At 43.7% G+C, this 72,089-nt stretch overlaps 1 protein-coding gene and 1 long non-coding RNA gene across 5 annotated transcripts; one reads left to right on the top strand and one right to left on the bottom strand.

Annotated features, from left to right (window-relative positions):
• Window positions 1–7,598: 7,598 nt before the first annotated feature.
• LOC308324175 lies at window positions 7,599–10,768 on the top strand. Its single transcript, XR_013964893.1, has 4 exons — window positions 7,599–9,818; window positions 10,080–10,104; window positions 10,138–10,383; window positions 10,631–10,768. It is a non-coding gene; the product is annotated as an uncharacterized lncRNA (long non-coding RNA).
• A 254-nt stretch (window positions 10,769–11,022) lies between these two features.
• On the bottom strand, window positions 11,023–42,709 carry cd9r (CD9 molecule related). Of its 4 annotated transcripts, none has more exons than XM_080776140.1 (9): window positions 42,580–42,709; window positions 42,062–42,172; window positions 35,023–35,128; window positions 33,199–33,296; window positions 21,979–22,053; window positions 21,113–21,214; window positions 17,117–17,209; window positions 15,737–15,820; window positions 11,023–11,588 (listed from the first exon to the last, which is right to left on the bottom strand). In XM_080776140.1, the coding sequence occupies exons 2-9, from the start codon at window positions 42,125–42,127 to the stop codon at window positions 11,499–11,501; spliced, it is 714 nt and encodes a 237-aa protein (XP_080632266.1). In that variant the 5' UTR covers window positions 42,128–42,172; window positions 42,580–42,709; the 3' UTR covers window positions 11,023–11,498. The 4 variants fall into 4 exon arrangements, with proteins under 4 accessions (XP_080632266.1, XP_080632263.1, XP_080632264.1 ...); XM_080776137.1 differs by lacking the exon at window positions 11,023–11,588 and adding an exon at window positions 11,654–12,411; XM_080776138.1 differs by lacking the exon at window positions 11,023–11,588 and adding an exon at window positions 11,654–12,411 and having other exon boundaries at window positions 42,572–42,695.
• Window positions 42,710–72,089: the final 29,380 nt, after the last annotated feature.

A 72,089-nucleotide genomic window follows, 5' to 3' on the forward strand; every position in this document is an offset into this window, starting at 1 on the left:
CCACCTAGAGGTGGCGCTGTCGAACCCCCCACAGCCACACCTGCTGCTCCTGGTGCATTACTGCCTGGCTTACGCCTACGCTCCATATCCCAACTGGATGCTCCTTTATGACGGGTAGGTCATGGTGTTTAGCTAATAGATAATATCACCTTTTTTTTAAATTATTATTAAGCATTTTAATCCATTTAGGCCTGACGTCGAAATTGAACCCATTCTGCATGGGCGGGAACCCCCTTTTGGTGTTTTAACCATTATTTCAAACTATCTATTGGAAAATAGCAGATCTACAAGCTCATAGCACGGCACCGAATGCCACGCTATGAGCTTTGTAGATCTGCTAAAGAAAAACCTTTTAATCATTGAAAATGTGTCTGGAATCTTAACCTTAGCCCTCTTCCCCTGGGTTCTGTCAGCTGCCCGCGCCATGACCACTCCTCCCAGCCTGCTCTCCCTGCAGCAACACACCTCAACAACCACACCTTCAGACTGTCTGTCCCATCGCTACCCACACCAAGTCCCTCTTACCTGGATACTGCAAAGCACTCTCACCTGGGGGAGGATCCAGAGGTATATATATAAATGTCCCACTTTGGGAACCACTGATGTACAGAATATAGCACCATACATTTTTGTAAAAAGAAACACATATATTTGTAGGTTTTCAGAAAACAGGATTTCGAGGGCAAGTTTAGAATCGGCAATAGTCCTAAATGGGTTAATAAACAAGTCCTGTCTTTTCCATGCCATAATAATGCAGGTTTACAAGATAAGATAAGACGAGATAAGGCTGGTTTAAGTTTTTTCCGCCCTTTGAACTCGAACCATAAAAAACATGAATTGTGGTGGCAGGGCATCGAGTTCCGTCATTGTAACTAACTAGTGCAGACATGCAGTGTTGTTTTTGGCAGCAAATTTCCTATTTTAGTTCAGTCATAGTGTTTGGAATGAAACTTCATTTAGTTTTAATCACATTTTAGTCACCTGGTATGTTTTTAGTGTTCGTCTAGTTTTAGTCCACTAAATGTCAAAATATTTTAGTCGACTAAATCTGCAGTTTAGTTGGTCGACTAAAATGTATTGAAATAACGTTGAGCGGTGGTGACTGGTGAGTAAAAACAGAGAGAAGGGCTGGGGGCGGTGGTTTTGCTCTTCACCACGGCTCAGTGACGTCATGTTGTAGTCGCGGTGGTCACCTCACCACCGATAAATCCAGACTATGAATGAGCCTTTAGTTTAGTCGACGAAATCCTCAACCCTGCAGATAAGTGTTCACCTGTGGAATTGTTGCTCTTTAAGTGTTCACCTGTGGTATTGTTGCTCTTAAGTGTTCACCTGTGGTATTGTTGCTCTTTAAGTGTTCACCTGTGGTATTGTTGCTCTTTAAGTGTTCACCTGTGGTATTGTTGCTCTTAACTCATCGAATGCGCAAAGCGTTTTTAAACGTTTTATTATAGCCAAGCGCAAGAAGCGCATAACGTTTTTATACGTTTTATGGGCCAAAAAACGTTTTTTTATTGATTACTATTGTTCAACTATATTTGCGCCCGGACAACTCATAATGTAACACCGATCGGCTCTAAAAAGAGTTAAAACCCCCCCCTGCTGAAAAGAGGTGTTGGTCTGAGAAGCGTCTGGCACCGCCTATTGGTTGGTCTATGCGAGGACGTACGACGTAATGGATACGGCCGTCCGGCATAGACCAACGCAGATGTCAGGGGATCTAAAATGGATGGGACAATGCTCTTGTTTGTGTGAATACACTCGATTCCCCCTCCCCTCCTGTTTCTACATGGTTTCTCCCGAGGGAGAATGGTGGGGGGGGGGGTCTCTTCCTCTTGGATCGCATTGGCAGTTCCCCCCCCACTCCCGAGTCCCCACTGCTTTCAACTGCAAGGCTTGCGCTCTCATTCTCGGAACAAGATACAACGCGATTTGCTCTCTGCCCGTATATAAACCTGCAACGATCGGCATTTGATTTCATAACGTAACGTTTGCCAGACACATGTGGAGTTAGTCATGGACAGATTGCACATCATTATCGAGGGCCCGCCATGATACGTTGGTCGCTGATCGCAAGCCGTACTGCTGCTGCTGCTGCGCTGCTGCGCTGCTCGCAATCCAACCATCCAATCCATCCCCCTTTCTCGTTACAACAGGCTATTATAAACTCACCGTCGAGCAGCCTGCCCTGCACCTAATGTGATAAAATGAACGGCAGGACAAAATCGGATCGATTATTATCTGTCTATCAGCAACATACGGGTGTTTGTCTTGCAACGACAGGTGGTGCTTTCTCGTTTTTTTTCTTCCAAATACGTTGACGTGCTGCTTCTGCTGCCGCATCCATCTCGTTGAGTCGTTGTTTTTCTTGTTTTTTTTCCCAAACATGTCCAGACACAATCCGATCCAGTCTCGCGTCTCACCTTATAGATACGCGAGACTGGATCGATGAGGTTAGTGGTATGTCTGGACATGTTTGGAGCGGCACACGACAATCGACAATAATGTTGATTATGCAAGATCATTTCCTCAAAGCCTAGTTGCCCCCCCCCCCCCCCCGTTACTGCGATTGTTTGTAGCTCGAATCACAGAATGAGTTCAATGAGCGTAGGGAGAGGGCACATATGGGGCTACGATTGAAGAAAGTTTCCAAGTCCGTTTTATGATCAGATAATGTGCATCAAGACTCTCTGCTTTCATAAGAAAAAAACTAATACTGTAATTGCGAATGCAATGAGCACTTACTATGAGACCTAGCAGATCACGTCTGTCTGTCTGTCTGTCTGTGTGTGTGTGTGTGTGTGTGTGTGTGTCTGTCTGTCCCGCTTACTGTATATGTGGACCTGGCCCTTTTGTGCCCATATATGGAGCTGAGTGATTTGTGAGTCATGGTGACATGAGTGTGATGGCGTGGTCCTGCTTTGGGGACTCCTTATATGGTTATGGCTGAGTCATGGTGACATGAGTGTGATGGCGTCTTTTGTGACCATATATGGAGCTGGCGTGGTCCAAGCACTAACTATGACACCCTGCAGATCATGTCTGTAATTTATTCTAATTGTTATTGCAATTTACGATCTGCGTTCGCCTTCCGCGTTCGCGCGTCTTACTCGTAATAATAAAAATCACACCCCTGTGAAGTGAGCAGTGCAATGTTGTGAAGTGAGCAGTGCAACATTGCACTGCTCACTTCACTGGGGTGTGATTTCTATTATTATTACAGTATTAGTATTTTTCTTATGAAAGCAGAGAGTATTCTGTTTCATACGGTATATAGTATGTACATGTCGCTATAGGCCTTATTTTGTGAATATTTAGTTGTTAGGTCCATGCTCTCTAAAATTATCTTTTTCAGAGAACTTTAGAGATGGCATGGGCCTGAATAACTATTATTCACAAAATAAGGCCTATAGCGACATGTACATACTATATACCGTATGAAACAGTCGACTCTCTGCTTTCATAAGAAAAATACTAATACTGTAATAATAATAAAAATCACACCCCTGTGAAGTGAGCAGTGCAATTGCACTGCTCACTTCACAGGGGTGTGATTTTTCTGGGTGGTATTTTTCTTATGAAAGCAGAGAGTCTACTGTTTCATACGGTATATAGTATGTACATGTCGCTATAGGCCTTATTTTGTGAATAATAGTTCTTCGGGTCCATGCCTTCTCTAAAGTTCTCTGGTGGGCGCAAGCTGCATTCAATAGCCAATTAGTGACAAACTGTATATGTGTACAATGTGTACTGTTTTCCTCCTAAAAGTAGACATTCAGGGCTTTCATTCGGTATATGGTTTGTATAGGATATTATTTGTGCTCAATTTTATATCGGTCTTTTGAACTAAAAAAACTGAACTGAAATGTCTGTCAACTTCAGGCCTCCATATCTCTGTTGTTTTTTTTCACAAGCAGCGTGCAGGCAAAAGCAGGTGTTAGAAAAAGGTCAATATCTCCAGAATGGAAGATGGTAGAATCATAATTTTTTTTTTAAATTGAAGTGGACAAGTTGGGCTTTCTTTTTATTTATGCGATTGTGATTCTCGCTATAAGAGGCCCCTCGCTGTGGGCCCCCCAAAAAGCTCAAAAAGCCCATGTTAAGCCTTCAGCACCAGTAAGCCAGGGTCCGCTAGAACCTGTAGCAGTCTATGTGTTAAGTGTTCACCTGTGGTATTGTTGCTCTTAAGTGTTCACCTGTGGTATTGTTGCTCTTAAGTGTTCACCTGTGGTATTGTTGCTCTTTAAGTGTTCACCTGTGGTATTGTTGGTCTTAAGTGTTCACCTGTGGTATTGTTGCTCTTAAGTGTTCACCTGTGGTATTGTTGCTCTTAAGTGTTCACCTGTGGTATTGTTGCTCTTTAAGTGTTCACCTGTGGTATTGTTGGTCTCTCTCAGATCTACGTCTGGTGCTCTACGGAGGTGTGCTCCGGTGACGACCCTCGCTGTTCTGTTGCCTGCATTCAGTGGTGAGTGAGGTGGTGACCATCCTGGCTGTTCTGTTGGCTGCATTCAGTGGTGAGTGAGCTCAACCCAACACCAATTCACCCTTTGTCAAGTCCCGCCCCTGGTTCTTCTGCCCCTCTTCGCACCCATTGGTTGCCGTTTCGTGGTTGGACAAAAATCCTCTCTCTCTACATCCACAACCATTGAAATAACAGGTTTTTTCAGTTGCTTCGTATTGATATTCTGTGCATTCGATTTTAAACGTTGTGTATCAGTAAAAAAGGAACATCACAGGTGCAGCATGGTGACTGGGCGTATCATGTTTGGTTTTAGTTTTTTTCCAAAAATGATGTTTTAGCAAATTCAGTCGGTGTGAGCTCGCCACCGTCGGTGTGTTGAATGTGGGAAGTGAGGACGCTGGCGTCGACTGTTCGCCGCTTCACCTCCCAATGTATGAATGAATGAACCATTGTGAAGCGCTTTGAGCACTTTGGAAAAGCGCTATAAAAATGCAATTCCATAGCTGTCATCACAAATGTGATGAGGTCGGCACATTTTCAGCACATTTTGGGCACAAGTGGCTATAGGTGTTTTTTGTGCAAAGCAAGCTAATGCTTAGCCCATTCTGACCTGAGATCAGATTCATACGAGGTTTCCACTGGACACACACTGGTCTGATGAACCCATTCTGACCTGAGATCAGATTCTAAAAATGTCAGTCGTTCTTTCGATTTTTCAAAAATAGCAGACCTACAAGCTCGTAGCGCGCCACTCGGTGGCGCGCTATGAGCTTGTAGATCTGCTATTTTTCAATAGCTAAAGCATAACATGATGCTAACACCAAAACGGGTTCCCGGTCAGAATGGGTTAAAATGGATTCAGAACATCCCCTAGTTTGACACGTCGCATGCTACTGAAGGCAGAATGAATGTACATACAATCTTATTTGGAAAAATGTACTGATTATATACAGAATAAAGTGCAGTCAAATCCTAGACAGCACAGACCTAATCTAGCCTGGTAGAACCACTCCCCCTGCTGGACAACATTTGCATTCTGCCAGAGGGTGCGTCCAGAGTCTGGGATCTCTCAGTCAGAGACGATGTAACCTCCGGACCAATTCTGCCCGGAGCGATGTGCGGCTGTATGAGGCCGCTAGAGGAGCGATGTGCGGCTGTATGAGGCCGCTAGAGGTGCCATCAACGCGAGACTGATGACATATTGAAGCTGTGCCACAGCGCAAATCTAAACACAACCCAACAACTCAAAATGATTATGGAGATATCAGATTTTTGTTCCCGCTGCTTCCGGTGTTCATCGTTTCTGCCTGAGAGATCCCAGATGCAGGCAGGAGGAGGAGGGAACTGGTGAACTCAATACTGCCGCCATCTGGCGGAGTCAGGTATAGACCTAATCACTATCAGATAGCATTTTATGTCGACTTACCGGTAGATAGTATTTTAGACAGACTTATAGCTCGTTACGTAGACAGCACTAGAATTGCATTTTATGTAGTCATAGCACTTTATAGTACACATGTATATTGTATAATATATAATATAGTATAGTTGACATAGATACTCCACTGTTACGTTCTTAGCTTCTACAAATATACACGATTCATGATATTGAAAAATCATGATTAATGATTTTATATATGTGATGTATGACATGCCTTGTTTTTTGCTTAAATGTAAGTCGCTCTGGATCAAGAGCGTCTGCTAAATGCCTAAATTGTATCACAATGCAATAGTCTTCATGATTTCACTGTAAATGAAACATTATGGTAACAATTTTCTTTCTTTTCTCCCCCCCCCTTTCTATCTATAGGGCCCAATAATGACGGCTGAGCAATGAAATAAAGGCACTCTAAACTCATAAAATAAGTGTCCTTTGTTTTGCTTTTCTCAAGACATGTTCTGGAAAGAAGTGAACATGTAGATCTTGGCGAGGGTGAAAAAAGCTCTTGTATATTTTATTTCTTTGACAATAAACTCCATAGATGCAACGCTATAATTAGTCATCCAAGTTGGTAGTAGCATAACATTTGCAAGAAGACAAGCAATGTGTAACATTTCAAAAGAAGAAGGTTCTTTTCCAAGACATATATGACGTATCTCACAACATTCGTGATTTTTAGTGACAGTTGACTCTCTCACACACAAGACTAACGAATTCTCTTTTTGTTAGATGCTGGCTTTTATCTAGGGAGTCGATCGGAAGGCAACATTTTGGCTTCACAGCTGTAAAGCACTTCTTGTGAAGTGTTTATACAATCAATGTTCAACAGTCTCACTTGTAACTACTTGATGGTGGAAATAATATGGGGGGGGGGGGGGTGGGGGGCGGAAATGACCAAAGAACCAAAGGATGGCCCTTATTGGTCCATCGTGGCTTGTGCATATGGCCTGGGGGTCTTGCCGATATATAAGACTCTGAAAATCTGAAACGTGGCATTTTTAAAAAAATGCGCAATTATCTTGCGCATTGCAAGTTGCAAAAAATATGGCAAAATTATAGCTGAAACAGCAAAAATATAAAGGTGCCCTTTCTGTAGAAAACGACTAGAGCAAAGAACAAAATAAATATATAAAAATAAATAAGATAACATAATCTATACCAGTCAGATATAACACCAGCCGTGTAATGCGAAAGCCAACTGCCTGCCACTGTGAACACTTGCACACTACTAATGAGAGAGATAGCATTTCAGCCAACACAAAGGCATGCTGTCAAGACAGTAAATGTGACCTAAGGTCAGATATCAAGCCTATAATACACAAATACTAAACAGTATAGCTTAATTATAAATGTAAAAATGGTCCCTTTTGCATGTGCAAATAGCATTCCGCCGTTGGATGCAAAGCAGCAACAAACAAAAAACATGTTCACTTAAGCTATATATACATGGGGTTTAACCACATGGACCCATTGAGACCTGAGGACGCACACTGTTTCACCTTATAGCTTTTAACCACTTTAACCATTATTTGAAACTTTAGCTGTTGAAAAAATGGCAGATCTACATGTTCATAGCGTGGCACCGAGAGCTGCACTATGAGCTTGTAGATCTGCTATATTTTTTAAATTGTGAAAAGTCTGAATATATATATATATATATATATATATATATATATATATATATATATATATATATATATATCTCTCTCTCACAGCGAACGTTTTTAACTCATAACTTTGCTTCTGGGGATATCAGTGGATTGAACCACTGATATAGAAACATGGGTTTTTCAGAAAACGGTCATGGTTTAAAAGACATTTGTCGAATCTTTACTCGGGTGTCAATGTGTTGTTATGCCCCCTATCTATTCTATACAGTATACTTTACAGTATTTAATTGACCGGTGGTCCCCCAGGGCTCTCTTACTATAGGTCTGCTTGTATTTTCCTCTATACACCAAATCTCTTCCTCAAAAGATCTATATCTAGATAGCTTGGAGCAGCTTGGAGATGGTGGATGCCTGCCTGGGTCCATGTGGTTCATCCCCATGTGAGCGAATTGAGTTCCAGGAATGTGATGCAGATTAAGATCAAAGTAAAACAAGCCAATTCCCATGCTTAAAACCCATTCTGAACGGGAACCCCTTTTGGCATTTTGAGCATCATGTTATGCTTTAGCTGTTGGAAGAATAGCAGATCTACAAGCTCATAGCACGGCACCGAGTGCCGCGCTACGAGCTTGTAGATCTTATTTTTTAAACGTGAAAATGTGGCACAAATCTTTTGAATATATATTCTTTCAGAGCAAACGTTTTTAACTCGTCTTCTGGGAGGTCCCTGGAACTACATATTTTCAGATAGGGGTTGTTGGCCAATTACAGATAATTCTGGGGCTCCTTGACGTGAAAATGTTTGAGAACGACTGACATAGATTAAGAAACATGAGGGTTTTTAAGAAAACTGTCAGGATTTAGAAGGCATTTGTATAGAATCACGTCCTTGGGTCTATAAACGGGTTAAAGACGTCATGAAATGGCATTTTTTTGTTTCTCCTGTGACCTCTTATATTGTGAAAGTCCTTGTCAAACAGTGGCTATAGCTGGTGTCTCTCAGCCAGTCTACACCGTGTCCCCTGGGCGTATTATGGGGTGTAAAACGACACCGCCTCGTGTTCACAGTTAGTGCACCGCGAGGCAGAGGGAGAGGAAGTGTCAAGCATGTTTATGTTACACCGTCTGTCTGCAAACCTCAAACATTTTCAGACGCACATTCTATCGCACTGTTTTAAGTTTAAAAACCGTAACATTTGTGATGTAACGGAGGTACTATACACTACACGACAAACACCAGATCACTTAAATTATTCTTATTTGTCTCACTTGTCGTCCTAGCACTTTCTTTTTTTTAAATATATATAATCTACATATTTTCCCTTTTGTGTATTGTTTTTATACTGTGCCAAATCAAATCAAATCAAATCAAATCATGCACTGTCTGGCCGTCATCTTGAATAAGATTCACCACAGGTTGGCGGCCCAACATGGTCTATGGGGGCAGGGCAGGAACATGGTCTATGGGGGCAGGGCAGGAACATGGTCTATGGGGGCAGGGCAGGAACATGGTCTAATTATGGGCCCGGGCAGGGATGTGACGGCAGCCCATATATGGCTCTCGTTGCCTCCTCCATTTGGCCTTGAGCCCCTCCGAAAATCAGCAGCCTTGTTTGCGATTCATTTGTGTTTCTGTTGTTGGAACATTTGGAACGTTATATGACTGGAAATGACATTTCCGTTTGGCTTTTAATATAGGCTTTGTAAACTAAAATTGCACAGGGCAGATATGATAACGGATAACTTGCATATTTAATAACTTTATACTATAAAAGAAAACGTGAAGGGTGGAAATGACAGATCTATTTCCACTATTTTTAAAAATGTTTGACAATTTGAAGATTACCGTATGCCCATTATCTCAAATAATTTCTATTGGGCGATTATGTTATAACAGACAGGCCCACTAAGAGAGAAATGGATTATGAAGAATGAATAAAAACCTGTTGGAATGGAAACCTTAATGTTTATTAGGCTAACCAAATTAGTGATCAATAGAGTTAATAAACTTAATCTTATAAATAATTAGGAAATACGATATTTTAAATTTGAAAAATATAGCAAAGTACTGCAAGTCCTATCACAATTCATCGATGTGATTAATGTGACCCCTACCGGAGTCCAGGACTAAATGTGAATGTTCACTGATAGTTATTGAATCATTCCTAACCTTTAAGTTAAATTCATTATTTCTGTGCACTAAAACAAATAATTTGTTTTTTGTATTTGATGGCCTTTGATCCTGCCCTGGTATTTGGACTCAGTGCCCTTGACAACAACAATTCAAGGGAATCACACACAGGTGAATGAAATCAAGGGAATCACACACAGGTGAATGAAATCGAGGGAATCACACACAGGTGAATGAAATCAAGGGAATCACACACAGGTGAATGAAATCGAGGGAATCACACACAGGTGAATGAAATCAAGGGAATCACACACAGGTGAATGAAATCAAGGGAATCTCACACACAGGTGAATGAAATCGAGGGAATCACACACAGGTGAATGAAATCAAGGGAATCACACACAGGTGAATGAAATCGAGGGAATCGCACAGCTGAATGAAATCAAGGGAATCACAAGTGAATGAAATTAAGTGAATCACACACACACAGGTGAATGAAATCAAGGGAATCACACACAGGTGAATGAAATCGTGAAGGGCTCGCTGATGTTATCACTACATTTTAGTTTGTCAGTAAATAATTAAGATTCGACTTTAAAAAAATACTCAAATAGATTTTTTTCCCCCCCTTTTTTCTTTTTTCTTCAAAAAGATAAAAAATAATATGTCATCTAATTATATCTCCATTATGGCCACAGATAGAACAGTGTGAATAACATATTTATCATTTCATGACGTCTTTTAACCCATTCTGGGCGGGAACCCCTTTTGGTGTTAGCATTACGTTATGCTTTAGCTATTGAAAAATAGCAGATCTACAAGCTCATAGCGCGCCACTCGGTGGCGCGCTATGAGCTTGTAGATCTGCTATTTTTTGAAAACTGTCAGGATGTAGAAGAAATTTTTTTAGAATCTGATCTCGGGTCAAAATGCGTTAAAGAACCACCATTCTTCTGTGCGTTTAGAATCTGATCTCGGGTCAGAATGGGTTAAGAGCCCGGGGTAACTCGACAGCGCGGCCCATCAATCAAAGGTCCATCGTCTCAGTATTCTGCCCTGCTGAGACTCATCACAAGATGGACGGACCGCTGTCATCACTCTAGAGCTCTCGCTAATGGCACCCCCCCCCCCCCCCCCACACCCCAATGACATAACAGGCCTGTCAGGATATATGCAAATCCTGCCTGACAGTGACATTTCCCAAGCAAGAAGAAAAAAATAATGGCTAATTTAAAAAAAAAAGAAATGACATCCATCTCACCAGCAGCAGGAGAGATGGATGGACACATGTAGCAGGATTCATAAAAAAAATTAAAAGATAAAAAGATTGATGGAGGTGATCGTTTTGCTGACGAACGAGTCTGGATGTGTGACGTGTTTCTGGACCTCGGTTCTGGTCAAACCTGCACTGCAGAAATGACCCGATATACTTTTATTTTATAATTAATGGCAGAAGAACCACAGAGCGATTTTGAAATAAACAAAAATGTCCCAAAAACGATACTAACAACAAATAACACCTATAGGTAATTAAAAAAAACATCTCACACAGATTTGTGGCGGAAACCAACCACCACAAAATGGTTTGAAAGCAAATCATGTCATAAGAAAATTAAATTAACAACTAGGTTTAAAATCAACCTAATATATCAGTATCAGTAGTTTTGCATATGGAAAAGAAGTTAATCTGTAAACATATCTATGCCGGCTCAGCTCAAGGTCCAGCGGTCGTGACGATGTGGGGGGGGGGCAGGGATGGGGGAGGGGTACGTTAGGGTCTCAGGGAGGAGGGGGGGGAGGGGGTGGAGGGGGAGTCATCGCTCATCCTCTTCCGTGTCCTCTTGGCGTGTTTCAGTACACTGCAGTGTAGTACGCAGTGACTGGCTGCTGCACCCTCCTGATCCGTCGGATGAGGATAGCTGTGCAAACCAGGGCTGTGATCTATCATTCATTGGGGGGAGGGGAGGGGAGGGGGGGGGGGGAGGGGGCGACAAGGCAGCGTGGGTGGGGGTCGGGGGGGGGGGGAGAGAGAGAGAGAGAGAAGGACGGCAAAGCAAAGGGTTAAGTGGAAAATGAGATGCAGTAAAAGTGGTGTGTGGTGGTGGTGGTGGTGGTAGTTTGTTTTTTATCGCCTCCCCGGGTTTAATCCAGCTGCAGTCAGTGTGAGAAAGTGTGTGATATATTTATATATCTATATAGAGGAAGCGAGAGAGGTTTTATTATACGAGCAGCCACTATCCAAGCAATCACTTTCTGCCATGAGAAGCATGCATGAAACTGGGAGAGAGAGAGAGAGAGAGAGAGAGAGATGCAGTAACCAGATTTAAAATCCCCTAATGTTAAAGGTATATTCAGTGATTTCACTTAATTCAAATATCACTTCTTTTTTTTTTTTTTTTTAATAATCCTCCCTACTATAGAGTGTGCTGACCATGGAAAAAGGTTGAGCACCACTTATATAGAAACATAGGGTTTTTTCAGGATTTTTTTAGACGACATTTGTAGAATCGTCCTCGGGTCTAAATGGGTTAACCAGAGTGGGCAGAGGGGCAAAGACCACCGGCTGGTCATAGGTGGTGAAGGAGGAGGGGGAGGGGTAAGGGGTACTGGTGGAAACCATGGTGGACTGCTGGAAGAGGCCGGGTTGTGGGTTATTGTCGTTGGCCACTGTGGGAGAGGAATGGGACAGAATGATGTACTGAGTAGCCGAGAGGGAATCACGCAGTTTGCTGTTGAGGATTAAAGTACATATCAGAGCGACCATCTAACATTTAAAAAAAGCAGGTAGAGACGGATGGGGATAGATTTAAATTTTAAAAAGCAGGTATAGACAGGATGGGGATAGATTTAAATTTTAAAAAGCAGGTAGTGACGGATGGGGATAGATTTAAATGTAAAAAGCAGATATAGACGCATGGGGATAGATTTGAAAAGAATAGGAGGGGAGGGGGAGAAAAGTGGGAAGGTGTAGAAAGAAAGAAAAAAAAACATGGGCGGCGGTATGAGTTATGAAAATCAACTGAAGTGATGATAAGACATTAATGACATTAATGTCCAGTGGTGGAAAATAAACCATGAGTACATGTACTGTACTTGCTGTACATAAGTGCATTGTTTAGTTATTTGTTCTTTACTTGAGTATTTCCAATTTCCAGTACTTTTATTTCTACTTTTACCACTACATCTCGGAGGCAAATATTGAATTCCACTTAATATTGTATACTCTTTTAGATTTGTATTATTATTACAGTAACGAGTAACAACTTTCAGCCCTATACAGCCATTTGAAAAATAGCCGATCTACAGGCTCACAATGCGTCTCATCGCGACGCATTGTGAGCCTGTAGATTGGCTATTTTCAAAAGATGCATTTGAAAACTGGAAATGGGACATTCTGTACTTTGTACGAATTTACGGCAAAGTACATTTTGAACGGCAGACTTTTTTTTTTTACTTGTTTAAAGTGCAAATAACATGCATTTTGAAACTGCTTTTAATATTTAATATCATATTGTCTATGTCCATCAAAGTTATTTCTAATGGTTTGAGCCTCAATCACCACTCTTGATATAACCAGGCCTTGTCATTTCTTTCTGGACTTTGAAAGCAGTTTTAGCTGCAGTACCACAATGTCCTGAGGTGGTGGGGGTGCTGATATGCAGATTATTTAATATTTGAGTCATTATAATACTGATGCTAGATAAAACCAGGCTTGTTTCCATTCCATGCCAGCTTGGAAAATCAACAATGGTGGACATTGTAAACAAAGTGGAAATGCAATTTCCATTAAAGCATCTATATGATATGAAAGCCTGATTGTTCAAAATTGGTTATTTGTGGGGATATAAAACACAAAATAAATTGAAAAAGTTGAATTTTATGTTATATGTCCTTTAAACGAAGTCCTTCTACATTACGAGTATTGATACTTTAGTATCAATTAAGTAAGAAATGTGAGTACTTTTTCCCCCCCAACCACTGCCTATTTCAGCTCTATAGTGGCGGCCGCGGTGTCCTATTTCAGCTCTCTATCTATCCTGTCCCAGCCTCTTCCTTCTTCCTTCTAAACAACGGTTACAACAGTATTGCAGCAGCACACACACACACACACACACACACACACACACACACACACACACACACACACACACACACTGTCTCGCTGTCAACACCATTGGTGCTTTTCTATTCTCCTATCCTCAGAGCAGCCCTGCGTCATATCAATCATTCTATATTAGCGTGTTTTTGTTTTCTCCTACAGTCCACACGGACCCACCGTTCCACTGATTTATGATCCAGCTGTATACTAGGGCAGTCACTTCTAGTCATTTTGACTAGTTGACTAGTTGCTTACTTTACTAGTCGACTAGTTGTAACTAGTACTACAAAAAAAAAAACCCACAGATTTACTAGTGGACTAGTTGCTTAATGCCCTGCTGTATACATACTGAATCCTGTATAAAATAGCACTTTTTGTAGACTTAGATAGCATTTGACACAGACTTATAGCGTGTTATGTAGACGGCACTAGAATTGCATTGTATGAAGTCATAGCAGCACTTCATAGTACATAATGTATAGCATAGTATAGACATATATGTACCGAGCCTTTTCAGTCATTGCTCCTAAACTGTGGAACCAGCTGTACCTCCAACACTACCTGTTTTTAACCCATTCTGACCTGAGATCAGATTCATACGAGGTTTCCACTGGACACACACTGGTCTGATTAACCCATTCTGACCTGAGATCAGATTCTAAAAATGTCAGTCGCTCTTCGATTTTTCAAAAATAGCAGACCTACAAGCTCGTAGCGCGCCACTCGGTGGCGCGCTACGAGCTTGTAGATCTGCTATTTTTAAATAGCTAAAGCACGACATGATGCTAACACCAAAATGGGTTCCCGTTCAGAATGGGTTAAAACCAGCCGATTCACCCGTTATCACTGTATTAAATATACTAAATCAACCGTTATCAGGACGTTGGAATACGGCCAATATGGCCATACTGGCATACTAGACATGGTGGTGTTTGGCTGTGTTCCCCCGGACTGCACCATGCAGGGTGGTGGAGCAGACTATAGCCTCCCCTGCTGAACGTGTCATTTCCAACTCTATTGTCGGCGCATGGAAACTAGGGGCTATACTAATATATACTATTCTCTGCCTATCGGGACGTAACTCGGACGACGCGGAGTCGGGTCTGGTGGCCGTCGCAACGCTCGGCACGGCGTCTCGCTCGGCTTGGCGCCGCCGCCTCGCTTGGCGGTGCGTCACGTGGCTCAAAGGCCACCAGACACGGCGCGCCTCCGTCATTGACATCAGTGACACAAAAAGCAAAACACTCCCATAGTTTCTCTTGATTATCACATATACTGGAGGTATTTCTAAGGTGCTGCATTACGAACATGTTCTTGATTATCGGGTGATTAACGGTTGAATGGGGTGCAGCACAAGAGCGAGGGGTATATTCCGGACCAGAATGGTCATTTCGGGGATGGTCTGTTTTATACCCCAACTGGACTTTCCTGAAATATACCCAGACTACATCTCAGATTAGCAGTGATATAATGTGGCAGGGGGTATATTTTGGGCTGTTTACTTCCATCCTTTAGGGTGGAATGGGACAAGATTATGAATTATGCAACCATGAAAATGCCAATGGAATGGGCCTATTCTACTGCAGCATAATTATAGTATATTATACAAGTAAGACGCGCAAACGCGGGAAGCGAACGCAGCTCGTACATATTTGGGTTTTGGACGTATAGCTGCTTTGGGAACTCCTTATATGGTTATGGCTGAGTCATGGTGACGTAACAGCGGGACAGACACACAGACAGACATGATCTGCTAGGTCTCATAGTTAGTGCTCACTGCTTTCGCAATCACTGCGTTCGCAATTATAATTGTGCGATAGTGTATGCAGATAAAACATTGTAATTCCATGTGTTGTATGTTGCCCTTGTGTTAATATGTTGCAAACCTAGTTATGTTGCATTCTGTGTATTTTATACAGTATATATACAATAACTGCTATGTGTGTAGAATAGTGTGTTGTAGTGCTCTGTACGTTGCCATACTGCCTACCAGAAGAGCTCCAGTTACGAGGAAGATGGCCAGGATCACTGGCGCTTTACTCCTGAAGGCACTTGCGATGACTGCGGGGCAGGCCTACAGGGAGACAGAGACAGAAGGGTTTGTCAGGGGGCGGTGGATGGATGTGGGGAAATGTAGGACGGTTCCATTACGTAGCAAGCCAAATTAATGTCTCCGACCAAGACAGAGACAGAAGGGTTCGTCAGGGCCCGTGGATGGATATGGGGTAATTTACAGAGACAGAAGGGTTCGTCAGGGCCCGTGGATGGATATGGGGTGATTTACAGAGACAGAAGGGTTCGTCAGGGCCTGTGGAGGGATATGGGGAAATGTAGGACGATTCCATTACGTAGGAGGCCAAATTAATGTCTCCCAAGCTGCACCAACTCCACTTTGCATCTCGGCCTTCTTTCACACAATGGCCCCAAAGGAGGAATGCTGATGTAGCATTATTCCTCTAACTAACCTGTTAATTTATTTATTCTTTGCAGCAAAAGCGCATCTCTTTCTGCTTTGGTTTGAGATTTGAACTGAGATTGGTTGTGAATGCAAGAAACGACTAGAACTGCACTCTGTCGAGAGCGCAAGTTGGTATTTGAAATTGAAATTAAATACTAAAACATGACAAATAAACCTTTAAAGAAACTGGCTGTCGATGGTGACCACACTTCATGACCATATAGAGCGTCGCAGTCCCGGCCCCTCGAGAGACCCGGAAAATAAATCCCCGTTCATTTTCCTCATAGACTTATCAGAAAGTATTTATTTAAAGACGTTTACGCCGCGGACAAAGCCAACTCTTGTCGTGACAAATCGTGACAACAAACAAAAAAAATCGGGCCAAACAAAGAATTAGAAAGTAGAAAAAAACGTCAGGTTACACTTTTTGGTTGTTTTTCTTCTTTATAATTATTTGTTTGGTCCAAACTATTGTGTGTGCTGTCATGATTTGTCACGACAAGAGTTGGCTTCGTACGACGCTTAAAAGGTCTATTAAATAAATACGTTTTGAAATGCCTATGGGGAAAAATACATTGGGATTCATTTCTTGGGCCAGGCGTTGTCATGAAAGGGTGGCGGGACTGCGACGCTCTATAGCCACTAGCCCAAAAGCAAAAGCTCAAGGAATAGAGATTAGCCTACTTAAAGTATGATGACATTTTGTCTGTGGTGTGGTATACAAAAATGGCCATAACTTTTTTTCCGGCAGAGCAGACCACTCATTCTGTGGACCTTAAAGGGCCACTTCACCCCTTTTGCATCCAGATCTCATTTTATTGATGTTTGGCATTGCTTGCATGGCTCCCCCCCCGGCTAATAGGTGAGGGTAGGAAATGCATCATGGATCCAGTCATCAGATCCTCTACTTACAGGCATAGTGAAAGTCTCCCAGATCCCACTTGGTTTGGGGCACGTCTGTTTTACCACATCCAACATGACTCCCACCACACCGCAGCAATGGAACTGGAGAGAGAGAGAGAGGGGAGAAATGGGAGGGAGATTAGACATTAGACATTAGACCCAAAGGGCTGTGTTTTGCATGTCTTAAGTACCAGGTCTTATTCCCTAAATTGAGTAAACTAAAGACCTGGAGGCGTGATCAATGCCATTTGGCTATTCTGAGTGGCCAAGGTGTGACACATACGGCGTTGTGGAAGAGTGTGAGGTGCAAGGTGTGACACATACCGCGTTGTGGAAGAGTGTGAGGTGCAAGGCGTGACACATACCGCGTTGTGGAAGAGTGTGAGGTGCAAGGTGTGACACATACCGCGTTGTGGAAGAGTGTGAGGTGCAAGGCGTGACACATACCGCGTTGTGGAAGAGTGTGAGGTGCAAGGTGTGACACATACGGCGTTGTGGAAGAGTGTGAGGTGCAAGGTGTGACACATACCGCGTTGTGGAAGAGTGTGTGGTGCAAGGCGTGACACATACCGCGTTGTGGAAGAGTGTGAGGTGCAAGGCGTGACACATACCGCGTTGTGGAAGAGTGTGAGGTGCAAGGTGTGACACATACGGCGTTGTGGAAGAGTGTGAGGTGCAAGGCGTGACACATACCGCGTTGTGGAAGAGTGTGAGGTGCAAGGCGTGACACATACCGCGTTGTGGAAGAGTGTGAGGTGCAAGGCGTGACACATACCGCGTTGTGGAAGAGTGTGAGGTGCAAGGTGTGACACATACCGCGTTGTGGAAGAGTGTGAGGTGCAAGGCGTGCACATACGGCGTTGTGGAAGAGTGTGAGGTGCAAGGCGTGCACATACCGCGTTGTGGAAGAGTGTGAGGTGCAAGGCGTGCACATACCGTGTTGTGGAAGAGTGTGAGGTGCAAGGCGTGCACATACCGCGTTGTGGAAGAGTGTGAGGTGCAAGGTGTGACACATACCGCGTTGTGGAAGAGTGTGAGGTGCAAGGCGTGACACATACCGCGTTGTGGAAGAGTGTGAGGTGCAAGGCGTGCACATACCGCGTTGTGGAAGAGTGTGAGGTGCAAGGTGTGACACATACCGTGTTGTGGAAGAGTGTGAGCGTGACGGCGTGCACATACCGCGTTGTGGAAGAGTGTGAGGTGCAAGGCGTGCACATACCGCGTTGTGGAAGAGTGTGAGGTGCAAGGTGTGACACATACCGTGTTGTGGAAGAGTGTGAGGTGCAAGGCGTGCACATACCATGTTGTGGAAGAGTGTGAGGTGCAAGGCGTGACACATACCGCGTTGTGGAAGAGTGTGAGTGTGACAGCGTGCACATGCCGTGTTGTGGAAGAGTGTGAGGTGCAAGGTGTGCAGTGTGCACATACCGTGTTGTGGAAGAGTGTGAGGTGCAAGGCGTGCACATACCGTGTTGTGGAAGAGTGTGAGTGTGACAGTGTGCACATACCGCGTTGTGGAAGAGTGTGAGTGTGACAGCGTGCACATACCGCGTTGTGGAAGAGTGTGAGCGTGACAGCGTGCACATACTGCGTTGTGGAAGAGTGTGAGGTGCAAGGCGTGCACATACCGCGTTGTGGAAGAGTGTGAGGTGCAAGGCGTGCACATACCGCGTTGTGGAAGAGTGTGAGGTGCAAGGCGTGCACATACCGCGTTGTGGAAGAGTGTGAGGTGCAAGGCGTGCACATACCGCGTTGTGGAAGAGTGTGAGGTGCAAGGCGTGCACATACCGCGTTGTGGAAGAGTGTGAGGTGCAAGGTGTGACACATACCGCGTTGTGGAAGAGTGTGAGCGTGACATAACATACCGCGTTGTGGAAGAGTGTGAGGTGCAAGGTGTGACACATACCGCGTTGTGGAAGAGTGTGAGCGTGACATACGTACCGCGTTGTGGAAGAGTGTGAGTGTGACACATACCGCGTTGTGGAAGAGTGTGAGTGTGACACATACCGCGTTGTGGAAGAGTGTGAGGTGCAAGGTGTGACACATACCGCGTTGTGGAAGAGTGTGAGGTGCAAGGCGTGCACATACGGCGTTGTGGAAGAGTGTGAGGTGCAAGGCGTGCACATACCGCGTTGTGGAAGAGTGTGAGGTGCAAGGCGTGCACATACCGTGTTGTGGAAGAGTGTGAGGTGCAAGGCGTGCACATACCGCGTTGTGGAAGAGTGTGAGGTGCAAGGTGTGACACATACCGCGTTGTGGAAGAGTGTGAGGTGCAAGGCGTGACACATACCGCGTTGTGGAAGAGTGTGAGGTGCAAGGCGTGCACATACCGCGTTGTGGAAGAGTGTGAGGTGCAAGGTGTGACACATACCGTGTTGTGGAAGAGTGTGAGCGTGACGGCGTGCACATACCGCGTTGTGGAAGAGTGTGAGGTGCAAGGCGTGCACATACCGCGTTGTGGAAGAGTGTGAGGTGCAAGGTGTGACACATACCGTGTTGTGGAAGAGTGTGAGGTGCAAGGCGTGCACATACCATGTTGTGGAAGAGTGTGAGGTGCAAGGCGTGACACATACCGTGTTGTGGAAGAGTGTGAGGTGCAAGGCGTGCACATACCATGTTGTGGAAGAGTGTGAGGTGCAAGGTGTGACACATACCGTGTTGTGGAAGAGTGTGAGGTGCAAGGCGTGCACATACCATGTTGTGGAAGAGTGTGAGGTGCAAGGTGTGACACATACCGTGTTGTGGAAGAGTGTGAGGTGCAAGGCGTGACACATACCGTGTTGTGGAAGAGTGTGAGGTGCAAGGTGTGACTCATACCGCGTTGTGGAAGAGTGTGAGGTGCAAGGCGTGACTCATACCGCGTTGTGGAAGAGTGTGAGGTGCAAGGTGTGACACATACCGCGTTGTGGAAGAGTGTGAGGTGCAAGGTGTGACACATACCGCGTTGTGGAAGAGTGTGAGTGTGACAGCGTGCACATGCCGTGTTGTGGAAGAGTGTGAGGTGCAAGGTGTGCAGTGTGCACATACCGTGTTGTGGAAGAGTGTGAGGTGCAAGGCGTGCACATACCGTGTTGTGGAAGAGTGTGAGTGTGACAGTGTGCACATACCGCGTTGTGGAAGAGTGTGAGTGTGACAGCGTGCACATACCGCGTTGTGGAAGAGTGTGAGCGTGACAGCGTGCACATACTGCGTTGTGGAAGAGTGTGAGGTGCAAGGCGTGCACATACCGCGTTGTGGAAGAGTGTGAGGTGCAAGGCGTGCACATACCGCGTTGTGGAAGAGTGTGAGGTGCAAGGCGTGCACATACCGCGTTGTGGAAGAGTGTGAGGTGCAAGGCGTGCACATACCGCGTTGTGGAAGAGTGTGAGGTGCAAGGCGTGCACATACCGCGTTGTGGAAGAGTGTGAGGTGCAAGGTGTGACACATACCGCGTTGTGGAAGAGTGTGAGCGTGACATAACATACCGCGTTGTGGAAGAGTGTGAGGTGCAAGGTGTGACACATACCGCGTTGTGGAAGAGTGTGAGCGTGACATACGTACCGCGTTGTGGAAGAGTGTGAGTGTGACACATACCGCGTTGTGGAAGAGTGTGAGTGTGACACATACCGCGTTGTGGAAGAGTGTGAGGTGCAAGGTGTGACACATACCGCGTTGTGGAAGAGTGTGAGTGTGACACATACCGCATTGTGGAAGAGTGTGAGCGTGACAGTGTGCACATACCGCGTTGTGGAAGAGTGTGAGCGTGACATACGTACCGCGTTGTGGAAGAGTGTGAGCGTGACATACGTACCGCGTTGTGGAAGAGTGTGAGCGTGACATACGTACCGCGTTGTGGAAGAGTGTGAGCGTGACATACGTACCGCGTTGTGGAAGAGTGTGAGCGTGACATACGTACCGCGTTGTGGAAGAGTGTGAGCGTGACATACGTACCGCGTTGTGGAAGAGTGTGAGCGTGACATACGTACCGCGTTGTGGAAGAGTGTGAGCGTGACAGTGTGCACATACCGCGTTGTGGAAGAGTGTGAGCGTGACAGCGCTGGCTGGGTCTTTGTTGGCCACGTACAGAGTATACATGCTGCTGTAGAACTCTGACAGCTGAGCCCCGACCTGGAGATGAGGAGAAATACAATGACATCATAGCATGAATAACATCAGTGACATTGTTGTTGCTTTATTGTTGTTTATATACAGTGGTGGAAAGTATATAACTCAGTACATTTTAGTTAACCCATTCTGACCTGAGATCAGATTCATACGAGGTTTCCACTAGGACACGCACTGGGTCTGATGAACCCATTCTGACCTGAGATCAGATTAAAAAAAATGTCAGTCGCTCTTCGATTTTTCAAAAAATAGCAGACCTACAAGCTCGTAGCGCGCCACTCGGTGGCGCGCTATGAGCTTGTAGATCTGCTATTTTTCAATAGCTAAAGCATGACATGATGCTAACACCAAAACGGGTTCCCGGTCAGAATGGGTTAAGTACAATTTTGAGGTGTTACTGGAGTGTTAATGGAGTATTTCCAAATACTACAGTACTTGTGATTGTTATTACAAAACAACCACTTCAACCCTATATAGAGCGTTGCAGTCCAATCTACAAGCTCACAATGTGTCCCACCGCGACTATTTTTCAAAATATTCGTTTACATTTGAAAACTTGACGTGGTACACTTTGAAGCCAATACTTTTGTACTTTTACCCCAAGTACATTGTGAATTCTGAACTTTTTACCTGTAACAGAGTAGAGTTCTACATTGCAGTATCGATGCTTTTACTTAAGTAAAACAAATTGAGTACTTTTTCCACCACAGATTATTATTTTTGTATTCATCCTTTTTTTGTCAGCTTTTCTGTAAGTGTTTTCTCACCTCGTCACTTCGGGAGTAGGCGAGCACGCCCAGCGCTACCTCGATGCCCGCCATGACGCCCAGCAGTACAGCGAACTGTGAACGTGAATCATTATTATTATTATTAGTAACATCATCATCATTGTTACAATTATCACTAAGTGGTAGAAGTAGTGCTTTTTGACAAGCTTTTTTGATCCGATTTTTTTTAGATTTTTTCTTTCTACATGATTTTGTTTAATCCTTTTCATTAGAAATGCAGCAAACGGATTTCTTTATTTAGTCTTTGTTTCCTTATATGAGATTTACTGAAATCTCAAAAAGGTGTGCATAATAATAAGCTTCGGCTTCAGCCCTTTCCTTTTCGGTCAACTGTATCATATCAACCCCTTTTCCTTGTATGTAATAATGTTGGATAAACGATGACAGAGACAAATAAACTATCTATCCATATCTACCGGTAACTGAACAGTGGTAAACGAGCGTTGAGTAACGAGCAGCTGTTCATCCTCCTCAGACACCAAACGTGTGCAACAACAACCCAGTAGTCTCGCGTCGCGTGGCCAGACAACTATTCCGGTTTCTTGTTCTTCCATTTTTGGATGACTGGCTTCCATTAACCACTTAAACCAGGGGTGCCCAAAAGGTAGATCGTGATCTACCAGTAGATCACAAAGGCTGTGCAGGTATAGACCACATGACATGCCCCTGGCCTAAAATATAAATCATTTAAATTAAATAAACAATAGTTCAAGTGGCATATGCCACTTGAATTAAGGTGACTTGATTGATTTACATCAAAATGGGCCTGCCTCAAACCCACAATGCAATGCTTTGTTTTCGACAAATTACGAACGCCACGTGCTGAAAGTGTATACCATCTGGATTGTTAAGGCCTATTCATAGTCTGGATTGTCGGTGGTGAGGTGACCACCGCTCCGGTGGTGAGGTGACCACCGCTCCGGTGGTGAGCTGACCACCGGAGCTGAAATAACGTTGAGCGGTGGTGAGTAAAAACAGAGAGAAGGGCTGGAGCGGTGGTTTGCTCTTCACTGCGGCTCGTGACGTCATGTTGTAGTTCGGTGGTCACCTCACCACCGTAAATCCAGACTATGTATGAGCCTTTAGTTTAACCGCAGCAGCCTTGCATCTTTATTGTTGGCATGTCTTAAAAACAGGGGAACATTCGGCAAAAACCAACATTCATCAGTCATCCAAAATGGAAGAACAAGAAACCGGCATTGAAGGATATGAAGGACACATGAAGTGAAACTATGCAAATATTAATATTCCATTACATGGGTGTTGTGTTCATCATTCAGAATAACACAGCATTCCAGTCTTGCAAACGTACGTTATTAAAATCTTTATTCAAAGTGAGTGGCATATTCAAAGAGGGTGCATAATGCAAATCATGCATGCATGCACACTCACACACACACACACACACACACACACACACACACACACACACACACACACTATAACTGATCTAACCTAATGGATAGATGTCTAATGTTAAACCTAACCCTAAGCATAAAGACTTGGGGACACCAATTTTTGTGTTCATATTTGACACGCACTCGGGCCTGTCTAAGGTGCACTCACGCACGCACGCACGCACACACACAGACACACTCCAAAGCCCCCACAGGTAGATTTTTAAACTATTTTCATCAATGGGATAATCGTGAAAATAGGTAGACGAATGTTGGTTTTTGGTTTTAAAACATGCCGACAATAAAGATGCAAGGCTGCTGGCGGTTAAACTTAGGGCCGATTCATACTCCTGTTTCGGCGCTGTAGTGCCGAAATGATTTCGGCTCGTCAGAAAATTTCAGTAGCACCGAAGAGCCGACTTTAGGACGGTACCCACCCCCCCCCCCGAACCTCAAATGACGTCACATTGTAGGCTCTACAGAGCCGAACCGACTTTTATTCGGCTCTAAAATAGGAGTATGAATCGACCCTAACAATCCAGATGTTGTGGTGGTGGTGGTGTACACTTTCAATTTCAGCACATGGCATTTGTAATTTTCGTCGAAAACAAAGTATTGCATTGTGGGTTTGAGAGGCAGGCCCCTTTTGATGTAAATCAATCAAGTCACCTTAATTCAAGTGGCATAATGCCAAAAATAGGTTTTAAAAAAAAATCTTTTAAATGATTTATATTTTAGGCCATGTGGTCTGTACCTGCACAGCCTTTGTGATCTACTGGTATAGATCACGATCTACCTTTTGGGCACCCCTGGGGTTAAAGTATCCGCCTATAGGATATATACGTTATACGTTGCCTGCTGCGAGCGACCGTGAGACCCGTTTCTGAATGGGTCTATAAAACACCCCATGTGTCCAATATAATGCTCCAAATGTCCTGGACTCATCGTGTCTCTCCTGGCTTCCCAGGCAGTGATCGTGCAGTGACCTTTTCCCTCTCCGGCAGCACTGCAGACTCACTCCCCGTTTCCAGACACCAGTGTGAAAAGCAGACTCTACCAGAACCCCCCCCCCCGTTTTGATTGATTGATTGAAATATTTATTAACAGTTTGTAGAATTACAGTACATTTCAAGCACAAACTCAATACAAAGACGTTGCCCCGTCCTATCTCTCCACCAGACTCCCCCGCGTTGCACTCTGTCCTTGTATCTCTTCTTCCAGCCTATTACACCATTACACTATAAGCAGTGGCGTGCACAGATAAGACACTAGGTGGTGCTAGAGCATCCCCTGCCCCTTTCCCTCTGGACAAAATGTGCCCTTTTGGAGAAAAAATTTTTTGGAGAAAAAATAATGTTTTTTTTCCTCTTTTTTGTTTTTTTACAGTGTACACTGTACAGTATGTGGACCATGGTGACGTTGATCAATTCTTGATAAAAAAAAAGCTTCTTTCTAATATATTATTTCGGCCCCAAAATCTATAAATCTCACACTATTATTAAGGCAACCGGCCGGTTCCATGCGCTGCACAAGGTGCCCTTTTTTCACTTGAGCACCTGCCCCTCTAAATGTCTGTGCACGCCACTGACTATAATAAGTCATATCTCCAAAACTGGTGGGCCAGAACTGAACAAACTGAAGCTATGATTCCCTGCTTTCACATGGCATGACAAAAAAATGAAAATGTAAAAATGTTCAATGATTTATAGCCTCGGTCAGAAGCGGTCATATTTTTTATCCGGCTTGTTTTTAATTGTTGACGAAGTTGTCGAAAATGTAGTTTTCGTCAGTGAAAAAAGGTAGTCGACGAACATTATTTTTTGTCATAGTATTAGTCGACGAAATCAACACTGTGGGAGCGAGTGATTAAGCAGCACCTCATATATCCCATTTTTGGCAGGAACCTGTTTTGGTGTTAGCACTATGTTATGCTTTAGCTATTGAAAAATAGCAGATCTACAAGCTCATGAGTGGCGCGCTACGAGCTTGTAGGTCTGCTATTTTTTTTTAATCGAAGAACGACTGACATAGAAACATAGCTTTTTCAGAAAACTGTACAAGACACTTTTAGAATCCGATCTCAGGTCAAAATGGGATATAGCAGGAGGGAGAGAGATGGTTGTTGTGGTGCTGCCTGCTATGTACTCCCACCAGTATCAGGGGGAGAGAGAGTTGGTTGTTGTGGCGGGGCTGATAGGTACTTCCCCCAGCCAGTCCATTTCTGTGAGTCATACCAGTTCGGCCCCCGAAGGCAGTTTCAGATCCTCAATAAGGAAGAAGTAATAACCGGCTAATGGACTTATTATACCAGGGATGGATTCATTTATTGAGGTCCGTATGCGTGGCTTCCATCAGCACATCAGTGGATTGTGTTGCACAGAGAAGTGCAAATGGACTTTGACTGCATTATTATGTCTATGGTCTTGTTTCTATTGTATTAACTATTTGGAATACAAAAAACATTGGGCTGCTTTATTAGGTTATTTGTTATTGGTACAATATATAGCCAGGAACTGCCGCCGAAGCGAAAACATTGTGAAACTGACTTGCATGGAAACTGACTTAACCCCATTCTGGGCGTGAACGCCTTTTGGGTGTTTTAAGCATCATGTTATACTTTAGCTATTGAAAAATAGCAGATCTACAAGCCGAGTGCCGCGCTTACGAGCTTGTCGGTCTGCTATTTTTGAAAGATCGTGAAAATGTAGTGCAAAGCTTTGAATATATATATTCTTTCAGAGCGAACGTTTTTAACTCAAATCTTTGCTTCCAGGGGGTGCTTGACATGAAAATGTTTGAGACCCACTGACATAGAAACATAGGGTTTTTCAGAAAACTGTCAGGATTTAGAAGGCATTCGTAGAATCGTCCTCGGGTCTAAATGGGTTAAGACTGATGTGAAGCAAAGATTTGAGTTAAAAAAACGTTCGCTCTGAAAGAATATATATTCAAAGATTTGCGCCACATTTTGACGATTTGTCAAAAAATTGCAGATCTGCTATGTTTAACAAAAAACAATCAGGGAAAAGCAGGAACACTGGATCAATCTCCAGGTCCAGATGATTCATTGACAAACTACTACCCCTGAACAAATAATGTCCAAACAAAGTCTTTGGGGATGTCTACGGGAGTCTGAGAGTCTGACTGAGCGGGCCGGGCGCGCTGCCTGAAACCCCTCTAGGACATGAGACGCATGACAATGTAACACCAGGAAACGTGAGACAAATGAAGCGCAACCTTAGAGACAAGCAAGCTCTGTGAGCAGCGTCGGCAACCATTTGACCCTTTCATTCACACTGAATCTCGGGTTTTGTCGTCTTGCCTTTTTTTCCCTTTCCAGGAAAAAAAAAACTATATATGAATAGAATACAAGCACGAGACAGTGTTGATTTCAATCGACCAAAACTAAGACGAAAAATGTTCGTCGACTACCTTTTTTCACTGACAAAAACTAAATAAAACTATAAAGCTGTGATGACTAAAACTATAAGACTAAATATACTGAGAGTTTCGTCAACAAATAAAAACTAGACTAAGATGTTATAGGAAGGGACTATAGTGGACAAGAGATCCAGTAGAAGTAATTTTACACTTTGTTGCATGCTGAAAATAGCAGATCTAAGAGCTCGGCTATTTTCAGCAAGTGTAAAAACAGTCAATTTACGACGGCATCAAAATACATTTTAGTCGACTAAATCAACTGTAGATTTAGTCGACAAAAATCGAATGATATTTAGTCGACTAAAACTAGACTACAACACTAAAACATATCAGGTGACTAAAATGTGACTGAAACTATAAATGAAAACTATTGAAGAGACTATGACGACTAAAACTAAAATCTAAATTTGCTTCCCAAAAACAACACTGGCACGAGAAAGGGCCTGCAGGGTGCATGGATGGATGTCAGGCATATGCAGGGGCACCTGAAACACATGGATGTCAGGCATATGCAGGGGCACCTGAAACACATGGATGTCAGGCATATGCAGGGGCACCTGAAACACATGGATGTCAGGCATATGCAGGGGCACCTGAAACACATGGGTGTCAGGAATATGCAGGGGCACCTGAAACACATGGGTGTCAGGCATATGCAGGGGCACCTGAAACACATGGGTGTCAGGCATATGCAGGGGCACCTGAGCAGAGTTATATAGAAACGCGACCATGGTTTTGTCCTCAGGGTTGAGTACAGAGTGACGTAGAGGGTGCGCTGTGACTGGCCAGTCGCTGTGATTGACGGCCTACACCTAAACCAAACCCTAACCTTAACCTCAGTAAAACTATACCTAAACCTAACCCTAACCTAGCCCCTCTCGGAACCCTACATAAAGCTTTTATGAAATTTGATTGTCGCTTTATATAGGGTCCCTGGCCATGCTAAGATTTTCCAATGCGATTGTTGGAACGCGGATATATACAAACTCAACCTTTCGTCGATCGGCGCGCTATTACCGCGCTTTTTATTGTGTTTGCTTACGGATGTGCGAACTATAAGTACCTTACATACCTCTGATAAAATCTCCTTTGTCGCGGAAGCCGGTAAGTATTTTTAATCCATGTTTGATTAAAAATGTCGCTTTGATTTCTTCTTGTTTATTTACCGTTTATTGTACCGCCTCCCGATGTGCGGTTGGCTTTGCGGGCTACGTCCCTGCCTCTGATCTGCTCCGTCATAGCTGTAGCACCACTAGCTAGCCAGATAGGCGGTACAATGAGGTGTCAATAAACAAGGTAGGAAGAAGCAACATTTTTAATCAATCATGGATTAAAAATACTTAACGGCTTCCGCGACACAGGAGATGTCGGTATGGTATGTAAGGTACTTATAGTTCGCACATTCGTATGTCAACACATGAATAAACATGGTAAAAGCGCGCAGATTCGTTTCTCATGGCGTGTTTACATTGTATTTGTGTGTGCGTAACTGGCGGCAGCCCAGCGTGGAACAGGACCCAATGTGTAAAGTAATCAAAGTGTCAGAAACTTTACTACATTCGGGTTCTGCTTGCGGGGCTAACCCTAACCTTAACCTCAGTAAAACTATACCTAAACCTAACCCTAACCTTAACCTCAGTAAAACTATACCTAAACCTAACCCTAACCTTAACCTCAGTCAAACTATACCTAAACCTAACCCTAACCTTAACCTCAGTAAAACTATACCTAAACCTAACCCTAACCTCAGTAAAACTATACCTAAACCTAACCTCAGTAAACTATACCTAAACCTAACCTCAGTAAACTATACCTAAACCTAACCTCAGTAAACTATACCTAAACCTAACCTCAGTAAACTAAACCTAACCTCAGTAAACTATACCTAAACCTAACCTCAGTAAACTATACCTAAACCTAACCTCAGTAAAACTAACGCAGTGGCTGGGGGGCGTTTCCAAGAACCTGAATCCTGAGGACGAAACCATGCTAGCTATAGAAACACATGGATGTCAGGCATATGCAGGCCAGGGGCACCTGAAACACATGGGTGTCAGGCATATGCAGGGGCACCTGAAACACATGGATGTCAGGCATATGCAGGGGCACCTGAAACACATGGGTGTCAGGCATATGCAGGGGCACCTGAAACACATGGATGTCAGGCATATGCAGGGCCACCTGAAACACATGGATGTCAGGAATATGCAGGGGCACCTGAAACACATGGGTGTCAGGCATATGCAGGGGCACCTGAAACACATGGGTGTCAGGAATATGCAGGGGCACCTGAAACACATGGATGTCAGGCATATGCAGGGCCACCTGAAACACATGGATGTCAGGAATATGCAGGGGCACCTGAAACACATGGGTGTCAGGCATATGCAGGGGCACCTGAAACACATGGTGTCAGGCATATGCAGGGGCACCTGAAACACATGGATGTCAGGCATATGCAGGGGCACCTGAAACACATGGTGTCAGGCATATGCAGGGGCACCTGAAACACATGGATGTCAGGCATATGCAGGGCCACCTGAAACACATGGGTGTCAGGCATATGCAGGGGCACCTGAAACACATGGGTGTCAGGCATATGCAGGGGCACCTGAAACACATGGGTGTCAGGAATATGCAGGGCCACCTGAAACACATGGATGTCAGGCATATGCAGGGCCACCTGAAACACATGGGTGTCAGGCATATGCAGGGGCACCTGAAACACATGGGTGTCAGGCATATGCAGGGGCACCTGAAACACATGGGTGTCAGGAATATGCAGGGCCACCTGAAACACATGGATGTCAGGAATATGCAGGGCCACCTGAAACACATGGGTGTCAGGCATATGCAGGGGCACCTGAAACACATGGATGTCAGGCATATGCAGGGGCACCTGAGCAGAGCCACAAAGCAGCATCACCCTGCATTCCTGCCAATTGCCATAGATCAGGTTTCCACTGAGCTGCGTTACAGAGCCACGAGAGGATCAAATCACAGGGAGGGTGACTGACTGCATGTTTCTAGACGTTTAACACTCACTGTAACTTCACTGCAAAGCGAGTAAAACCCCTCCTGACATTTTGAAGACCATGAATGTGTGTGTAAATTAAGCTAATTCATGATTAAAAGAGAATTCCATGCTTATTTGTAGTTGTTACGTCCCCTCCAAAGAGGTCCAGGTGTTATTTTGTGCAAAAGTGCATTATTGGCTATTTCCCCTAATATAATTATAGCCCTCAATGGGGGTTGGGTTTTTTGCTAATTTGCTTATTTCCATCTAAATGAGTAGTAAAGTGTGCCGCTTGGGATACTATTTACATTATGTAGAGAGGATACATACTAAAAGAAATTGGCACAATGCCCCATTCAATTCAATGTAATTCATTTCAATTCATTGAGGGCTTATATTAGGGGAAATTACGTCCCCACCTCTTTGGTGGGGACGTAACAACTACAAACAAAAGGTAAGAAGCCTTCTAGCATGGAATTATCTTTTAAGAAGAGATTATATGAAAACATGAATGGCTTAATTAAACATTCGTCCGTTTAGATTTGTCATTCACCATGCAGTAAACAATGACAAAGACATGTCCGTCAACTACCTTTTCTCACGGACAAACTAAGTAGAAACTAAGCTATGATGACTAAAACTAGACTAATATGATGACTAAAACTGAGACCGGACTAATCACTCAAAGGATTCTTTTAGACAGCGCATCACGCTGAGACACGCTGTGAGCTGATAGATCTGATATTTTCGGCACACAGCCGAGTATAAATCGGACATTTCAACCGCCATCACGACCAGCCAAAATAAATTTTAGTCGACTAAAATCAACTGTAGATTTTGTCGACATGGCATTTTGTTGACTAAAACTAGACTACAATCTTTCAGGTGACTAAATTATGACTACCGGTATGACTAAATGGAATTTTATTCAAAAGACCAAAACAAATCATCCTTTCAACATGTCAATATCAACACTGCATTCACCTAACCTTTGTAAGCCCTTTGAAACGAATTCTCCGGGCTTAACATTTAGGACTATACTTACTGTTCTGGAAGACCAACGGGTCAATGTAACTTATTTTGGTACGTGGGCTTGTGTTTCAACTGGCTGGCTTCAGGGCAGTGTCGTGTTTTAGACGTTGGAGGGGCCCTAGTGGCCCCTGACCCCTTCCAGACCCCCCAAATGTACCCAGCTCAACCGCTCAGGTCTTTAAATCATTAGTCTCTCAAGACAGACTGTTGCTAGGGGAGGCGCTGTTTTCCCAGAATATTTGACGATGGGATTCTCAGATTGTTAAAGGACCACTTCACCACTTTTCAACCCATCTTCATATAATAGGTCCTCACTAATAATCATGAAAAACATGGCGCAATTTCTTTCTACTCGGTCTGTGTCTCATAGGACGGCTGTGGGCAGTTCAGAAACCGTCTTCCAGTGACATCATCGATGGGGAATACAAGCTAATAGAAACTGCAGGCTTTCTAGTCCTGAAAAGTTGCAATGCGAAAATGGAAGCCATCGTTCTCATGATAATAAAAATCTAAACATTTTTGTAAAGAAATCTTGTTTAAAAAAGAATCTGCCTAATGATGATGTCACTGGAAGACGGTTTCTAAACTGCCCACAGCCGTCCTATGAGACACAGACCGAGTAGAAAAAAATCGTTCCATTTTATCATGATTATTAGTGAGGACCTATTATATGAAGATAGGTTGAAAAGTGGTGAAGTGGTCCTTTAAATCATTGCTTACTCAGTGTTGAGTTCGTCGACTAAAACTACCTTTTTTCACTGACGACAACTAAATGGAAACTAAGCTATGATGACTGCATGAAACTAAGACTAAATATACTGAGAATTTCGTCAACAAATAAAAACTATACTAAAATGTTAGGAAGGGACTCGTGGACAAGAGATCCAGTATATAAGTCATTTTACACTTGGTCGCATGCTGAAAATAGCAGATCTACAAGCTCACAACTTCTGAGCTTGTAGATCGGCTATTTTCAGCAAGTGTAAAAACAGTCATTATACGGCGGCATCAAGGCCCACAAGGTCACTCATTTAACTATAAACCTATTTATATGTAGCAATTGTGCAAACCATCACAATATCATGAACACTGTGTAATATAGTGGAGGTTTGAGCTGGAGCCCAGTTAGTATCTGTAGTGAGATGATTTAATTCTAGTAGCTGCATGCACTTTGTACTGCATAAGATATTGCCATCGTCAATCTACTTCATCAAAGACACTGCACATCCAAACATATACAGGATCTCACTGTTGAAGTAAAAACCCATCCGCTTATTTAGAACATAAAAAATACAGTATACGGTAAGCTTTCCGTTATTCACATGACTGCAGTTTTATTGTTCTTGTATTGCATTGTATTGTAGCTACTGTATTTGTTTTTGTATGTCTAGTTTTACTGCCAGGGCTACAGATGTAAATTAGCTTATGGCTAACTCTGGCACATTTGCATGGATGTGAAAACTGACATGTTGATTAATGAGCATTGTCCCCTGTCAAATAGAAAAAATAGAAAAATACCGAAATACAGAAATTAAGCAATAACCCTCCTAAAACAACCTGCACCCTCAGATGTCTACCGCAGGTTCCAGATACCAGTCTGCACACCGTGGGGGACCGGGCCTTCTGCTCGGCAGCTCCGCCCGGGCCCGAGGAACAGCCTCCCCGCGGTCTGGAGACTTATAGTGAGTGCCGCAGTCTGCGGAATCTTTTAAAACCGTTGTCACCCAATGTCCCTTTTGCGCTTGACTTTTTATGTTTTGTTTTGTTTAGTTTAACCTTCTATGATTGATTATGTGTTTTTAACCTAGTAGCGCTCTGGGATTCCTTGTGAATGAAAAGTGCAATACAAATAAAATTCATTCAAGTTCATAGCGCGGCACCGAGTGTCGCGCTATGAACTTGTAGGTCTGCTATTTTTGAAAAATCGTGAAAATGTGCCTCAAATCTTTGGATATATTATTACAGAGTGAACATTTTAACTCAAATCTTTGCTTCTGGGGAGGTCCCTGGAACAACATATTGGGGAGGAGGCATATTATATTACATATAATTGTTGGGGTCTTTTTCAGAAAACTGTCAGGATTTTGAAGACATTTTTTTAAATTTCAGGCCTAAATGGGTTAATAAATTAACTTTAGAACTCATCGTGTGATGCTTCAGTCTGCCGTCATCTGTTCTCCGAGCTCGCTGCGGACAATTAAGTAACTCAAACTGAACGTGTCCATCATGCACTTCCCACCCTTAATGGGAGGATTACTGTTAATTCACAACAGAGTCGGTGCTACTGTAGGAAGAGGACGGTTTCTCTCTCACCACTTGGAGGGCGCATCGATTCTCATTACAGGCACCGAAGTCTCCGAAGGCCACCACGACCAGCATCACCGAACCCAGGGAAATCAGTACGGTCACACCTGTTTACATCATGAACACAGTGACATCAGTACGGTCACACCTGTTTACATTATGAACACAGTGACATCAGTACGGTCACACCTGTTTACATTATGAAACACAGGGAAATCAGTACGGTCACACCTGTTTACATCATGAACACAGTGACATCAGTACGGTCACACCTGTTTACATTATGAACACAGTGACATCAGTACGGTCACACCTGTTTACATTATGAAACACAGGGAAATCAGTACGGTCACACCTGTTTACATCATGAACACAGTGACATCAGTACGGTCACACCTGTTTACATTATGAACACAGTGAAATCAGTACGGTCACACCTGTTTACATTATGAACACAGTGACATCAGTACGGTCACACCTGTTTACATTATGAACACGGGCGACAGGAGGTAAGAGAGGAAATTGGTCAATTCAATGCCTTGATCGAGCTGAGATGTGTCAGTTTAGTTTCATTTCTCTGGAAACGGGAGAGAAAATAAGAGCACCAAAGTCTGTCACTAGAGGTTGCTATTGTAACCCAGTTTTCTTTTCACACAGTGCCAATTATCTAATGTAATCCTGGGCGCTACACTTCCTCTGCCAACCTGGGGGGGGGGGGGGGGGGGCAGCGGACTGTCCTCATGCCTCCTTCTATGCGTTAGGAGTCCAAGCTGCTTCTTTTCACCTGACAGAGGGGAATTTCCCCGGCCGGACGTAGCGCGTGGAAGGGACACGTTATTCCGACCAGTTCCTTTCCCCTCCATCAGGCATGTATTTGTATTATTATTATCGCCATAGGGGATCTTAGATCTCCTCATTTAACCCATTCTGACCTGAGATCAGATTCATACGAGGTTTCCACTGGACACACACTGGTCTGATGAACCCATTCTGACCTGAGATCAGATTCTAAAAATGTCAGTCGTTCTTCGAATTTTTCAAAAATAGCAGACCTACAAGCTCGTATCGCGCCACTCGGTGGCGCGATATGAGCTTGTAGATCTGCTATTTTTCAATAGGTAAAGCATAACATGATGCTAACACCAAAATGGGTGCCCGGTCAGAATGGGATAAGAGCTGTGTTTTTGTATCATCCCGGCCGTTTCACTCATATGGATATGAAGCGTCAACTGACTGAGAGAAAACGCTATTGTTGTTACAGCTGCTGAATTACTTACATTTAGAAACAGAGCAGACCGTATCAAATATGAGTGACTGACTGACTGTTGTGAACGATACAGAGCCACCTCCACGACAATATCGCAGAGACAGCTTGTTTATTTTTGAACCACAATTCTTATATGAGACGACTTTAAGATGACCCCATGTTATTCTCCATAGAGAAATTACTTCCGTTGACGTCAGGACTTCGGCACTCTATATCCCGTGAAATTATAACTGTTTTAAGCGTTATGTTATACTTGAGCTGTTGAAAAATAGCAGATCTACAAGCTTGTACATCTGCTATTTTTGAAAAAATCGTGAAAATGTGGCGCAAATCTTTGAATGTGTATTCTTTCAGAGCAAATATTTTTTTAACTAAAATCTTTGCTTCTGGAGCAACAACATATTTTCAGATCAGCGGCCAATTTCATATGTCTGGTGGTCCTTGACATGAAATGGTTCGAGGACCACTGACATAGAAACTATAGGGTTTTCAGACAGACAGAACAGACATGTTATAGAATCTGTTCTCAGGTCTGCGGCTTCATGATATAGCGAAGTTGAACTCACCGATGACAAATGCACTTGTGTTGAGCATATCTATTTCAAAGAATCCCCTGGTGTCATTGCTGAATCTCAGCCACAAGCCAAGGGCCAACATAGCGAACCCCACCACCTGCCAAAGAAACAGCATGTTACATTCTTTATGATAATGATGATAACGATAATGAATGTATTTATATAGCACCTTTCCAAACAACGCTACCAAGTGCTTTATGTACAGTGGCAGAAAATAACAATAAAGGGTTAAACGGTATACCTAGATCAACACGTGCAATCAATGGGTAACAGAAATGTAACAGACTTTTGAAACAAAACAACAGCGGAAACCGGCGCTAAGTAAAGGCCTTAACCCATTTTGTACGGGAACCCCTTTTGGTGTTTTAAAGCATTATTATACTTTAGCTATTGAAAAATAGCAAGCTCATAGCGCGGAACTGAGTGCCACGCTATAAACTTGTAGGTCTGCTAAAAAAAATCATCATGAAAATGTGGTGCAAATCTTTGAATATATTCTTTCAGAATGAACATTTTAACTCAAATCTTTGCTTCTTGGGAGGTCCCTGAAACAACTTATTTTCAGATGGGGGTCGGCGGCCAATTATACATATATTTTTGGGGGTCCTTGACATGAAAATGTTTGAGAACCACTGACACAGAAACATGTCATGATTTAGAAGACATTTTGTAGAATCGGTCTCGTCGAAATGGGTTAATGGCATTTCTATCTCTGGGACCCCCAATATATTATATACTGTAAACTCAAAGTGAACTAGAGCGCGGTGCCCGTGTTGTGATGTCAGAACAGGCCAGCTCCATATATGGAGATATAGGGGTGATCAGGTCCAGGTCCCGGGCAGAGGCTTTTGTGTTGGTTCTGGACAAGCGGAAATACACGCCCCACCCAGTTATTATGTACGTGTCCCTTTCATGCCCATAAATGGAGTTCTTTGTCATGCATGCCAAATGGACATCCGGAAATGCAGAGTACCCGTTCCACCCCTCTGTCTGTGTCCCTTTTGTGCCCATATGTGGAGATTTCTGTACGCGTCTCTCTGTGTCCCTTTATTCCTATATATTGGAGTTATGTGTGCAGGCATGGAGTGTGGTGGTGATCCATTATGGTGAACAGGCCAGCTTATGTAGTTCTGTGTCAGGCATGCCCAAATATGGAGTGTTGTGGTGATGGTCAGAACAGGCCAGCTCCATATATGGACCCTGGGCATCCAGGGGCCCTGTCTGTCCAGGGGCCCTGCCTGTCCAGAGGCCCTGCCTGTCCAGGGGCCCTGCCTGTCCAGAGGCCCTGCCTGTCCAGAGGCCCTGCCTGTCCAGGGGCCCTGTCTGTCCAGAGGCCCTGCCTGTCCAGGGGCCCTGCCTGTCCAGGGGCCCTGTCTGTCCAGGGGCCCTGCCTGTCCAGGGGTCCTGCCTGTCCAGGGGCCCTGCCTATCCAGGGGCCCTGCCTGTCCAGAGGCCCTGCCTGTCCAGGGGCCCTGTCTGTCCAGGGGCCCTGCCTGTCCAGGGGCCCTGCCTGTCCAGAGGCCCTGCCTGTCCAGAGGCTCTGCCTGTCCAGGGGCCCTGCCTGTCCAGGGGCCCTGCCTGTCCAGGGGCCCTGTCTGTCCAGGGGCCCTGTCTGTCCAGAGGCCCTGTCTGTCCAGGGGCCCTGTCTGTCCAGGGGCCCTGCCTGTCCAGGGGCCCTGCCTGTCCAGGGGCCCTGCCTGTCCAGGGGCCCTGTCTGTCCAGGGGCCCTGCCTGTCCAGGGGCCCTGTCTGTCCAGGGGCCCTGCCTGTCCAGGGGCCCTGCCTGTCCAGGGGCCTTTTTGTGGACGAACGTGGGTACGAACGACCGGGCACGGCACTCCCTGGAACGTGTGTGTCGAAGTTGAAGTCATAGTGGGGAGAACGGTTCTCGAGTTACGTGGATTACACCCGTACAGAGACATGATGCATTGATTGATTGATAGATTGATTTAACTCTGAGAGTGCACAAATGGAACCATTCGTATACACTCTCAGAGTTACAGACCCATAAGGGTCCATTTGGTCTATCATTTAGCTGGGGACCCCCCCCTGGGGACCCCCCTCAAGGAACCTATATGGTATACTCATACAGTAGCCTCACTGTACAGATAATCTACTATGTTAGACAGATATTAGGTTCTTAGCTTGCTTACGATTCGTGATGACTATTTCTATGTACTTGATATGTTGTTTTTGCTTTTACTGTAAAGCGCTCTGGATTAAGAGCGTCTGCTAAATGTCTGAATTGTAAATTGTAATATAGGCTGTCATGCATTGCAACAAATGTTCATTTTAGTCGTCGGGAAAGTTTAACAAACTTAACTCATAGAATGCTGAAAGCGTTTTTAAACGTTTTATTATAGCCAAGCGCAAGAAGCGCATAACGTTTTTATACGTTTTATGGTCCAAAAAACGTTTTTTTATTGATTACTATGGTTCAACTATATTTGCGTCCGGACAACTCATAATGTAACACCGATCGGCTCTAAAAAGAGTTAAAACCCCCCCCTGCTGAAAAGAGGTGTTGGTCTGAGAAGCGTCTGGCACCGCCTATTGGTTGGTCTATGCGAGGACGTACGACGTAATGGATACGGCCGTCCGGCATAGACCAACGCAGATGTCAGGGGATCTAAAATGGATGGGACAATGCTCTTGTCTGTGTGAATACACTCGATTCCCCCTCCCCTCCTGTTTCTACATGGTTTCTCCCGAGGGAGAATGGTGGGGGGGGGGGGTCTCTTCCTCTTGGATCGCATTGGCAGTTCCCCCCCCACTCCCGAGTCCCCCTGCACTCTCATTCTCGGAACAAGATACAACGCGATTTGCTCTCTGCCCGTATATAAACCTGCAACGATCGGCATTTGATTTCATAACGTAACGTTTGCCAGACACATGTGGAGTTAGTCATGGACAGATTGCACATCATTATCGAGGGCCCGCCATGATACGTTGGTCGCTGATCGCAAGCCGTACTGCTGCTGCGCTGCTGGCATCCAACCATCCAATCCATCCCCCTTTCTCGTTACAACAGGCTATTATAAACTCACCGTCGAGCAGCCTGCCCTGCACCTAATGTGATAAAATGAACGGCAGGACAAAATCGGATCGATTATTATCTGTCTATCAGCAACATACGGGTGTTTGTCTTGCAACGACAGGTGGTGCTTTCTCGTTTTTTTTCTTCCAAATACGTTGACGTGCTGCTTCTGCTGACTGCTGCTGCCGCATCCATCTCGTTGTTTTTCTTGTTTTTTTCCCAAACATGTCCAGACACAATCCGATCCAGTCTCGCGTCTCACCTTATAGATACGCGAGACTGGATCGATGAGGTTAGTGGTATGTCTGGACATGTTTGGAGCGGCACACGACAATCGACAATAATGTTGATTATGCAAGATCATTTCCTCAAAGCCTAGTTGCCCCCCCCCCCCCCCCCCGTTACTGCGATTGTTTGTAGCTCGAATCACAGAATGAGTTCAATGAGCGTAGGGAGAGGGCACATATGGGGCTACGATTGAAGAAAGTTTCCAAGTCCGTTTTATGATCAGATAATGTGCATCAAGACTCTCTGCTTTCATAAGAAAAAAACTAATACTGTAATTGCGAATGCAATGAGCACTTACTATGAGACCTAGCAGATCACGTCTGTCTGTCTGTCTGTCTGTCTGTCTGTCTGTCTGTGTGTGTGTGTGTGTGTGTGTGTGTGTCTGTCTGTCCCGCTTACTGTATATGTGGACCTGGCCCTTTTGTGCCCATATATGGAGCTGAGTGATTTGTGAGTCATGGTGACATGAGTGTGATGGCGTGGTCCTGCTTTGGGGACTCCTTATATGGTTATGGCTGAGTCATGGTGACATGAGTGTGATGGCGTCTTTTGTGACCATATATGGAGCTGGCGTGGTCCAAGCACTAACTATGACACCCTGCAGATCATGTCTGTAATTTATTCTAATTGTTATTGCAATTTACGATCTGCGTTCGCCTTCCGCGTTCGCGCGTCTTACTCGTAATAATAAAAATCACACCCCTGTGAAGTGAGCAGTGCAATGTTGTGAAGTGAGCAGTGCAACATTGCACTGCTCACTTCACTGGGGTGTGATTTCTATTATTATTACAGTATTAGTATTTTTCTTATGAAAGCAGAGAGTATTCTGTTTCATACGGTATATAGTATGTACATGTCGCTATAGGCCTTATTTTGTGAATATTTAGTTGTTAGGTCCATGCTCTCTAAAATTATCTTTTTCAGAGAACTTTAGAGATGGCATGGGCCTGAATAACTATTATTCACAAAATAAGGCCTATAGCGACATGTACATACTATATACCGTATGAAACAGTCGACTCTCTGCTTTCATAAGAAAAATACTAATACTGTAATAATAATAAAAATCACACCCCTGTGAAGTGAGCAGTGCAATTGCACTGCTCACTTCACAGGGGTGTGATTTTTCTGGGTGGTATTTTTCTTATGAAAGCAGAGAGTCTACTGTTTCATACGGTATATAGTATGTACATGTCGCTATAGGCCTTATTTTGTGAATAATAGTTCTTCGGGTCCATGCCTTCTCTAAAGTTCTCTGGTGGGCGCAAGCTGCATTCAATAGCCAATTAGTGACAAACTGTATATGTGTACAATGTGTACTGTTTTCCTCCTAAAAGTAGACATTCAGGGCTTTCATTCGGTATATGGTTTGTATAGGATATTATTTGTGCTCAATTTTATATCGGTCTTTTGAACTAAAAAAACTGAACTGAAATGTCTGTCAACTTCAGGCCTCCATATCTCTGTTGTTTTTTTTCACAAGCAGCGTGCAGGCAAAAGCAGGTGTTAGAAAAAGGTCAATATCTCCAGAATGGAAGATGGTAGAATCATATTTTTTTTTTAAAATTGAAGTGGACAAGTTGGGCTTTCTTTTTATTTATGCGATTGTGATTCTCGCTATAAGAGGCCCCTCGCTGTGGGCCCCCCAAAAAGTTCAAAAAGCCCATGTTAAGCCTTCAGCACCAGTAAGCCTTGGTCCGCTAGAACCTGTAGCAGTCTATGTGTTAAGAAAGGATAGTATTGCGCCTATAGCTATTACGCCAGTGTCTCCCAGAGTGGGGTCCATGAGGGAGTTCCAGGGGGTCCCCATGGCTAAATGATAGTTTGGAACCAAATGGACCCTTGTGTCTGTAACTCAGAGTGTACAAATGGAACCAAATGGACCCTTGTGTCTGTAACTCAGAGTGTACAAATGGAACCAAATGGACCCTTGTGTCTGTAACTCAAGAGTGTACAAATGGACCCTTGTGGGTCTGGAACTCAGAGAGTGTACAAATGGACCCTTGTGGGTCTGTAACTCTGGGAGTGTACAAATGGAACCAAATGGACCCTTGTGGGTCTGTAACTCTGGGAGTGTACAAATGGAACCAAATGGACCCTTGTGGGTCTGTAACTGGGAGTGTACAAATGGAACCAAATGGACCCTTGTGTCTGTAACTCAGAGAGTGTACAAATGGAACCAAATGGACCCTTGTGTCTGTAACTCAGAGAGTGTACAAATGGAACCAAATGGACCCTTGTGGGTCTGTAACTCTGGGAGTGTACAAATGGAACCAAATGGACCCTTGTGAGTCTGGAACTCAGAGAGTGTACAAATGGAACCAAATGGACCCTTGTGGGTCTGTAACTCTGGGAGTGTACAAATGGAACCAAATGGACCCTTGTGTCTGTAACTCAGAGAGTGTACAAATGGAACCAAATGGACCCTTGTGTCTGTAACTCAGAGAGTGTACAAATGGAACCAAATGGACCCTTGTGGGTCTGTAACTCTGGGAGTGTACAAATGGAACCAAATGGACCCTTGTGAGTCTGGAACTCAGAGAGTGTACAAATGGAACCAAATGGACCCTAACGGGTACGTTTGGGTCCATTTGTACACTCTCACAGTTAAATTAGCATTGTTTTTACAATATAAATCGGGGTCCCAGAGATATAAATGCCATTAAAACGGGGGACCGTAGACTGTCAAACTGGGGGTCCTTGAAACGGAAAATGGTTGAGAATCAGCGCTAGAGCCGTAACAATCTTCTCTTATGGGGGTCCCTGGCATATAAATGGGGGGTCTGATTACAGGGTCAATTCGGGGGTCCTTGACATGAAAACGTTTGGGAACCACTACTGCAATGTCTACCAAATCAGTGGTTCCCAAAGTGGGGTCCGGGGACCCCCAGGGGTCCTTGAGGGAGTTCCAGGGGGTCCCCAGCTAAATGAACCAAATGGGTCCTTATGAGTCTGTAACTCTGAGTGTGCAAATGGAACCAAATGGACCCGTTCCATTTGTACACTCTCAGAGTTAAATTAACATTGATTTTACGGTATAAATTGGGGTCCCAGAGATAGAAATGCCATTACATGGGGGGTCCGTAGCCTAAATGCATGTAAAACTGAGGGTCCTTGAAAATCTTCTCTTATGGGGGTCCGTGGCATGTCTTTTCAAATGGGGGTCTGTGGGATAATTAGTGGGGGTCCTTGACATTAAAAAAGTTCTGGAACTGCACTATTACAATGTCTACTAAAAATGGCAATGTTTTGCAGATGGAAAGCATGCAGGTCTCCTGGCCTAGTGCCTGTACTGTACTGTACACCGACTGTACACTGGCCCAAGGACTGTATGCGTGGGTGAGCCACTACTGAGAGGATGACCCCTGGTCGCTGTCCAAGGTGCTGATTCTGCTGAAAACACGATTCCCCCCCCCCCCCCCCCTCCTCTCCCGTCCCGTCCCCTCCCCTCCCCCCTCAATGATAGCCTTCCGGTACTTAACGACGACAACTCAACTATATCTTCCAACAACATTTTAGTGTTTATACAACAAACAACGCCTTTTTTTGCAGGGCGCTTTTATAATGTCCCTGGTTGGACTCGGCGTTGAACTTATAAAGCGAGAAAAAAAAAGAGACAAATCCTCCCCGTATACGTTCCAAATCAAACACGGCCTGACTTTCATTCAATTCAGATCGACTGTATATAGGAGGCTAATGTACTTACAGCGAAAAAGATGTTGAAAATGATGAGGACATATTTGCATAGCTGTCCGCATCCGTCCAGTGCCATGATGGTGAAAACCTTTGCCTTTTTCTTTCCTCCTTCTTCTTCTTCCTGCGGTAAACACACACGTAAGAAGAAGGCACTTGCAAAGTATGCGCGATATTAAATAAAACAGTCGCTCGCGTTAGTATAGGCCTGTGTGTGTGTGTGTGTGTGTGTGTGTGTGTGTGTGTGTGTGTGCGCTGCGATGTACAACACGACACGACCCAACAAAATACACACCATCTCTGACTGCGATGACTGTATTAGCAGTTTATTACTTATTACTACATGCTACAATTATACGTTTCGTGTGAGAGCCTAGGTTATTATATTAACGCCGAGGAGATCCCAACGGTTTTGTAATTAAAGGCATCTTCAGTAATGCACACATACAGCCGCTATCGTAGAGATTACATCGTTTATTAGCGTCCATTTCAATGCGGAGGATAGACATTTAACAAAAAAAACAAAAATACCTCTATCGGCGAGCGCTCCCCTAGGTGCCCTGGGTGTGATTATCCGTCGCACTATCACAGATTAGACAACATGTAAGTACAATAATAAGCTTTGTTGCGACGGAAGTCCTAAATAGGATCACGAAGTGGCAAGTGTGGCAACCCCCCCAAATCCCCACCCCCCTCCTCCCCCTCTAGTCCCATTGGCTCGGCGGCTTGATTGACAGGAGCACACACCAATGAGAGGAGAGGAGGATGAGCGGTGGCCAGTGCATGGATTAAGGGTAAAAAAAGGGAGAAATGAAAGTGAACGAGTGAGTGAGTGATTTAGTAAATGAAACCTAGCCGACTCTGGGCTGGTTGTTACCATAATAGGACATCCCGGGTTAATCCGGGATTCCTATGATGGGATTCCGAAACCTAGCCTACTGGAGTTGAACAGATTATAAATTAATTATTTACAGTCAAACATATCACTACTCCTGTTTATATTGGCCTGTTTCTATTCATTAGATGCATTTATTATTTTATTTATTAGGTCAAACACTGTCATTTACTGTCAGTTCTTGTAGTAATATCTTGACTTCTCATTCTGAAATGAATGATATATATATGGCCGGAAAGTAACACGCACGCACGCGCGCGCGACACACGCGCGCGCGCACACACAAACAATAGGGTGTTCCCATGTTGGGGGGCCCTAGGAAAAGACATTTGGGGAAGGGGAAGAGGGCAAGTAAGTTCACACCATACATTGCAGTATAAATATGCTAATGAACCCATATGTTGCTGAAGTATAACTGAATGTTCAACAAAACGAAAAACAACAAACAAAACAAACCCAAGAAGCAAAGATTTGAGTTAAAAACGTTCGCTCTGAAAGAATATAATATATATTCAAAGATCTTTAGAAAATAGCAGATCTACAAGCTCGTAGATCTGCTATTTTTCATATAACATAATGCTTAAAACACCAAAGGGGGTTCCCGTCCTGAATTTTAAAACTGCTCTCGCACTACAGAACTGTCATCAAATCACTTTATCTTATTGTTGTCATCTTCTTTGACCGTCAGACGAGTAGCCTACGACACAACAGTGTATCTATTTTATTTTCATATAGCCAAATAATATACAGGTCTGAAGTGGTTAATGCATGTATAGTGTAAGAGCCATTTGAGCCACCATATTGTTTTCCATGATTCCTGTCAATTTGCCAATCTATGTTGCCATGGTTACAGCGAGGGAGGGTATTTAACCCTGGCCCTAATCAGGCTGCAGGTGTTGCCAGTGGCAGAGGTAAACCAGTTTTTGATCTGTATCCTATCCTGTGCGTTTGATGATTTATGTTATGTTTATTTTGTATGACAAAGTATAGGACTTTAAGCGGCTAATAAATATAATTTAATTTCTACTCGACGGACACTTTTGGACATCAGTTATTTTGATCATACGTCTGAACTTCCTCGGCAACCATGAGTATCACCCAAGTATAGGGACTTGGGCGTTGCATATAGTATAGTATAGCTAAAGTTATACTAGTTCTTTGTATGTCAGTTGATACTATCAATGATAAGGGCTACCAACTACTAAACCCTAGGAGAAGCTCTCGTCATCCTGCTAAATACCTAACCGACACTGACTTCACTGATCATGACATCGCACTTCATTGGAATACGCTCAGGCTCTCCTTCAGTCTCTTTAGCAGGCCTGGCTCCAACTGTGTTGGTCTTTATCTCAACGGGACCAAAACTGAATACGTAAATATATGCAAATCCAACAATAACCACATTATAAAAAAACTTTTTAACTTTTTAAAACACTTTAAAAACACTCCTCTGAAACAGGTTGATGAGTTGATGAGTATTTGGTTTCATATACTGTATATCTTCTTCCCAAAAGGACTTTCAAACTAGGAAGGGTATGGCCTGGTCAGCCTGCAATGACATGCATAAGATCTGGTCATCCCAGCTTAATAAGATGTAAAAGTAAAAATATTTAGGACGACCGTTGAGCCGATTCTACTCTATGGCTCCGAGACATGGACACTTTCAAAGAAACTAGAGAAACGGTTGGATGGCACTTACACCCGCCTTCTAATGAGAGCGCAAAATCTGTCTTGGAAGAGCCACCCATCGACTAATCTAATATAGGGCAAGTCGGCAACCTTCCCCGTGTTTCTTCACTGGTCCGATCCAGAAGAACACAATATTTGCCTTTGAGATGTAATGCAAATACAGTAAACGTATTGAAAACTGGAAACACTCAAATAAAGTAAAAGTGTAAAAGACACATCAAAATTGTACTCGGCACTTAGTTAGTTATAGCCTACTTCACAATAAAGGTCCCTGCATGCACACTGCTGCATTTTTCTGTCGGTTTTCCGAAAAACACGTACAGTGTGCAACCGCACCTTAACTGGAATTATTACATTATACCCAGACATCGGATTGCCTGATATCCAAAAAACATTTTAGTCGACTAAATGAACTGTAGATTTAGTCGACTAAAATCTCACAGTATTTAGTCGACTAAAACTAACTAACACAAAACAAAACAAAGCATTCCGGGTTACTACAATGTGACTAAAACCAAATAAACTATTCAAGAGACTATGGGCTCCATTTTCATCACCGCTAAACCCCTTATCCCTAAACTTTCTTGCCTTTTTTTTTTACTATTTTGAAAAACATTTTTGAATAGTTCAACTAGCCAATCTACATTGACACGTTGTGTGAGCTTGTAGACTGAAAGGCGAATAAGTTTAGGGATAAGGGGTTTAGCGCTTAGCGGTGACGAAAATGGAGCCCTATGACTAAAACTAAAATGTAAAGGTACTGTCAAAAACAACACTGCATGGTAACAGGATAGCACCTGTCTTGAAGGTGGTATGTAACACCTTTGTCTATATAGCCTATACTGTGGAAGCATTTCATTGGTATAGGTCTACCCAGAGCCATCTAATAGAAGAGTTGCGATATAGAAGGGGCAGAAACCGAGCGCTGTTCATGCAGCCTGAACTGAGACAAGCTGGAGTTGGAAATACATTGTTTTCAACGAGAGCTATTTTAAGCATGTGTGCAACATGACTAACTGTACAGTAACAACTAAAGTCTCTTTAATGTTTATGTTGTACTATTACTACAAAACAATCTAAAATAAAGGGATTTAAGATCATTAAAGCTGGGCTGTTGCCCTGAGTCCAATGCATTTCTGCATACTTTTGGTCCAGGACTTGGCCCAGTTGGTATCTGTGGAATTAAAGATAGACAACATGGGCCTTTCTGTGTGGAGTTTGCATGTTCTCCCCGTGTCCCCTAGGGTAGGTACCCTAACAAAAACATGCAGTAATCCTGGTCTCCTAACTGCCTCCCCCTGGCCAGCCGGGGCGCCTGATGGAGGGGAAAGGAACTGGTTGGAATAACGTGTTCCTTCCACGCGCTACGTCCAACCAGGGAAACTCCCCCCTGTCAGGTGTAAAGGAGCAACTTGGACACTCAGGCATGAAGGGAGCATGAGTTAAGTCCGTTGCTCTCCCCAGGTTGGCGGAGGGTGTGTAGAGCCCAGGATCACAGTAGATGATTGGCACAGGGGTGAAAAATGGGTTACAAAATCGTGGGATAAAATATATATATATATAAAAAAAAAAGATAGACCACATAAAATTGGAAAGAGTATATGAGAATACCTTCTTGGGAGTAATTGTTGACCATGCACTTGGAAACCCCATATTAAATATGTCCGGACCATAATAGCTAGAAGTGTTGGTGTTCTATGCAAAACTAGATATATATTAAACTATATAAGTCACTGATAACATTATACAATACGCTAATATTACCATATCTATCCTATTGTGTGGACTGTGGAGGTCTCATGGGGAAACACGTATAAAAGTATCCTCCAGCCACATTGCAGAAAAGAGTCACTAGAATAGTAGCCTACTAATGAATGAATTATTAATTAGAATAGTACACAAGGTAGATTTATTTATGAACACACCAATGAACTGTTTTTAAGGTCACATATACATTGCATTTTTTTGATGTAGTAGAATTTAAAACGTCTCTTATTATTTATGAAGTAAGAAAAAGATGACTTCCTTTAAACATCCTGAAATGGTTTAAGGACAGGGAGGGGGGCTGCCTACCAGTACAAGTACCACTCGACAAAGTATGTGTATCTCTGTCTGTGGGGTGAAGATTTGAAATGGCTTGACAGATGTCAAACACAGCAGTAATATATCACAATTCAAGCGTATTACCCTGGCCAAATACAGTTTATCATAGCCGTGTGTGTGTGTGTGTGTGTGTGTGTGTGTGTGTGTGTGTGTGTGTGTGTGTGTGTGTGTGTGTGTGTGTGTGTGTGTGTGTGTGTGTGTGTGTGTATAAAACAATACTAATGTCTAACTAAAGCATATAGTCATAATCACTATGGATCCTGGTGGATTCTCTACAGTGACACAGGGTGTGGGTTGGGTGTAGGGTTGTTATTTGTTTTTCTCTTTTTTTTGTCTCTGTACTCAGTGTACTGTTAATCTGATAACTATGATGATCGAGTATCTCAAATGTTGTGCTGTGAGAAGGATGGGCACTTCTAAGCTTTTAAGCTTCAGCCCATGCCTTTTGATCACCTTCACATGGCTGTTTTTTTCTCTCCTGCTGATGTAAGTAAACCATGCACTTGAATCTGTTCTGTGAAAACTGTATACAGGAGTAAATTTTTTTCCCCCGTTGGTCATGCTTTTCAAACTCACTTTGTGTGTGTGTGTGTGTGTGTGTGTGTGTGTGTGTGTGTGTGTGTGTGTGTGTGTGTGTGTGTGTGTGTGTGTGCGTGTGTGTGTGTCTGCTATCTTGGGCTGCAGGTGGTTAGAAAATGTAGAGCTGTTTCCGCCACACAATATATCCACCAGGGGTCGCAATGTCATAAGAAACATGACTACAGGCCTGTCCTACTATTTTTTTTTTTACAGTCTATGGTCCTACTGTACAGCAGCCCCAACCACCGTGCAGTACAGTGTATAACTGTACACTGTACGGTTGTAATAACTCGAGAACCGTTTGCCCCACCGACTTCACACGCTTTCCACACCCCCACAGGGAGTACAGTGCCCTGTATCGAGTCACCCATGGTTCTCCAGAAGGTTCTTGTCAGGCTCTGCCAGTGGGCCTAATCAGCCTAAATCCCCATCACCTGTGCAATTCCCAGCCTCTTCACACACAGGCAGGCAGACAGACAAATGCAGAGATCTCCAAGTAGCCTACCTTTACGAAAAACAAGCTCGGCAGTTAAAAGAGGATAATTCAAGCTTGGACTGTCTACAGCTGTGATGTTGGTGAGTTTAACGTCGTTTAAGACATGCAGATCGCAAACCAAATTGGATGAGTGGGGAGTCAATGGAGGGTATTGCAACTAGATTCATCACATCACATTATTAAAACAATCTAGAGTTGCAAATTGCGGCTAGTTTCACTATAGCCTTCCCCGCTCTCCTCACACTCTCCAAAGTGGACAAAGTCTTCATTCCAGTCCACATCAGGTGAAAGGTTTAAATAAATTGTCAATCTTGCTTAAGTCACAGTCCAAAAACATATGCAGAAGCCATAGCGTGTCTTCTGTGAAAGCATGCTGCCCACCAAAAAATAACCCATCTACAAGCTCACAACTCGTCGCAGTGAGACGTGTTGTGAGCTTGTAGATGGGTTATTCTTAACTTAACCCATCTTAAAATTAGTTATTTTAAGATGAATTTGTTTTTTTTAAGTGATCAAACTAGCAACATGTTTAGAAGCATCTTCCAGAAACATGAATGGTCTCAGAAATGTCATGCTTTAATTATTCAGCTTCGTGGACAAAAAAACAATTTAGCCTACTTTTATTTTTGCTTTATTCCTAGCCCTGAAACACGACTGTCATGAAGTACGAGCGTCATGTGAACCATGGCTACTTTATTCCATGCATATGTAATGATAACTTAGTTAAAAACGGCAGAGAATGTGGATTTTCAGGCTGTGTCCCAAGTAAGTTTGTCTGGAACAGCCACTAATGAAATGTCAAGAGAGCTACCATTGTGAACCGATTTGGGTTACTTGAATGATCTTGATGATGGAATTCATTGTTCCACTGCTGTTCTGACCCCTGCATGGATGTGTAGTTAGCAGAGATACAGTATGAGTTGATTCTAATTTTTATTAAATAGCTTGACATACAGGTATCAAGTCGGGCTAAACGGGCTGATACCAGTTTAGAATAAGCTATTGGTGTTTGATAATGACACTCAATTCTATTACGAAACCAAAAAAAATGAACTTTTACGAAGATTCTAATTAATTGAGATGGACCTGTATATGATGAATTTATACTTTTATCAAGTTTGAGGAATGTCCTATAAAGACAGGCTCTTTTATTTCTCCTTTCCCACAGACGCGCAAGATGTCTTCAGCCGCCTCCTCCTCCTCCTCCTCCTCCTCCTCCTCCAACAGCACCGTCCAGCAGGGAGCCCGGCCACTCCCTGCTTGGCTGGAACCCCTGCTGGAGTGTGCCGTGTGCCTGGAGCAGAACGACAGGACGGCCAAGGCATGTATTAAAGTTATCATCATCATCATCATTTTTCATCATCATTTATTTAACTCACGACCATGATCACATGGTTTGGAACACAGATTCATAAAAGTATACAATCGAAAGTATACAATACATTACAGATTACACGATATACATAGACATATCGGAAGGCTTCCCCTATTTGTACAGTGGAAGAACATTTTTCAGAAAAGCACCCAATTTATAGACTACTTTTTGTTTTTCAGATTTTAGTAATTAATTTAAACATAGAAGGGTGGGTAAAAAAATTAAGTGGCAGGTATTTTTGCCTGAAATTCATAATGCCAGTATTCTTACATTCCAACAAAACATGATACTCATCTCCAATTCTGGCTTCATTACATAAGTTACAAATCCTCTGACTTCTTTCCAATCCTTTATATCTACCGATGACCTTTGGGATTCTTGTTGTTTAGCCTAAGGTTGCAAATAGCCTGTCTATACTTACGGTTTTCACATAGGTCAGTCCTCACGACTAATTTCAGTCATTTGGGGATTCCATAGAAGCCAGTAGTCGCGTCCCTGAAAATGGCAGATCTACAAGCTCACAGCACGACACGCTGCGAGGTGTTGTGAGCTTGTAGACCTGCTGTTTTTCAGTTATTAGTTATTTTAATAAGATGACAGAGTATTTGAAGTTGTCAAACTAGCAATAGGATTCGTGTTCAGAAGCTACTTCCATGAAACATGAATGGCCTCTAGGACAGTGGGGTCTGGGGACCCCCAGGGGTCCTTGAGGGAGTTCCAGGGGGTCCCCAGCCAAATCATTGTTTGGAACCAAATGGACCCTAATGGGGTCCACATTGATTTTACACTATAACTTGGGGGTCTCGGAAATAGAAATGCCATTAAATGGGGGTCCGTAGACTAATTCATGTCAAACTGGGGGTCCTTGCAATTAAACGGGTTGAGCATCACTGCTAGAGCCGTAAAAATCTTCTCTCATGGGAGAATGGCATTTCAAAAGGGGCGGTCCGTGGGCTACTTGGTGTCAATTTGGGGGTCCTAACATGAAAAAGTTTGGGTACCACTGCCGTAGGTAGCCGCAATTTGCAACTCTAGATTTTTTTTATAATGGGATGAATCTAGAGTTGCAATACCCTCCATTGACTCCCCACTGATCTTTTTTGGTTTGCTATCTGCTTGTCTCAAACAACGTTAAACTCACCAACATTGCAGCTGTAGTCCAAGCTTGAATTATCCTCTTTCAATCTGCCGAGCTTGTTTTTCATAAAAATCCACCATAGAGATGTTATGAGCTACTTTCTGTCAAGACATCCTCTGCAAGTGATTATTTTTCTAAGTGCTGGAGTTTGGAAGCACTCGTCGTACGTCACTGAACGGCCCTGCGTTCCACCTGTTTCGAATTTGCACATAATGCAGGAGGCAGCAGCGCGACCCGTTAACAAAAACGAGTGCTTCCAAACTGCAAACTTTCGCTGTGCTGTACTACACAGGTTTTAGAATGACATAATCTTACAGACTGTGTTCATTGTGTATTTAGTAATGACAATACCTAAACATCCACATCTTACATACTCTGTTCATTATTGATCACTATTGGGTGGAGGAGGAGGAGGGTCTGCTTTGCTTTTACACTGTTTCACTAATCGGATTATGTGACAAAAGCGGTCCGTTGTTGAGAGTCATGAGGTTTTCTGTTGCTTCTGTTCCATGTGAAGATGCTCCCCTGTCAGCACACCTTCCACCGGCGGTGCCTCCAGGAGAAGGTGCTGAGCTGCAGCCAGCCAGCCTGCCCTGTGTGCCGCACGCCGGTGGAAGGTGTGCTGGACGCCCTCCCACAGAACCTGCTTTTGGGCCAGGTGCTGGACTCAGGTCTGTACTGCTTTTATATATTTTTTAAATTATTATATTTTAATAGCGGGGGGGGGAGATTGCCTGTCATAATTAGACCCCCCTGTATTAGGATGTTGATATTCATTCAGCTCTCTCCTCTCCCACTGACAGGTAGTCAGAGAGGACTAGGGTCATCGGTAGGCTGCCAGACGGAGGGGCTTCGTAAGTACTGTTTTATTTACTGCTGGCGTAAACCTGTAGTCAAGTTGTACAGGGTAGCAATAGTGTTTTTATTAAATACAAGAATGCTCTGGTAAAAACTGTGTCACGGTGCAGCCCATGCCCTATATATACACACACACACTCTGATTAAGGACATTGCACGCACGCACACACCACACAGAGGGCTGTATTTTGCGTGTCTTAAGTACCAGGTCTTATTCCCTAACTTGAGTAAACTAAAGACCTGGAGGTGTGATCAATGCCATTTGGCTATTCTGAGTGGCCAAAGAGCATTGATCAATCCTCCAGGTCTTTAGTTTACTCAAGTTAGGGAATAAGACCTGGTACTTAAGACACGCAAAATACAGCCCAGACTGTGGGTAGTGGGGCAGACAGGTCCTATCATGATATAATGTCATAACCATTTATTTATGTCCACACAAAGGAGATGCATACAAGGACATAAATACTACACTTATCATGGCATGTGTTTTCATGTTACAATAGGCACATGCCACTCAGCATCTATATACACCGAGTGGAATAGTAAGAGTGGCGACATGCCGCAAAGCGGGTGCCTTTGGGCTATAGTTCCAAACATTGGAACTATCCCATTGAGATAGAATGAGCACTTCCGCATTCCATAATTGTTACAATGGGAGTCAAGGTTCAAGGTGTTTATTGTCGCACAGATGTACAGGTACAGCATTGTGAAAAACTTAGGTTGGTTGATGCTCCACAATACACATAAGTAAAAAAAAAAAAAAGTAAATAATTAAATAACGATACTAAGTATAAAAGTTTAAAGAACTCAGATCAGTATATCTGCCTGTGTTGGCTTTGATACTCTGGTACCTCTTCCCCGAGGGCAGCAGCCTGAAACAAACTGTATGGGTGTGTGTGGGGTCCTTAATGATCCTCAGGGACTTCCTGAGGCATCTCTGAGTGTACAGTTCCTCCATGCTGGGCAGCCGGCACCCAGTGATGCGCTCGGCTGAGCACCCTTCTGAGGGCCTTGGGTGGTGGTGCGCTCGGCTAGTGTCGCCACTCTCTTACTAGAATACTCTGGGTATACTGTAGGTATGGCTGCCAATTATAACAGACACTACAATGCTTGGTCATAAAGGCTTCCTCTAGGCTGTGGTCAAACACATACTGTGCGCTAAAATACATTAATACTCTATATAAAAAAATCACACCTGTGTCAACTGAGTGGTGCAACTCCCCTCTCTCTCTCTCTCTCTCTCTCTCTCTCTCTCTCTCTCTCTCTGTTTTAATAAAGTCTTTATTCCTGTCACATCAAAGTCGTTATTATTAAAGTCCTTATTGTATTCTTTCATTGCAGACCAGCATGGAGCAGAGCCTGTGGCCTGTGGCCAGTCATCACTGTCTGTTGTATCAGACTCTGATACAACAGACAGTGATGAGTCTGACTGGGAGGAGGCCAGGGAGAGTCGGTCAGGTAGTCTGAAGAGACACCAGCATGTCCACACTGGAGAAAAACCTTTCCCCTGCCAACACTGTGACAAGAGTTTCAGTCGGTACGATAGTCTGAAGAGACACCAGCGTGCCCACACTGGAGAAAAACCTTTCCCCTGCCAACACTGTGACAAGAGTTTCAGTCAGTCAAGTCATCTGAAGAGACACCAGCGTGTCCACACTGGAGAAAAACCTTTCCCCTGCCAACATTGTGACAAGAGTTTCAGTCAGTACTGTAGTCTGAAGACACACCAGCGTGTCCACACTGGAGAAAAACCTTTCCCCTGCCAACACTGTGACAAGAGTTTCAGTCAGGCAAGTGATCTGAAGAGACACCAGCGTGTCCACACTGGAGAAAAACCTTTCCGTTGCCAACATTGTGACAAGACTTTCAGTCAGGCAGGTTGTCTGAAGAGACACCAGCGTGCCCACACTGGAGAAAAACCTTTCCCCTGCCAACATTGTGACAAGAGTTTCAGTAGGGCAAGTCATCTGAAGAGACACCAGCCTGCCCACACTGGAGAAAAACCTTTCCCCTGCCAACATTGTGACAAGAGTTTCAGTCAGTCAAGTCATCTGAAGAGACACCAGCGTGCCCACACTGGAGAAAAACCTTGAAAAACGGTGTGACAAGAGTTTCAGTCGGGCAAGTCATCTGAAGAGACACCAGCGTGTCCACACTGGATAAACATTTAAAGATGGAGTGCTGTGATTTTTTTTATTTATTGAGGGATGACTTTTCTGTTTGGATGTATGGGCTGTCAATCAGATAGGACTTTCCTGTTTGGATTTAGTTCTTAGTGTCCCTGGTGCACAAGTCGGATAGGACTTTTTGGTTTGTCTGATTGATGATATAGCCTATTTTTCTTAATACTATGCAGATAGCGCCAAGACCTTCATGTATTGCTTTACTATAAAGAATATCTGTTTGCACGGCGACAAATTTCTGAAATCGAAAGCCATCATTTTGACATCTGTTGTATTTTATCAGACAAACATCCTCCTGAGCCTTGTTCGGCCCAAAACATTGTGTTCATTGTCATAATTTGTTACGATCCGAGTTGGCTTTGTCCGCGGCGTAACCGTCTTTAAATAAATTCTATTAGAAGTGCCGATGGGAGAATGCATTGGGTTTTCATTTCCTGGGCCACTGGGCGTTTTTCTGAAAGGGGGAGGGACTGCGGCGCTCTATAATGTAATGGATTGAATAACCCCTGGCGTTCTAGGTGTCACATGTGTTCGCGTTAATTGTGATATTAACAAATGTACATTCTCCCAAAATGAAATGCATGAAACCCCCACCCCCGCAATACAAATTGAGGGTCCCAGAGATAGAAATACAATGGAATGGGGGTCTGTAGACTAATGCATGTCAAACTGGGGTGTCCTTGAAATAAAACGGGTTGAGAACCACTGCTGGAGCCGTACAAATCTTCTCTTATGGGGGGGTCCCTGGCATATCTTTTCAAATGGAGGTCTGCGGGCTATAATTGGTGTGAATTTGGGGGTCCTTGACATGAGAGAGTTTTGCTTTCTGAATAATGATCAAATTAATTATGTAGCCTATACTTCAATTTTCTTCTTAATCCTATATTATTACTGAAGCCAAACAATACATTTTGCCAGTAAAGACACAGTCAAGAGACAATATCAACAATATACTGAGATGGGCCTATACATCCAAATTGGTACCATGGCATAGAGCAGTGGCTTTCAACCAGTGGTCCCGGGGACCACCAGTGCTCCTTGAGGAGGTTAGACAACATGGGCCTTTCTGTGTGGAGTTTGCATGTTCTCCCCGTGTCCCCTAGGGTAGGTACCCTCACAAAAACATGCAGTAATCCTGTTCTCTAAACTGCCTCCCCCTGGCCAGCCGGGGCGCCTGATGGAGGGGAAAGGAACTGGTTGGAATAACGTGTTCCTTCCACGCGCTACGTCCAACCAGGGAAACTCCCCCCTGTCAGGTGTAAAGGAGCAACTTGGACACTCGGGCATGAAGGGAGCATGAGTTAAGTCCGTTGCTCTCCCCAGGTTGGCGGAGGGTGTGTAGAGCCCAGGATCACAGTAGATGATTGGCACAGGGGTGAAAAATGGGTTACAAAATCGTGGGATAAAATATATATATATATATAAATAAATAAAAAGATAGACAACATAAAATTGGAAAGAGTATATGAGAATACCTTCTTGGGAGTAATTGTTGACCATGCACTTGGAAACCCCATATTAAATATGTCCGGACCAAAAATAGCTAGAAGTGTTGGTGTTCTATGCAAAACTATAGGTATATATTAAACTATATAAGTCACTGATAACATTATACAATACGCTAATATTACCATATCTATCCTATTGTGTGGACTGTGGAGGTCTCATGGGGAAACACGTATAAAAGTATCCTCCAGCCACATTGCAGAAAAGAGCCACTAGAATAGTACTAATGAATGAATTATTAATTAGAATAGTACTAATGAATGAATTATTAATTAGAATAGTACACAAGGTAGATTTTTATGAACACACCAATGAACTGTTTTTAAGGTCACGTATACATTGCATTTTTATTGATGTAGTGGAATTTAAAACGTCTCTTATTATTTATGGAGTAAGAAAAAGATGACTTCCTTTAAACATCCTGAAATGGTTTAAGGACAGGGAGGGAGGGGGGCTACCACCAGTACAAGTACCACTCGACAAAGTATGTGTATCTCTGTCTGTGGGGTGAAGATTTGAAATGGCTTGACAGAGGATGTCAAACACAGCAGTAATATATCACAATTCAAGCGTATTACCCTGTCTCTGCTATCTTGGGCTGCAGGTGGTTAGAAAATGTAGAGCTGTTTCCACCACACAATATATCCACCAGGGGTCGCAATGTCATAAGAAACATGACTACAGGCCTGTCCTACTATTTATTTTACAGTCTATGGTCCTACTGTACAGCAGCCCCAACCACCGTACAGTACAGTACAGTGTAGAACTGTACACTGTACGGTTGTAATAACTCGAGAACCGTTTGCCCCACCGACTTCACACGCGTTCCACACCCCCACAGGGAGTACAGTGCCCTGTATCGAGTCGGTAGGACCCATGGTTCTCCAGAAGGCTCTTGTCAGGCTCTGCCAGTGGGCCTAATCAGCCTAAATCCCCATCACCTGTGAAATTCCCAGCCTCTTCACACACAGACACAGGCAGGCAGACAAATGCAGAGATCTCCAAGTAGCTTTACCAAAAACAAGCGCGGCAGTTGAAAGAGGATAATTCAAGCTTGGACTGTCTACAGCTGTGATGTTGGTGAGTTTAACGTCGTTTAAGACAAGCAGATCGCAAACCAACTTGGATGAGTGGGGAGTCAATGGAGGGTATTGCAACTAGATTCATCACATTATTAAAACAATCTAGAGTTGCAAATTGCGGCTAGTTTCACTATGGCCTTCTCTCTCCCTTCCCCGCTCTCCTCACACTCTCCAAAGTGGACAAAGTCTTCATCAGGTGAAAGGTTTAAATAAATTGTCAAGCTTGCTTAAGTCACAGTCCAAAAACATGCATAGAAGCCATAGCGTGTCTTCTGTGAAAGCATGCTGCCCACCAAAAATAACCCATCTACAAGCTCACAACTCGTCGCAGTGAGACGTGTTGTGAGCTTGTAGATGCATGGGTTATTCTTAACCCATCTTAAAATTAGTTATTTTAAGATTAATTTGGTTTTTTTTAAGTGATCAAACTAGCAATATAATGTTTAGAAGCATCTTCCAGAAACATGAATGGTCTCAGAAATGTCATGATTTAATTCCTCAGCTTCGTGGACAAAAAAACAATTTAGCCTACTTTTATTTTGCTTTATTCCAGTAGCCCTGAAACATGACTGTCATGAAGTATGAGCGTCGAACCATGGCTACTTTATTCCATGCATATGTAATGATAACTTAGTTAAAAACGGCAGAGAATGTGGATTTTCAGGCTGTGTCCCAAGTAAGTTTGTCTGGAACAGCCACTAATGAAATCAGTCAAGAGAGCTACCATTGTGAACCGATTTGGGTTACTTGAATGATCTTACACTTGATGATGGAATTCATTGTTCCACTGCTGATCTGACCCCTGCATGGATGTGTAGTTAGCAGAGATACAGTATGAGTTGATTCTAATTTTTATTAAATAGCTTGACATACATGTATCAAGTCGGGTAGCCCCGCAAGCAGAACCCGAATGTAGTAAAGTTTCTGACACTTTTATGACTTTACTGCATTGGGTCCTGCTTCACGTGGGGCTGTCGCCAGTTACGCACAAACAAATACAATGTAAACAAGCCATGAGACGGACTTCTGCGCGCTTTTACCATGGTTATTCATGTATTGACTTACGAATGTGCGAACTATAAGTAGCCTACCTTACATACCATACCGACACATCTCCTGTGTCGCGGAAGCCGTTAAGTATTTTTAATCCATGATTGATTAAAAATGTTGCTTCTTCCTACCTTGTTTATTGACACCTCATTGTACCGCCTATCTGGCTAGCTAGTGGTGCTACAGCTATGACGGAGCAGATCAGAGGAAGGGACATAGCCCGCAAAGCCAACCGCACATCGAGAGGCGGTACAATAAACGGTAAATAAACAAGAAGAAATCAAAGCGACATTTTTAATCAAACATGGATTAAAAATACTTAACGGCTTCCGCGACACAGGAGATTTTATCAGAGGTATGTAAGGTACTTATAGTTCGCACATCCGTAAACAAACACAATAAAAAGCGTCCTAATTCCGCGCCGATGGACTAAACGATGAGTTTGTGTATATCCGCGTCCCAACAATCGCATTGAAAAATCTTAGCTTGACCAGGAACCCTACGGGTCAGCCCGGTTCGGTTCGGATTGGGCTGACCCAGGGGGTTCCGAGAGGGGCTACAAGTCGGGCTAAACGGGCTGATACCAGTTTAGAATAAGCTATTGGTGTTTGATAATGACACTCAATTCTATTACGAAACCAAAAAAATGAACTTTTACGAAGATTCTAATTAATTGAGATGGAGTCTTGGACCTGTATATGATGAATTTATACTTTTATCAAGTTTGAGGAATGTCCTATAAAGACAGGCTCTTTTATTTCTCCTTTCCCACAGAAGCGCAAGATGTCTTCAGCCACCTCTTCCTCCTCCTCCTCCTCCTCCTCCAACAGCACCGTCCAGCAGGGAGCCCGGCCACTCCCTGCTTGGCTGGAACCCCTGCTGGAGTGTGCCGTGTGCCTGGAGCAGAACGACAGGACGGCCAAGGCATGTATTAAAGTTATCATCATCATCATCATTTTTCATCATCATTTATTTAACTCACGAACATGATCACATGGTTTGGAGCACAGATTCATGAAAGTATACAATCGAAAGTATACAATACATTACAGATTACACGATAGACATATCGGAAGGCTTCCCCCATTTGTACAGTGGATGAACATTTTTCAGAAAAGCACCCAATTTATAGATTACTTTTTGTTTTTCAGATTTTAGTAATTAATTTAAACATAGAAGGGTGGGTAAAAAAATAAAGTGGCAGGTATTTTTGCCTGAAATTCATAATGCCAGTATTCTTACATTCCAACAAAACATGATACTCATCTCCAATTCTGTCTTCATTACATGGGTTACAAATCCTCTGACTTCTTTCCAATCCTTTATATCTACCGATGACCTTTGGGATTCTTGTTGTTTAGCCTAAGGTTGCAAATAGCCTGTCTATACTTACGGTTTTCACATAGGTCAGTCCTCACGACTAATTTCAGTCATTTGGGGATTCCATAGAAGCCAGTAGTTGCGTCCCTGAAAATGGCAGATCTACAAGCTCACAGCACGACACGCTGCGAGGTGTTGTGAGCTTGTAGACCTGCTGTTTTTCAGTTATTAGTTATTTTAATAAGATGACAGAGTATTTTAAGTTGTCAAACTAGCAATAGGATTCGTGTTCAGATGCTACTTCCATGAAACATGAATGGCCTCTAGGAAAGTGGGGTCTGGGGACCCCCAGGGGTCCTTGAGGGAGTTCCAGGGGGTCCCCAGCCAAATCATAGTTTGGAACCAAATGGACCCTTATGGGGTCCACATTGATTTTACACTATAACTTGGGGGTCTCGGAAATAGAAATGCCATTAAATGGGGGTCCGTAGACTAATTCATGTCAAACTGGGGGTCCTTGCAATTAAACGGGTTGAGCATCACTGCTAGAGCCGTAAAAATCTTCTCTCATGGGAGAATGGCATTTCAAAAGGGGCGGTCCGTGGGCTACTTGGTGTCAATTTGGGGGTCCTAACATGAAAAAGTTTGGGTACCACTGCCGTAGGTAGCCGCAATTTGCAACTCTAGATTTTTTTATAATGGGATGAATCTAGAGTTGCAATACCCTCCATTGACTCCCCACTCATCTTTTTTGGTTTGCTATCTGCTTGTCTCAAACAACGTTAAACTCACCAACATTGCAGCTGTAGTCCAAGCTTGAATTATCCTTTTTTCTCCGTTTTTCATAAAGATCCACCATAGAGATGTTATGAGCTACTTTCTGTCAAGACATCCTCTGCAAGTGATTATTTTTCCAAGTGCTGGAGTTTGGAAGCACTCGTCGTACGTCACTGAATGGCCCTGCGTTCCACCTGTTTCGAATTTGCACATAATGCAGGAGGCAGCAGCGCGACCCGTTAACAAAAACGAGTGCTTCCAAACTGCAAACTTTCGCTGTGCTGTACTACACAGGTTTTAGAATGACATCATCTTACAGACTGTGTTCATTGTGTATTTAGTAATGACAATACCTAAACATCCACATCTTACATACTCTGTTCATTATTGATCACTATTGGGTGGAGGAGGAGGAGGGTCTGCTTTGCTTTCACACTGTTTCACTAATCGGATTATGGGACAAAAGCGGTCCGTTGTTGAGAGTCATGAGGTTTTCTGTTGCTTCTGTTCCATGTGAAGATGCTCCCCTGTCAGCACACCTTCCACCGGCGGTGCCTCCAGGAGAAGGTGCTGAGCTGCAGCCAGCCAGCCTGCCCTGTGTGCCGCACGCCGGTGGAAGGTGTGCTGGACGCCCTCCCGCAGAACCTGCTTTTGGGCCAGGTGCTGGACTCAGGTCTGTACTGCTTTTATATATTTTTTTAATTATTATAATTTTTTACGTTTTAGTTTCATTTAGCAAACAAAATCTTTTAGATTGGCTATTTTGTACTACTTATTCATAGAGGTGATTCATATTGGATTCAATTTGCTAAAACGTTTTGGGAGCCCCTCTTGATGCTTCCTGATCCCAGGAAGGATGATCTAGGGCCATGAGTATGGAGCCATTTCAGGGCCAAAAGTTTTGATCATTTATTAAAAACAGTTGACGAAAAAACATTTAAATTGAAGTGGAAAAATAAGAATTGAAACCGAAAGTCTCACATTTGTATCTTGAACTTTGAAAAATAAAAAAACGTATTCAAAAGTTTTTTTCAGTTCAAATGTATTTTTGATTTGAATCTAAATATATTTAGATTTTTGAGTAAATTATTATTTTTCAGTTTCAGATCTTATTTTTACGGATTCAAATCATATTTTTACGGATTCAAATCATTTTTTTTCGGCTTCAGATTTTATTTATTTTTTCGCCTCTAACTTTTTTCACTTTCAGGTCGAAAACTTTTACGTCTTGTTTTGGCCCTGAAGTTGCCTGGGGGCGCGGCCTCAACCGAGAGGGGCGTGGAATCCTGATTGACAGGTCCCCCCCCCTGTGTAGAGTGTAGAGGCCTCTACTCTCTGTGTTGCTCCATGCCACCCAGCGTTGGGCAGAGGCCTCTACTCTGTGTTGCACCATGATGCCACCCAGCGTTGGGCAGAGGCTGGGTGGCATCATGGTGCAACACAGAGTAGAGGCCTCTGCCCAACGCTGGGTGGCATCATGGTGCAACACAGAGTAGAGGCCTCTGCCCAACGCTGGGTGGCATCATGGTGCAACACAGAGTAGAGGCCTCTGCCCAACGCTGGGTGGCATCATGGTGCAACACAGAGTAGAGGCCTCTGCCCAACGCTGGGTGGCATGGAGCAACACAGAGAGTAGAGGCCTCTACACTCTACACAGGGGGGGACCTGTCAATCAGGATTCCACGCCCCTCTCGGTTGAGGCCGCGCCCCCAGGCAACTTCAGGGCTAAATATATTTAGATTCAAATCAAAAATACATTTGAACTGAAAAAAACTTTTGAATACGTTTTTTTATTTTTCAAAGTTCAAGATACAAATGTGAGACTTTCGGTTTCAATTCTGATTTTTCCACTTCAATTTAAATGTTTTTTCGTCAACTGTTTTTAATAAATGATCAAAACTTTTGGCCCTGAAATGGCTCCATACATGAGTGTCTATTTCAAACGGAGTGTTTTTTGACTGGGGGGGGGGGGGGGGATTGCCTGTCATAATTAGACCCCCCCTGTATTAGGATGTTGATATTCATTCATCAGACAACACTCTTCTCTCCCACTGACAGGTAGTCAGAGAGGACTAGGGTCATCGGTAGGCTGCCAGACGGAGGGGCTTCGTAAGTACTGTTTTATTTACTGCTGGCGTAAACCTGTAGTCAAGTTGTACAGGGTAGCAATAGTGTTTTTATTAAATACAAGAATGCTCTGGTAAAAACTGTGTCGCGGCGCAGCCCATGCCCTATACACACACACACACACACACACACACACACACACACACACACACACACACACACACTCACACTCACACTCACACTCTGATTAAGGACATTGCACGCACGCACACACCACACAGACTGTGGGTAGTGGGGCAGACAGGTCCTAGCATCGCTGACTGTTTTTCGAGACTTGGCCCTCGGGCAACTTTTCACACTGATCTGTCCTTCACTGGCTGTAAACCTGTCAATCTGTATATTGCACTTTACCATTTATTTATGTCCACACAAAGGAGATGCATACAAGGACATAAATAATACAGTTACACTTATCATGGCATGCGTTTTCATGTTACAATAGGCACATGCCACTCAGCATCTATATACACCGAGTGGAATAGTAAGAGTGGCGACATGCCGCAAAGCGGGTGCCTTTGGGCTATAGTTCCAAACATTGGAACTATCCCATTGAGATAGAATGAGCACTTCCGCATTCCATAATTGTTACAATGGGAGTCAAGGTTCAAGGTGTTTATTGTCGCACAGATGTACAGGTACAGCATTGTGAAAACCTTAGGTTGGTTGATGCTCCACAATACACATAAGTAAAAAAAAAAGTAAATAATTAAATGACGATATACTAAGTATAAATTTAAAGAACTCAGATCAGTATATCTGCCTGTGTTGGCTTTGATACTCTGGTACCTCTTCCCCGAGGGCAGCAGCCTGAAACAAATTGTATGGGTGTGTGTGGGGTCCTTAATGATCCTCAGGGACTTCCTGAGGCATCTCTGAGTGTACAGTTCCTCCATGCTGGGCAGCCGACACCCAGTGATGCGCTCGGCTGAGCGCACCACCCTTCTGAGGGCCTTGGGTGGTGCGCTCGGCTGAGCGCACCACCCTTCTGAGGGCCTTGGGTGGTGTGCTCGGCTGAGCGCACCACCCTTCTGAGGGCCTTGGGTGGTGCGCTCGGCTGAGTGAAACACCCTTCTGAGGGCCTTGGGTGGCGGTGCGCTCGGCTAGTGTCGCCACTCTCTTACTAGATTACTCTGGGTATACTGTAGGTATGGCTGCCAATTATAACAGACACTACAATGCTTGGTCATAAAGGCTTCCTGTAGGCTGTGGTCAAACACATACTGGGCGCTAAAATACATTAATACTCTATATAAAAAAATCACACCCGTGTCAACTGAGTGGTGCAACTCCCCTCTCTCTCTCTCTCTCTCTCTCTCTCTCTCTCTCTCTCTCTCTGTTTTAATAAAGTCTTTATTCCTGTCACATCAAAGTCGTTATTATTAAAGTCCTTATTGTATTCTTTCATTGCAGACCAGCATGGAGCAGAGCCTGTGGCCTGTGGCCAGTCATCACTGTCTGTTGTATCAGACTCTGATACAACAGACAGTGATGAGTCTGACTGGGAGGAGGCCAGGGAGAGTCGGTCAGGTAGTCTGAAGAGACACCAGCGTGTCCACACTGGAGAAAAACCTTTCCCCTGCCAACACTGTGACAAGAGTTTCAGTCAGTCAAGTCATCTGAAGAGACACCAGCGTGTCCACACTGGAGAAAAACCTTTCCCCTGCCAACATTGTGACAAGAGTTTCAGTCAGTACGGTAGTCTGAAGACACACCAGCGTGTCCACACTGGAGAAAAACCTTTCCCCTGCCAACACTGTGACAAGAGTTTCAGTCAGGCAAGTGATCTGAAGAGACACCAGCGTGTCCACACTGGAGAAAAACCTTTCCGTTGCCAACATTGTGACAAGACTTTCAGTCAGGCAGGTTGTCTGAAGAGACACCAGCGTGCCCACACTGGAGAAAAACCTTTCCCCTGCCAACATTGTGACAAGAGTTTCAGTAGGGCAAGTCATCTGAAGAGACACCAGCCTGCCCACACTGGAGAAAAACCTTTCCCCTGCCAACATTGTGACAAGAGTTTCAGTCAGTCAAGTCATCTGAAGAGACACCAGCGTGTCCACACTGGATAAACATTTAAAGATGGAGTGCTGTGATTTTTTTTTTTTATTGAGGGATGACTTTTCTGTTTGGATGTATGGGCTGTCAATCAGATAGGACTTTCCTGTTTGGATTTAGTTCTTAGTGTCCCTGGTGCACAAGTCGGATAGGACTTTTTGGTTAGTCTGATTGATGATATAGCCTATTTTTCTTAACACTATGCAGATAGCTCCAAGACCTTCATGTATTGCTTTACTATAAAGAATATCTGTTTGCACGGCGACAAATTTCTGAAATCGAAAGCCATCATTTTGACATCTGTTGTATTTTATCAGACAAACATCCTCCTGAGCCTTGTTCGGCCCAAAACATTGTGTTCATTGTCATAATTTGTTACGATCCGAGTTGGCTTTGTCCGCGGCGTAACCGTCTTTAAATAAATTCTATTAGAAGTGCCGATGGGAGAATGCATTGGGTTTTCATTTCCTGGGCCACTGGGCGTTTTTCTGAAAGGGGGAGGGACTGCGGCGCTCTATAATGTAATGGATTGAATAACCCCTGGCGTTCTAGGTGTCACATGTGTTCGCGTTAATTGTGATATTAACAAATGTACATTCTCCCAAAATGAAATGCATGAAACCCCCACCCCCGCAATACAAATTGAGGGTCCCAGAGATAGAAATACAATGAAATGGGGGTCCGTAGACGAATGCATGTCAAACTGGGGTGTCCTTGAAATAAAACGGGTTGAGAACCACTGCTGGAGCCGTACAAATCTTCTCTTATGGGGGGGTCCCTGGCATATCTTTTCAAATGGAGGTCTGCGGGCTATAATTGGTGTGAATTTGGGGGTCCTTGACATGAGAGAGTTTTGCTTTCTGAATAATGATCAAATTAATTATGTAGCCTATACTTCAATTTTCTTCTTAATCCTATATTATTACTGAAGCCAAACAATACATTTTGCCAGTAAAGACACAGTCAAGAGACAATATCAACAATATACTGAGATGGGCCTATACATCCAAATTGGTACCATGGCATAGAGCAGTGGCTTTCAACCAGTGGTCCCGGGGACCACCAGTGCTCCTTGAGGAGGTTAGACAACATGGGCCTTTCTGTGTGGAGTTTGCATGTTCTCCCCGTGTCCCCTAGGGTAGGTACCCTCACAAAAACATGCAGTAATCCTGTTCTCTAAACTGCCTCCCCCTGGCCAGCCGGGGCGCCTGATGGAGGGGAAAGGAACTGGTTGGAATAACGTGTTCCTTCCACGCGCTACGTCCAACCAGGGAAACTCCGCCCTGTCAGGTGTAAAGGAGCAACTTGGACACTCGGGCATGAAGGGAGCATGAGTTAAGTCCGTTGCTCTCCCCAGGTTGGCGGAGGGTGTGTAGAGCCCAGGATCACAGTAGATGATTGGCACAGGGGTGAAAAATGGGTTACAAAATCGTGGGATAAAATATATATATATATATAAATAAATAAAAAGATAGACAACATAAAATTGGAAAGAGTATATGAGAATACCTTCTTGGGAGTAATTGTTGACCATGCACTTAATGGAAACCCCATATTAAATATGTCCGGACCAAAAATAGCTAGAAGTGTTGGTGTTCTATGCAAAACTAGGTATATATTAAACTATATAAGTCACTGATAACATTATACAATACGCTACTATTACCATATCTATCCTATTGTGTGGACTGTGGAGGTCTCATGGGGAAACACGTATAAAAGTATCCTCCAGCCACATTGCAGAAAAGAGCCAGTAGAATAGTACTAATGAATGAATTATTAATTAGAATAGTACACAAGGTAGATTTATATGAACACACCAATGAACTGTTTTTAAGGTCACATATACATTGAAGTTTTTTTGATGTAGTGGAATTTAAAACGTCTCTTATTATTTATGGAGTAAGAAAAAGATGACTTCCTTTAAACATCCTGAAATGGTTTAAGGACAGGGAGGGGGGCTGCCTACCAGTACAAGTGCCACTCGACAAAGTATGTGTATCTCTGTCTGTGGGGTGAAGATTTGAAATGGCTTGACAGAGGATGTCAAACACAGCAGTAATATATCACAATTCAAGCGTATTACCCTGGCCAAATACAGTTTATCATAGCCTTGTGTGTGTGTGTGTGTGTGTGTGTGTGTATAAAACAATACTAATGTCTAACTAAAGCATATAGTCATAATCACTATGGATCCTGGTGGATCTCTACAGTGACACAGGGTGTGGGTTGGGTGTAGGGTTGTTATTTGTTTTTCTCTTTTTTTTGTCTCTGTACTCAGTGTACTGTTAATCTGATAACTATGATGATCGAGTATCTCAAATGTTGTGCTGTGAGAAGGATGGGCACTTCTAAGCTTTTAAGCTTCAGCCCATGCCTTTTGATCACCTTCACATGGCTGTTTTTTTTCCTCCTGCTGATGTAAGTAAACCATGCACTTGAATCTGTTCTGTGAAAACTGTATACAGGAGTTCATTTTTTCCCCCCGTTGGTCATGCTTTTCAAACTCACTTTGTGTACGTGTGTGTGCGTGCGTGTGTGTGTGTGTGTGTGTGTGTGTGTGTGTGTGTGTGTGTGTGTGTGTGTGTGTGTGTGTGTGTGTGTGTGTGTGTGTGTGTGTGTGTCTCTGCTATCTTGGGCTGCAGGTGGTTAGAAAATGTAGAGCTGTTTCCACCACACAATATATCCACCAGGGGTCGCAGTATCATAAGAAACATGACTACAGGCCTGTCCTATTTTTTTTTTTTTTTACAGTCTATGGTCCTACTGTATACAGCAGCCCCAACCACCGTACAGTACAGTGTGGAACTGTACACTGTACGGTTGTAATAACTCGAGAACCGTTTGCCCCACCGACTTCACACGCGTTCCACACCCCCACAGGGAGTACAGTGCCCTGTATCGAGTCGGTAGGACCCATGGTTCTCCAGAAGGCTCTTGTCAGGCTCTGCCAGTGGGCCTAATCAGCCTAAATCCCCATCACCTGTGCAATTCCCAGCCTCTTCACACACAGGCAGGCAGACAGACACGTGCAGAGTTCTCCAAGTAGCTTTACCAAAAACAAGCTCGGCAGTTGAAAGAGGATAATTCAAGCTTGGACTGTCTACAGCTGTGATGTTGGTGAGTTTAACGTCGTGTAAGACATGCAGATCGCAAACCAACTTGAACTTGGATGAGAATGGAGCGTATTGCAACTAGATTCATCACGTTATTAAAACAATCTAGAGTTGCAAATTGCGGCTAGTTTCACTATTCCCCGCTCTCCTCACACTCTCCAAAGTGGACAAAGTCTTCATTCCAGTCCACATCAGGTGAAAGGTTTAAATAAATTGTCAAGCTTGCTTAAGTCACAGTCCAAAAACATGGATCCGCATCCATAGAAGCCATAGCGTGTCTTCTGTGAAAGCATGCTGCCCACCAAAAATAACCCATCTACAAACTCACAACTCGTCGCAGTGCGACGTGTTGTGAAAATTAGTTATTTTAAAATGAAATTGATCAAACTAGCAATATAATAAATGTTTAGAAGCATCTTCCAGAAACATGAATGGTCTCAGAAATGTCATGATTTAATTCTTCAGCTTCGTGGACAAAAAAACAATTTAGCCTACTTTTATTTTTGCTTTATTCCTAGCCCTGAAACACGACTGTCATGAAGTACGAGCATCATGTGAACCATGGCTACTTTATTCCATGCATATGTAATGATAACTTAAAAACGGCAGAGAATGTGGATTTTCAGGCTGTGTCCCAAGTAAGTTTGTCTGGAACAGCCACTAATGAAATGTCAAGAGAGTCTACTATACCATCGTGAACCGATTTGGGTTACTTGAATGATCTTGATGATGGAATTCATTGTTCCACTGCTGATCTGACCCCTGCATGGATGTGTAGTTAGCAGAGATACAGTATGAGTTGATTCTAATTTTTATTAAATAGCTTCCTATCAAGTCGGGCTAAACGGACTGATACCAGTTTAGAATAAGCTATTGGTGTTTGATAATGACACTCAATTCTATTACGAAACCAAAAAAATGAACTTTTACGAAAATTCTAATTAATTGAGATGGACCTGTATATGATGAATTTATACTTTTATCAAGTTTGAGGAATGTCCTATAAAGACAGGCTCTTTTATTTCTCCTTTCCCACAGACGCGCAAGATGTCTTCAGCCACCTCTTCCTCCTCCTCCTCCTCCTCCTCCAACAGCACCGTCCAGCAGGGCGCCCGGCCACTCCCTGCTTGGCTGGAACCCCTGCTGGAGTGTGCCGTGTGCCTGGAGCAGAACGACAGGACGGCCAAGGCATGTATTAAAGTTCTCATCATCATCATCATTTTTCATCATCATTTATTTAACTCACGAACATGATCACATGGTTTGGAGCACAGATTCATGAAAGTATACAATCGAAAGTATACAATACATTACAGATTACACGATATACATAGACATATCGGAAGGCTTCCCCCATTTGTACAGTGGATGAACATTTTTCAGAAAAGCACCCAATTTATAGATTACTTTTTGTTTTTCAGATTTTAGTAATTAATTTAAACATAGAAGGGTGGGTAAAAAAAATAAAGTGGCAGGTATTTTTGCCTGAAATTCATAATGCCCAGTATTCTTACATTCCAACAAAACATGATACTCATCTCCAATTCTGGCTTCATTACATAAGTTACAAATCCTCGGACTTCTTTCCAATCCTTTATATCTACCGATGACCTTTGGGATTCTTGTTGTTTAGCCTAAGGTTGCAAATAGCCTGTCTATACTTACGGTTTTCACATAGGTCAGTCCTCACGACTAATTTCAGTCATTTGGGGATTCCATAGAAGCCAGCAGTCGCGTCCCTGAAAATGGCAGATCTACAAGCTCACAGCACGCCACGCTGCGAGGTGTTGTGAGCTTGTAGACCTGCTGTTTTTCAGTTATTAGTTATTTTAATAAGATGACAGAGTATTTGAAGTTGTCAAACTAGCAATAGGATTCGTGTTCAGAAGCTACTTCCATGAAACATGAATGGCCTCTAGGACAGTGGTTCCCAAAGTGGGGTCTGGGGACCCCCAGGGGTCCTTGAGGGAGTTCCAGGGGGTCCCCAGACAAATCATAGTTTGGAACCAAATGGACCCTTATGGGGTCCACATTGATTTTACACTATAACTTGGGGGTCTCAGAAATAGAAATGCCATTAAATGGGGGTCCGTAGACTAATTCATGTCAAACTGGGGGTCCTTGCAATTAAACGGGTTGAGCATCACTGCTAGAGCCGTAAAAATCTTCTCTCATGGGAGAATGGCATTTCAAAAGGGGCGGTCCGTGGGCTACTTGGTGTCAATTTGGGGGTCCTAACATGAAAAAGTTTGGGTACCACTGCCGTAGGTAGCCGCAATTTGCAACTCTAGATTTTTTTATAATGGGATGAATCTAGAGTTGCAATACCCTCCATTGACTCCCCACTCATCTTTTTTGGTTTGCTATCTGCTTGTCTCAAACAACGTTAAACTCACCAACATTGCAGCTGTAGTCCAAGCTTGAATTATTCTCTTTCAATCTGCCGAGCTTGTTTTTCATAAAAATCCACCGTAGAGATGTTATGAGCTACTTTCTGTCAAGACATCCTCTGCAAGTGATTATTTTTCTAAGTGCTGGAGTTTGGAAGCACTCGTCGTACGTCACTGAACGGCCTGCGTTCCACCTGTTTTGAATTTACATAATGCAGGAGGCAGCAGCGCGACCCGTTAACAAAAACGAGTGCTTCCAAACTGCAAACTTTCGCTGTGCTGTACTTGTACTGTACATTGACAATAAATTTAATCTCATCTCTCATCTCATTGTATTTACTGTAACAGCAGCAACACAGGTTTTAGAATGACATCATCTTTCAGACTGTGTTCATTGTGTATTTAGTAATGACAATACCTAAACATCCACATCTTACATACTCTGTTCATTATTGATCACTATTGGGTGGAGGAGGAGGAGGAGGGTCTGCTTTGCTTTTACACTGTTTCACTAATCGGATTATGGGACAAAAGCGGTCCGTTGTTGAGAGTCATGAGGTTTTCTGTTGCTTCTGTTCCATGTGAAGATGCTCCCCTGTCAGCACACCTTCCACCGGCGGTGCCTCCAGGAGAAGGTGCTGAGCTGCAGCCAGCCAGCCTGCCCTGTGTGCCGCACGCCGGTGGAAGGTGTGCTGGACGCCCTCCCACAGAACCTGCTTTTGGGGCAGGTGCTGGACTCAGGTCTGTACTGCTTTTATATATATTTTTAATTATTATATATTTTTTACGTTTTAGTTACATTTAGCCTACTAGACTACTATTTTTTTTTTAAACAAAATCTTTTAGATTGGCTTTTCTGTACTACTTATTCATAGAGGTGATTCATATTGGATTCAATTTGGGGAGAGCTAAAACGTTTTGGGAGCCCCTCTTGATGCTTCCTGATCCCAGGAAGGATGATCTAGGGCCATGAGTGTCTATTTCAAACGGAGTGTTTTTTCACTGGGGGGGGGATTGCCTGTCATAATTAGACCCCCCTGTATTAGGATGTTGATATTCATTCATCAGACAACACTCTCCTCTCCCACTGACAGGTAGTCAGAGAGGACTAGGGTCATCGGTAGGCTGCCAGACGGAGGGGCTTCGTAAGTACTGTTTTATTTACTGCTGGCGTAAACCTGTAGTCAAGTTGTACAGGGTAGCAATAGTGTTTTTATTAAATACAAGAATGCTCTGGTAAAAACTGTGTCACGGCGCAGCCCATGCCCTATACACACACACACACACACTCTGATTAAGGACATTGCACGCACGCACACACCACACAGACTGTGGGTAGTGGGGCAGACGGGTCCTAGCATCGCTGACTGTTTTTAGTCAGAGTGGCGACATGCCGCAAAGCGGGTGCCTTTGGACTATAGTTCCAAACATTGGAACTATCCCATTAGATAGAATGAGCACTTCCGCATTCCATAATTGTTACAATGGGAGTCAAGGTTCAAGGTGTTTATTGTCGCACAGATGTACAGGTACAGCATTGTGAAAACCTTAGGTTGGTTGATGCTCCACAATACACATAAGTAAAAAAAAAAGTAAATAATTAAATAACGATACTAAGTATAAATTTAAAGAACTCAGATCAGTACATCTGCCTGTGTTGGCTTTGATACTCTGGTGTACCTCTTCCCCGAGGGCAGCAGCCTGAAACAAACTGTATGGGTGTGTGTGGGGTCCTTAATGATCCTCAGGGACTTCCTGAGGCATCTCTGAGTGTACAGTTCCTCCATGCTGGGCAGCCGACACCCAGTGATGCGCTCGGCTGAGCACCCTTCTGAGGGCCTTGGGTGGTGGTGCGCTCGGCTAGTGTCGCCACTCTCTTACTAGATTACTCTGGGTATACTGTAGGTATGGCTGCCAATTATAACAGACACTACAATGCTTGGTCATAAAGGCTTCCTCTAGGCTGTGGTCAAACACATACTGTGCGCTAAAATACATTAATAATAAATAATAAAAAATCACACCTGTGTCAACTGAGTGGTGCAACTCTCCTCTCTCTCTCTCTCTCTCTCTCTCTCTCTCTGTTTTAATAGTCTTTATTCCTGTCACATCAAAGTCGTTATTATTAAAGTCCTTATTGTATTCTTTCATTGCAGACCAGCGTGGAGCAGAGCCTGTGGCCTGTGGCCAGTCATCACTGTCTGTTGTATCAGACTCTGATACAACAGACAGTGATGAGTCTGACTGGGAGGAGGCCAGGGAGAGTCGGTCAGGTAGTCTGAAGAGACACCAGCGTGTCCACACTGGAGAAAAACCTTTCCCCTGCCAACACTGTGACAAGAGTTTCAGTCAGTCAAGTCATCTGAAGATACACCAGCATGTCCACACTGGAGAAAAACCTTTCCCCTGCCAACACTGTGACAAGAGTTTCAGTCAGTCAAGTCATCTGAAGAGACACCAGCATGTCCACACTGGAGAAAAACCTTTCCCCTGCCAACATTGTGACAAGACTTTCAGTCAGGCAGGTTGTCTGAAGAGACACCAGCGTGCCCACACTGGAGAAAAACCTTTCCCCTGCCAACATTGTGACAGGAGTTTCAGTCAGGCAGGTTGTCTGAAGAGACACCAGCGTGCCCACACTGGAGAAAAACCTTTCCCCTGCCAACATTGTGACAAGAGTTTCAAACAGGCAGGTTGTCTGAAGAGACACCAGCGTGTCCACACTGGAGAAAAACCTTTCCCCTGCCAACATTGTGACAAGAGTTTCAGACAGTACGGTAATCTGAAGAGACACCAGCGTGTCCACACTGGAGAAAAACCTTGAAAAACGGTGTGACAAGAGTTTCAGTCGGGCAAGTCATCTGAAGAGACACCAGCGTGTCCACACTGGATAAACATTTAAAGATGGAGTGCTGTGATTTCTTTTTTCTTTTTTGAGGGATGACTTTTCTGTTTGGATGTATGGGCTGTCAATCAGATAGGACTTTCCTGTTTGGATGTAGTTCTTAGTGTCCCTGGTGCACAAGTCGGATAGGACTTTTTGGTTTGTCTGATTGATGATATAGCCTATTTTTCTTAATACTATGCAGATAGCTCCAAGACCTTCATGTATTGCTTTACTATAAAGAATATCTGTTTGCACGGCGACAAATTTCTGAAATCGAAAGCCATCATTTTGACATATCTGTTGTATTTTATCAGACAAACATCCTCCTGAGCCTTGATCGGCGCAAAACATTGTGTTCATTGTCATAATTTGTTACGATCCGAGTTGGCTTTGTCCGCGGCGTAACCGTCTTTAA

The sequence above is a fragment of the Protomyctophum bolini genome, assembly GCF_963924005.1.
Source record: "Protomyctophum bolini genome assembly, chromosome: 11".
NCBI classification, from domain to species: Eukaryota; Metazoa; Chordata; class Actinopteri; order Myctophiformes; family Myctophidae; genus Protomyctophum; species Protomyctophum bolini.

Bases quoted from the DNA above. Each gene is read 5' to 3' on its own strand.
- cd9r (XM_080776137.1), bottom strand. From the start codon at position 42,127: ATGGCACTGGACGGATGCGGACAGCTATGCAAATATGTCCTCATCATT. The intron at 17,210-21,112 runs GTATGTGCACAC...CTCTCTCTCCAG, and splicing joins TCACACTCTTCCACAACGCG to TTCCATTGCTGCGGTGTGGT. The intron at 15,821-17,116 runs GTAAGTAGAGGA...GTCTCCCTGTAG, and splicing joins GGGAGACTTTCACTATGCCT to GCCTGCCCCGCAGTCATCGC.